This window comes from Tursiops truncatus, chromosome 20, assembly GCF_011762595.2.
Source record: "Tursiops truncatus isolate mTurTru1 chromosome 20, mTurTru1.mat.Y, whole genome shotgun sequence".
Classification (NCBI taxonomy): Eukaryota; Metazoa; Chordata; class Mammalia; order Artiodactyla; family Delphinidae; genus Tursiops; species Tursiops truncatus.
This window is the reverse complement of record NC_047053.1, coordinates 56,995,866-57,065,357: the sequence shown is the minus strand read 5'-3', so window position 1 is coordinate 57,065,357 and position 69,492 is coordinate 56,995,866. Positions and strand designations below refer to the sequence as shown.

At 56.0% G+C, this 69,492-nt stretch overlaps 1 protein-coding gene across 9 annotated transcripts; it reads left to right on the top strand.

The window, feature by feature from the left end:
- The first annotated feature begins 15,529 nt into the window (after positions 1-15,529).
- AXIN2 (axin 2) lies at positions 15,530-45,085 on the top strand. 9 transcript variants are annotated; one of them, XM_073798455.1, is made up of 12 exons: positions 16,175-16,298; positions 17,358-17,451; positions 18,204-19,135; positions 27,489-27,620; positions 34,854-34,956; positions 37,110-37,250; positions 37,337-37,863; positions 38,042-38,239; positions 38,485-38,709; positions 39,115-39,210; positions 40,356-40,523; positions 43,833-45,085. In XM_073798455.1, exons 3-12 carry the CDS (start codon positions 18,321-18,323, stop codon positions 43,957-43,959), a joined length of 2,532 nt encoding a protein of 843 aa, XP_073654556.1. In that variant the 5' UTR covers positions 16,175-16,298; positions 17,358-17,451; positions 18,204-18,320; the 3' UTR covers positions 43,960-45,085. The 9 variants fall into 9 exon arrangements, 8 of the variants coding, with proteins under 8 accessions (XP_033702930.1, XP_033702928.1, XP_033702933.1 ...); XM_073798453.1 differs by having other exon boundaries at positions 18,200-19,135; XM_073798454.1 differs by lacking the exon at positions 16,175-16,298 and adding an exon at positions 16,661-17,051 and having other exon boundaries at positions 18,200-19,135.
- Positions 45,086-69,492: the final 24,407 nt, after the last annotated feature.

Below are 69,492 nucleotides of genomic sequence, written 5' to 3'. Positions count from 1 at the left end.
GTGTAGCTTCCCCTTCAGCTGATCCAGGGCCCGTGGGCCTCCCCCGCACCAAGGCCATCAGCCCTTAAGAAATAAAGCAAGTCCTTCTCCGGTGCTCGAGATCCCTGCAGGGGCTCCGCCAGGGCCCACGGGGGCAGAGCCCCAGCCCCAGCCGCGGAAGCGTCTTCAGCCTTCCCCAGCCGCGGAAGCGTCTTCAGCCTTCCCCGCAGAAGGCTCTGGGGACGAGGGCAGGGCAAGAGTTAAGTTCTGGGCTGAGGCTTCAGTGTTCAATTTCTCTATTTCCTGTTGATGACATTATTGTCTTCCTACAACCATTGACACATGTTGCTTTCATCTGTTTCATTTCAAGACATGAGTACACTCGCTGGAAACTATGCTTAATAGCTAAACTCGAAACATTTGGACTTCCTTTCCTTCTCGACTCTTGCTGGAATGCCGCGTTCTCTGCTGGGTTGGTTTTTGGGTGGTGGTGGCCTGGGTTTTTTCAGCCACCATTTGTAAACCAGCAGAGAGTGGTTGCCTGGCCCATTGCGTCAGGCCCATCTGTTACTCAGGGGACGCTTCCCTCGGGTGGGGGTGGGGAGGCCAGGGTGCATCCACCCCCTCGTCATGGCGGTGGCCCAGCGCCTCCTGGCCTCTGCTTTGGCCCAGCTCCCTCCCCTGCCTGTGCAGCTAGGGGATGGGCAGGTAGGTTCTCCCCGACGTGGCTGCGTCCTTGAGCTCCTTGACTCGTGGCTTAGACCTTCTGAACAGAGCCGCCGGAGCAGAGAGGTGAGCGTGTCAGTCTGGACCCAAGGACTCCAGGGAACAAACAGGCCTCCCCCTGGCGTGGCCTCGGATGGCAGGCGCCGTTGGAAGCAGGCCAGCCTCATCTGGTTGGAATTGGGTTTGACACATGTTTCCAAACCAGGTTGCAGCCACTCAACCTTCCCTGGGCTGGGGTGGCATCGCCTGTTGACACAGTCTGCAAAGGGAGCGAGTCAGCTCGTGGAAGAGCCTGGAAGGGGGCCACCCACCTGGCCTGGGAGACTGCCCTGAGCTCAGCAGGCCCAGCTGCACCAGGCTCACCAGAGCATCTTAGACATTTTCCTACGGGGAGGCCGGGGCGGGGGGCCGCAGCACAGTCTGGTTCTCTAAGACAGAGGTGAACATCTACAGGGCCCCTACTGTATACACGGACTTTCATGTGCACCTTCTTGTTTCACCCTCCCTGTAACAAGGTGGTTTATTCCCACTTCACAGTTGAGACAGTGGAGGCTCAGAAAGGGTAAAGTCTGTGCCCAAGCTCACACAGATTTCAGTGGTGCAACTGGGGCGTGAGCCCAGGCTGCAGTCTTCCTCTGGCTGCATCACACCCGTCCTCTTCCCAGCAGCCTGGGGTGCGGGTGTGGTGCGATAGCATTCAGCCCGCCTGGTTGCCCTAGAAGGGCCCATGGACCCCTCCCTCCTCCTTTTCCCCCACTTCGCCCACCCTGGGCCCTTTCTGCCCTGCAGATCCGCATTTCAACCGGGTAGGAAGCAAGTTCACCAAAGCTAACAGGTAGGTGAGTGCGGTTGTGTGCATTCTATCCAGGGGGAGAGGACGTTTGCGGCCACCCTGGGGCCCTTTCAAGTCTGCAGACCTGGCCAAGAGTCTGAGATGGCAGGAAGTGTGGAGAACACAACTTTCAAGGGAGAAGCCTGTGTGGCGAGTAGAGGTGCTGAAGGGATCACAGGGCCGGGGAACATAGCACTCTTACCTGTTCAGATTCACCAACACAAGCCCCCTCGCTCAGGAAATCCTCCATTTTCTCATCTGGTATTTCCAAGCCGTTCGTTTTCTGGTTTGTGTGTGTGTGAGTGTGGGCGTCTGCGTCAGGCAGTACGGAGACCCGTATGCAGTCTGAGCATGGGGGTAGCATGGGACAGAGGAGGCTGAGCTGTCTCTCAAAGCTGACATTTCTGAGAGGGCCTGTTGGCCTGTCAGGTCGTCCCCGACAAATGGAGATCCTGGGTTGCTTGGGCCTCCAGATGCCCTTGAACTGCAGCTCTTCTGCAACCCTGGAAAAACGGGGCAAGACCAGGCTTATTTAAAACATTGTCCGGGTAGAAAAAGGCATTTCAAAATGGCAGGGTCAGGACTTCCCTGGCGGTCCAGCGGTTAGGGCTCTGCGCTTCCACTGCAGGGGGCGTGGGTTCGATCCGTGGTCGGGGAACTAAGATCCCACAAGCCACACAGCACGGCCAAAAATATTAAAAAAATAAAGTCAGGGAGGGTTAGTGGTGGGCGCCAGGGAATTCCCTCATCCTCCCCAATCATACGTTCAGGGGGTGAGAACACGTAGCCAACTGGACAAGGAATAAAAGTCCTCTCAGTGGGGTGGATCCCATCCTTAAAACGGCAGTGCAGGGGAGATGCCCTCGGATATGTAGGCCCGTGAGCCCTGGCTCCTTTCACTCAGAGGACGGCACGCTGACGCTGGACCAGGGTTTTTACGAAAACGCCCCTCTGCTAAAGGCGGCCGGCCACAGCTGGCAGGCCCCCCCACCGTCCTGGAGGGAGGTTCATGCAGCAGCTGCTTCCAGCCAGGGAGCTGGCACTGCCCCAAAAGGGCACCTAAACGAGTGGGACTGCATCTTCCCAGACCGCGCCGCCCCCCGCGAAGTCCCTGTCTCGTCAGCAGAGCCCACCTCCCAGGGAGCTGGGCGACCTCGAACTGCGACTTAGCCCCGCTGAGCTTTCAGCTTTGCTGGGCTGGCGGCAGCCCTGTGCACCTTGCAGAAGGGCTGGGGGGAACGGAGAGACCGACGCAGAGGCTGATCTTTGCCACGCGCTGTGTTCCCACCCAGCCCCCGCCGCTCACCACTGAACGGCGGGGGCTCTGCTCACCCTCTGCTTCTCAGTCTGTGATCTGGGCAGCCACACGGCCCCGTGATGGGAGGGCCCCTGCTGGGTTTAACGTCTACTGTCGCCATCTTGAAATTCCTAATAACGGTTGGACAGGGCCTGAAGTTGTGTTTTTTACTGCGGCAGGTCCCGCTACAAACTCTTCTGTGAAACAGGCTGATAACGGTGGTGGTCAGGAGGTGCCGCGTCACCTCTGCGCGTCACCTCTGCCGTCTTTTGCTGGTGTCACCTGTCGCTTGCCCTGGGCGGGATGCTTCCTCCCGTTCTTTCCGGTGCCCTCGGAGGGCGTCCCCTCCTTGATCTTCTCTATCTCCGTGGACTCCAAACCAAGGGTTCAAATATCTAGGGCACAGGGACCCAGACGTGGCGTTCACAGCCGTCTCCTCGGAGCCCTTGAAGCCCTTATCAGAAAGGAAACTGCTAACGACTCTGTCTCTGGTTTATGGCCGCTGGCTCTCTTTATGGCCCTTTTACTGCCCCATGGCGCCAAGGAGGGAGCCTCCCCACCTTCCCTCAGGGGACAGGGACAGCTTGGAACCCCTGCGGCCGGGCAGGGTCTGGCTCTGGCGATGCCTGGCGAAGCCCCGTGGCAGCTCTTGCTGGACTGAGGGTGGTCACCCTGCCCACGTCTCCAAGAAAGGAACATCCCAGCACTAGCGTCACTGCTGTCTCCGTGCCCACGACTGCGGCAGGCGCTTTGGGCGTATTCTCTTGATCCTCATAACGTCCTGGGTCTATCAGGCACCAGCATGGAAAAGTGGCAAAGAAACCAAAGAAACTTAGCTCCATTTTATGGATGGGAAAATGAAGGCCTCAAAAAGATATATAAATAGGTAGGTAGGTAGGTAGGTAGGTAGATAGATACATAGATAGATGATAGATAGATGATAGATATAGATGATAGATAGATGATAGATATAGATGATAGATACATAGATGATAGATAGATGATAGATATAGATGATAGATGACAGATAGATGATAGATAAATGATAGATGATAGATAGATGACAGATAGATAGATACATAGATGATAGATAGATGATAGATAGATAGGGCTTATTCAAGGTCACACCTCAATGGTGGTGGGGTCAGGATTTGAAACTTGATTTATCTTCCTGACTCCTGAGTCCAAAATGTGCCGTTCGTTAATTCCCCTGGTCCTTCCTTCATTCCACTGTGCTGCATTCGGGAGAAATGGAGCGCTGGGTCCTGGCAGCTCTGGGAGCTCCGTGTCGGTCAGGCTGTCCTGACGAGCACCCCTGGACAGGTCCGGCACTTTGTATATGTGCCCAACAGCCCAGCACAGGCTGCGTGGTGAAGTGTGGGAAAAAACACTTCTGTGATGGGGCACCGTGGCTTCTTGTCTCTGTGTGTCCCCCTTTGTCTCCATCTCTTCCCAGCCTTGGGTGCCCTTGGGTAAGGCCCACCTCAAAGAGTATATTTATAGGGGAAACGCCTTCTAAACTGGGTGTTGGAATTTTAGGGGGGGCTAAGAAATAGCACCCCTTTCCTCTGCCCCAGGGCACAGCAGAGGGAGAGCAGACACAAGGGTCAGGCGGATGGAGGTGAAGTGTCCAGCAGGGACCAGCGACAGGGCTCCCCGGGGCCAGGTCCCCAGCAGGCACACTCGCCGCTTGACACTGGGCTGGAGAGACAACCTCGAACCTTCCCGTCGGGCCTGTCCTAGGGGGAACGGGGTGACGGGGGCACGCTGCAGGTCAACCCCGAAGAGGAAGGGGCAGAGCTGGAGAGCCCCATCATCTTCTGGGACCAGGGCCCCCCACCTGGAAACTAGAGGAAGAATCAAGGCAAGCATGGCCCCCTGCAGGGCGTATGGCCAAGACGCAGCCCCCCAGCTGACCAGCAGAGGACGGAGCTCGCCTGTGTCCACAAGGGCGGCTGGAAGACGTGGTCAGCGAGAAGACCTCCCCGTGCCTCCGTCCCTAAGTCTTTGAGCTCTGTTCACAGAAGTGGGCAAGGCCATGCATGGAAAACCCAAAGCTGTCCCCCTTGACCCCCCTCCCCGCACGTCCCTCCAGAGTCAGAAAAACAGTGAATCCCCGCGCTGGGCCCACTGCACCCGGTAAGGTCACCCAGCCCCTCTCCCTAGAGAGGGAACTGAAATCTGACAACTGCTGACCGGTGGTCACCGCAGGGCAGCCAGACATCCCTTCAGGGCCTCCCTCCCACCTCCCTTCCCTCCAAGGGGCAGCAGTAAACGCCCCCCATGCAGGGCACTGGGCTGGCTTCAAAGACGGCGGGAGATGCAGGTGGGCTTGCGTACCCACTTTGGTGTCTGTGGACAAGGCTCTGCCCAGAGGCCTCTGGGAAACCAAGGGCCAGGACGCGTAGACCAGGCACCTGTAGCAGAAGGAGAGCACAGAGGGCCGGAGAGGAGCCCCAGAGGCACTCGAGGCCTTGGGTGGGTGAGACCCGCCTGCATCCCACCGGCTGCACCAGCGGCAGGGCGTGCGCCCCGGCAGGAAGACGGGACACGTCGATGGCCACCGAGACACTCACCCGAGGATTCTAGTGAGACAGGCCTTTTTTCCAACGCAGAAAATGAAGGAGGCTGGAATCTCCACCGAAAAGGTTCCATGACACACAGCATCCCGCAGGATTTTAACCTCGATCATTAAAAAACTGTTAAAATGAAGAGATCCAGCAGGCTGAGGTGGGTATCTGCTGCCGGTCATGCGAAGCTCTGTGGAAGGCGTGGCTTGAAGCTGGTCCCCGGGCTCCCCGACCTCACCCCGTGGGGCCCATCTCCCCGCTCTTGGGACGAGCAGCAAGAATCATATAACACGTCAACACACGGCAGAGCCGCGGGCGCTGACGCCGTGAAGGCTGTACAGAGGAGGAGGCGCCGTTTTCAAGCGGCAGGAAAGCACGCGGTCGCCGCAGGAGGAAGCCAGCTGGTTGCAGCCCTGAGCCGCATCCTCGGGGAGATGAGATGTGTCCACCTTGGGAAACCTCTGCGCCGGGAAGCGGAGCACGTACATCTTTCAGAAGCTACACTGACCAGCTAGCATGTGTCCGCGCAAACGCCACCTTAGCTGTGCCAGGATTTTATTCCCATTTTAGAGTTAAGGGAAGAGTCTCAGCCCCAAAGACGTGTAGGCCGTCCTCGTCGGGGAGCCGGGCCCAGCCCAGGCTGCCCTCCCCAGCCGCCCACAGGACTCATTCTCGGCCAGGGCTCCGTGTCCCCGACCGGGGTTCTCACCACTTCACTGTGTCACCTCACTTCATCCTCATGACAGGGACTTGTCTCCTCTCATTCCATGCTTGGGGAAACTGAGGCCTGGGGAAGCGACAGCTCTCCGGTGGCGGGGAGCTGAGGACTTTCAGAGCCTCCGTGTTGACCTGTGACCCACACTCTCCTGGTTCGTAGTGACACTTCAGGATTAAGGAAAACCCCCTCCCCGGGGCCCACGAGGCCCGTCTGCCCACCTTGCTCTTGCTTTCTATGGGTTTCCGGAAAAGGGCTGCCTGGGGCCTGTGCGGGTCCCGCTCCAGCCACCCCTGGGCTGCAGTTCACCGACTCCGGGGAAGATTCTGGGGTGCCGGCTCTTCCAACCCCCACCCCCACCCCGGCTTCGCCTCCCAGGGCGATCAGAGCCCCATCTTGTGCTCCTGGTTTCTCCTGCCCGGCGCCTGCACAAAAAATACCGACCCAGCTGTCGGGTTATGAAGTCTCCCTCTTCCCTGACGCCCCCAGACAGGCCGCTCAGGGCCAGCACCACGGCCTCCCTTCCACTCCAGGGCCTCGTCGCCCAGGGGTGGACGCCTGCCTTCCTCTTCCCGTCCTGGATCCTGAGAGCAGGCCGGGCTTCTGGGGCAGGCCAAGGGCACGCAGGACCTCCATTGTCTTGTAGAGTTTAAGGTTGACACCTTTTCACAGGGAAATACAGAGTCCGGACGCCCTGGGGCGGGCTGGAGCAGTGGGGGGGGGGGGGGAGGCGTGGCCCAGGTCGGGCCGCAAAGGTCGGAGCTCAGGGTGGGGGGCTGGGGAGGGCCGGGTCGGTCGCAGAAAAGCCAAGCTTGGGTGAAGCAGCTGCCCGACCTACACGAAGCCGCTGGCTGCCTAGGAAAAGCCCAAGTGGACACAGCCCTCGCGGCCACCCCCCGCCCTGCCCGCCCTGGTGGCAGAGCTCGCCCTCGCCAGTTTCATGGTCTTGGCCTCTGGAAGCCTTCCTGAAGCTGGGGGCCCCCCCGGGGGCCGAGCATCCACCAGGAAGACCCTGACACCCCCTCCCGTCCCCCCCGCCCCGTTCCCCCCCACCCCCAGCTTCTCCACTCAGCAGGCAGCCGTCTCACACCTGCCCGAACACCTGGCCCACTGTTCTCAGGTCTTCTCTGAGCTTGGACTAGAGATGGGGGGAGGGGACGGAGCCCCTCACTCACTCCCGATTGGTGACCATATTTTCTGGCCCCCAGATCAAGCCACCAGGTCTTGACCGTTTTCTTTTTTGTTGTTTTAGATTCTTAATTTATATTTTGGTCTCACAAGTGATCATTTTAAAACTGACTCTTCTGTAAGGTCTTGACCATTTTCTGATTTGTGAAGTAATGGATTCACGTGAAAAGTTCTGATCTTCTTGCAAAAACAAACTCAGTTCTGGCCCAACTCTTCAGACAGGAAGATAGGGAGTGAGATTCCACCAACTTCAGCAGAAGCCTGAGGCCCGGACACCAGGCTTGTAGCTGATAATATCTAGTCCCCTCCCCCTGGACTGAGTATTTCTTCTCTGCAGAATTTGAATTTTTTTTTTCAAGAAGATCGAATATTCCACTTAATTTTTCCCTAACATTTTCGCAGTGCTGGGCTGGTTCCTCGAGATTATGAAGACGGAATGCCAGTTTCAGTCCTGACGGTATCTTGTTCTGTGCTCGAGTTACTGGGGAAAGTGGTTATATCAAGAGAACGTTAGTAAGAGGAGTGAAGTTCAGTTCACACATTTTAATTTATGTTTGGGATACTAACGTTTTTGCTAAGAAGCCATAGCTAACGTGCAGATGATTTCTCCTGGTCCGTTCAGGGGACCTACTCTTCACGGTACATCATTAAGGAGATCATCAAAGAACAAAAAAAGACTTCTGCAAGGTAGTTCTGGGCCACGCCATTCAGGAGTGGCCCCTCACCCCCATCTAAGTTCATCGACAGGAATTCTGAGAATTACTCTGTAAAGAACGTCATCGTTCAGAGAATCAGCCCCAAGTCCCTGCTACTTTGCGCAGCGTTTTTAATCCCAAAGATATTCTCATTAGCATCTCTCTTCGAGGTTCCCATCACTCCAGAGGGAAGATTCATTTCCCTCTTCTAAATTCGAATGTGGTAACTAACCAGTAACGTTCATATTTACCTTCTAGACCAATAAGCTCTGTGTCTCCATTTAGGGGAGAACATTCTTGGGAAAATGTGACAACAAAGTAAATGTTTCTGAGCGTGATCAAATGTCACTATCCCATAACCCACTAAAATCTCAAAACGATTTTGGTGTTCATTTCATAAACTTCTTGGAGAAATTTGATATATTTCTTATAGAAACTTCCAGTGACCTTTGAAGAACTTCTAACATGTTATAATTATGGCCAATTCATGCTGGTCACCGCCCCCCATCCATGTGCTGTTATGTAATGAGGTGCAAAAACGATTCCTGTCACCTGTGTATATTGCAACTTGGTTCTTAGCATCAGCAGTGTTGACTGACAGGGCAACAGTCTTAGCAGCGGGTCTGTTTTTGCCATTCCCCTTCGCGAAGGATGCAGCTCAGTCTGGGGGTCCAGAATCCGGGCATGGCTTGGCTGGCTGCCTCTGGCTCGAGGTGTCCCATGGAGTTCCGGGCCAGCTACCAATTGGGCCTCCAGGCATCTCCAGGCTTGGCTGGGTAGGAATCCTCTTAAGATCACTAGGTTGGTGGGTAGCAGGCCTCGTCTCTCTCCACATGGGCCTCTTCACTCCGCAGGGCTGCCTTATAATCCTAAAAATGTACCCGAGACAGAAGTCCTCGTCTTTTCATGACCTGATCTCAGAAGGGACATCCTGTCACGTCTGCCATATTCTACTTGTTGGAAGTGAGTCAGTAAGTCCCACTTGAAGGACTCGGCGGGAAGGAATTACACAGGGCATGAAGGCCAAGACGCGGGGTCAGCGGGGGCCACCTTAGAGCCTGCCGACCACCGCTGTCCTTGACGCAGCCACTAAAGGCTTGACTCTGACAGGGGCGCTTCCGAGACCCGGCTCCAGCGCCCAGGCCGGCATCCGCGCTGCTCGGCCTGTGCATGTGTTTCACCCATTGTTCACTATTTCACAGGTCACCTCTGCCCACAGCGCAGTTCAACCGTTTATTAAGTCCCGACCTTGTGCCAGGGGCTGGGGTGCAAGTATAGAACATGCCCCTTCGTCCTGGGGCTCACGGTGGAGCGGTGGAGCCAGAGCAGAGCAACCTGAATGTTCTGCTGAGAGGCGCAGCCCGAGTGCCGTGGAGGCAGGAAGAGATGCTCCCCGTCTGGGCGGGAGGGGTCGGGCGAGGAGTGAGGAAGCCAGAGAGGGTGGCCGGGTGGCCGGGGGACCCTTGAGCGTAAAGGCGCCGAGGAAGGAAAGCAGTGGCTGCGTGTGGGCTGCTCTTGGTGGGCGCGGGGGCGGCAGGAGACTGAGCGGAGGGCAGCCCGGCCGACCCCCCAGGCGCCATGCTCAGAGCTCTGGGCCTCATCCTGAAGGTCGTGTGCAGCCAGGAGAGGATCTGAAGCCAGGAAGGCCGCAGTCGACTTGGGAGTACAGAGCGCTCTCCGTGGTAGCATCACGGAAGGCGGCCCTGGGACCGGGGGCTGTAAACTGCAGGTGGGGAGGACGGTTAGAACATTCTGCTCTTCCTGACAACAAGAGATGAGAAGGGTCAGAGCCCAGTGGTGGTTGCAGGTATGGGGAGAGGGTGGTGCTTTCAGGCGATTTTTAGGAGGCAGAATGATCAGGGCTGGGCGCTGGACGGGGGTGCTTGAGGGACAAGGAGTCTGGACGCAGCCCGGGCTGCTCGCCGAGGCGGCGGGGATGCTGGGCACTGCCTGACGGAGGACGCCTGGCTTCCACGAGGCACAAAGGAAGTTCCTTTTGTTTCAAGAGCCTTAGATTGGAGAACCTGTGGCCGGCAGTCCACAGTGGGCAGGATGAAGGAGGCTCATGAAAGAGGTGGGGCTAGAGGGCTGGGAGGTCCGGGTCTCGGGAGAGCGGGCCTCGGAGCCGTGGATGGGGACAGAAGACTGGCCCAGAAAACGCCGTAGGTGGCAGGACCCAGAGAGGCAGGAGAGGGAGTCGGTCCTTGGTAGAAAGTCCTGCCGAGAAGCGCGAGGGACTTGAGAAGTAGGGGAGCTGCAGGCAGGCCAAGCACATACGCAGATCCAGGTGGGCCACGTGACTCACGTGGGACGCCGTCTACCTGGCTGCCGAGGGTTTTTGTGGGTGGAGGAGACCGTGAGGGGGAGGAAGTGTAGACGCGAGTGTAGACGCCTCTTGAAAGACGTCCGTCAGCCACCTTTCACTCCCAGTGCTTTCATGCCGGGGGGCAGGGGATGAGGACCTCGCTAGAGCATCAGCGCAGACCTGACGGAGGGAAGATTCCACAGGGAGCAAAGTCCAGACCCTCCCAGGTGTTCTGGGGCAGCCTGGGGCCCTGGCAAGCATGCCGGGCCACCGTGGCCCATCCTTTGAGCCGGGGAGGCACCCGTAGCTGGCAGAGATGCTGAGAAGCAGTCAGGAAGCACTGATGTGAAAGAATAAAGGAGCCGACGTCAAGCCTGTGGCACAGCTTCACCTTCCAGACGTGGCTGAAAAGGAGCAGGACGAAACCTCAGGAGCAGAAAACAAAAACGTCTGCGGAGGGAGCTTGGGAGCACAGACCTATTTATCTGCAGAGTTTCCCATGTTGCCAGCTGGAGTGCTGACTTCAGGGATTTTTTTTTTCCTATCTGTCTTTTACTTCCTTTTCTGAAAATAACCTGTGTGTGTGTGTGTGCATGTGCTTGACACTTTGGAGAAGATAAGTTCGGAAATCGGAACCTCTTTCTGGATTTGTTTGAATATTGATGGTCTCTTCTTGTTCCGCGCGCAGACCAACCCCTGAAAGTCAAACTCCACAATGATTCCTGGTGGGACACCAACGATGCCAGCAGTTTGTAGCTCCATTTATAATAAGTATTAAAAGCACTTGAAGGTAAATCAGATTAGGAAGTTTGAAATGATCGCTTTGGTTAACTGTGTTTTAAATTGAACAGACCCAAGACGATCATTTTTATTAAAAATATGCTTCCCTTGGGCTTCCCTGGTGGCGCAGTAGCTGAGAGCCCGCCTGCCGATGCAGGGGACGCAGGTTCGTGCCCCGGTCCGGGAAGATCCCACACGCCGCGGAGCGGCTGGGCCCGTGAGCCGTGGCCGCTGAGCCTGCGCGTCCGGAGCCTGTGCTCCGCAACGGGAGAGGCCACAACAGTGAGAGGCCCGCGTACCACACACACACAAAAAAGCTTACCCCCAATGCTGCTAGGGATGGGATTTCCTAAGGAAACCTCACTTTTTTGATTGTGGCTTCAAAGTCTCCACCTTGACATCCCCACTCCTCCCCCACCCCTCTCCAAATGGGAGGAAGTAGGGAGAGGGTGGCAGGAAGCTGAACCCGTCTTTTCCTCCTCCCAGACTCTGTAAAAGCCAATTCTCCCTTAGGTGCACCAACCCCACTGAGATGCACGTGGAAACGTCTGTCACCATTAAAGACTTGGTGGAACCCCCCTCCCCCCGGAGCCGGCTGAAGGGAGCCCACTTCCGGGGGTCGAGGCTGTTCATTGGTAGGTGCTGAATGACATGTGCTTCTGCGGAATTTCCAGCTCAAGCCCTGTGATGATGTTTTTAGGAAAGCATCCCAAATTATTATTCTTCTTTAAAGTAGCAACCTTCCTTTATTTAACTCACTTGAGAATATTTGATTACGTTCATAATTGTAGTAATTAAGATGGCTGATGATTTTTTCACCTTTTTTGTGATCATTTAACTTGGCAATTATTTTTTAAAATTTTATTGGCGTATAGTTGATTTACAATGTTGTGTTAGCTAAATTCTATTTATCAGCCCTGCCATGGCAGCCAAAGACTCAAGGTGCTCAGGACCCCCTTAGACAGCCCTGCCTTGGGTCTCCTCACCATAGGATGGGGGAAAAGAGGGTGCAGCAGGAGTGCGGGCCCTCGGAGGTTCTAGCTCAGCTGCGAAACGGGCCAAGAAATCTTGGGGAAATCTCACCTCCTCTTCGCTTAATTTTCCTCATCTCTTAAATGATGGGTTGGGTTCGATGACATTTGAAGGGCTCCCCTGGCTAGAAGATGCTGATATATTGGGGGAGTACTGGATAGGATGCCTTTGAGAGCCGGCAGACAGCACAGCCCCCTGTGCCACCCAGCTCTGCCCCTCTCCCCTGGGAAGTCAGCAGGGGGTGGGGGGTGTCACCTCAGCAGGACCCCCCTGCTCAGCTTCCAGGCCTCCAGCCCAGAGTGTGGCTCCTAACTGGAGGGCATCTTTGCTGCGGAGATGGGAGTTTCTTCCCAGAACAGCCAACAGGCTACTGAGGAAATGGGGTGACTGCACAGAAATCACTGCGGGTTCTGAGCTCCTGCGATGTGTTAAGCATGGCGCTGGGTGTTTACCTCACAGCAGCCTTTTGAGGGGTGTTCCCTGCACTTCACAGGTAAACACACGGGGCAGGGCCTCAGAGCGTTTAGGTGACTTGCAGTCTCTAGAAAGGCTACCTGAGTGTGTCTCCACCCCCCCCCCACCTCCCCAAACAAAGCTACATTGTCTAAGGTGCCACTTTTCCAAAGAAATAAAAGACAAAGTCATGGAGTCTTAAAGAGTGATGTCCTGGGTCCGAGCTCCTCTGAAGTCGCAGCTGGTGTGACTTCCCCTCCAGAGGGGTTTTTGTCGGGCTGACTGAAGATTGGAGATCTGGCTGGATGCCTGTCAGGGAGCGCTGAGTTTTCTAGGATTTCAGCCGGTACATAACTGCAGAAGAGAATCACTCTCTGCTTTATTAACCTTGTCTGCACCTGGGCCAAGTGGGTTGCTGGTCCTGGGTAGGGTTTGTCTTTAAAGGAGGGGGGAGCGAGCATGTGCAGAAATCCATCACCTTGCTTTGCAGTTTCCAGGCAACCGCGCAGGATTACAACAAGTCACGTGACCTTGCGGCTGCCAGGAAGAAGGGGAGAATGGAAAACTGTGCTATCTTGAGAAAGGGGCCGGGTGTGAGCAATGGCCTTTGGATTCTCCTCCAGAAACGTTATCAACAAGTAGTCGGAGACCTGGAGGCCTGAGAGGACTGCCGGCTTCTGGGTCCCCAGTCCAGCCCCACTGCTGGGTGGCAAATGTACCACCAGGGGACAGGCGAGGGGTAAACTGGGGGGAGGGGAGTCACTGGCCCAAGGTGACCGAGCACCTGTTCTGGAAACCAGGCTCTCCGAAGGGTTATTACTGAGAGGACCAAACTGAACTCAGCCTTGTTCCTGTGGGGCTATCTCCATCCGCCCTTTTTGTCACTACAGCCCTGGGCTCATGAGGGAGCAGAAGGCGAGCCCTTGGGTTAAAGCGGAGCCTGTGATGGTTAGGGCTGGGGGGGGAGGGCAGTGGAGGGGAGGAAAACCACCCATGAAGAGCAGCTTTCCACTTCCTTCTCGAAAGCCTCCTCTTTCTGATCATTGTTTATTTTGATTTTGGATGTTTGGAATTTGCAACCTCCCCTCCCTCACATTGCGTGCGCACGTGTGTGCGTGTATGTGTGTGCGTGTGTGCGTGTGCACTCACTCACATGCTGTTGTTGTTTATACTGCAGACGCTTTTATGGCAATTCATCCCCTTCTGTATACACTTTTGGCCCTAGGATCACACCCTCTGTGGCTGAAAGACTCCTGGGAACCACAGGGACAGCTTTGCTCCCGGCTCCCCTGGGTCACCCAAGGGGGTGGGTGTGCAGCACTCTGAAAGGCTGGGCTGTTGGAGGGAGCTGACCTCAAGTGGACCGGCTTCCAGTTTCCCTGCACCCAGCAGCTGTCCCAAGGCAGGGCTGAGTCATCTGGCCACACCCGCTCACTGGCCTGCCTGGTTTGCCCCAAGGTGGCCATGTGTTTCATAGCCTGGACCACTGGCTTTATGCCAGCCTGGCCACCTGGGGAGGTGAGCCAAGGAGCAGAGCATGGACACAGAGAGGCAGGTCTTGGGGAGGGAGATGCCACCCCCCCACGGTGCCCAGGAGCTGACAAGTCCGGCAGCGTGGCTTTCCAGAGCTCTGGTCCCTTGTCACAGCCAGGAGAGCATCTTCCCTGCTGCTTGTCGTGTTCCAGCAGGTCACGGGGTGGTGCATCCTCTTCCCCTTTTCCTAGGGAAACCTAAACAGACAGAGAAACACGCTTCTTGCATGTTTTAAAGCCCTAAAGGCCTAATGAAGGTTCGAGGCACCTCTGCATTGAAAAGGGTTTGTCGCCCATTCAGTTCACTAAGGAAGTAAATAAAGAAAAAGTGAGTAGAGTTGAAAGCCGCAGCTCTGAGGATGCCAAGCTCTTCCTCTCGCCTCCGGGACAAATTTGGGCTGCACCTTTATGGTTTTTAAGAGGAGGAAAAATCAATTATTAGCTCATCATATGAGAGATCATTCTATAGCAACGGACAAGTAAATAATGTTCTGGGTTTGTGGTATGTTTTCTTAGTACTTTAAGTGAGAAGGTTGTACCTCCTAAACGTTATTGGATGGATGTTGGGAAGGATTCAAAGGTGGCAGTGGGGTGAAGAGTTTTCAATACATTAAAACTGAGAGTCGATGGGGAAAAAAGACATCCCATGTCTGTTTAATATGTAACGTATGGGAGGATGGGGGGGATGCTTCCAAGAGAGCGTTGCCTATGCAGTTGATACAGACAGACGGTCGATGTGTGTGCTGGGAGAGTCCTGATGGCCAGCTTGGGGATTTGGGGTTAAATCTTCAGGACACTGAGGCTTGCTTCCCAGCGAGGTGTCAGGGCCCCTCTCCAGCACTCAGGCCTCTGCTGGCAGAGTCACACTCCCATCTTCACACATCCACAAACTACGCACCTTGACCCTAACTCACACTAACTCACACTCGGAGGCAGGAGCGCACAAGCACGTTCCTGCCTTCTGCGTCCAGGTCCGCGTCCCTCCTGTGACACTTGGCCATCCCATCCGGGGACTAGCCACTCCAAGCCCAAAGTCCCAGGGAAACTTGAACAGAGGTAGAAAAGTGTTCGATGATAGAAAACAAAACAAAACAAAAAAACAAACAAAAAAACCTGCCTGCTTGCAGTTCTTGCGATGGCCGGGATGCCACAATAAACTTGCTTTCCCGAGCTGGGGAGGACGGAGCAGGCCGGGGGAGGAAGCCAGAGCACTTGAAAGGCGGAATCAGAACTCGGGCCGGGAGCGCCCGGGTGGCCTCGGGGGCCTGGCGGGGGGCGGGGGCGGGCTGGGCCGGGCCGGGGCGGGCGCGGCGCGCTGTCCCTTTAAGGCGGGAGGCGCGGGCCGGCCGAGCGCGGCAGTGATTGGCGCGGCGGGATCACTGGCGGCCCGGGCCCGGCCCGGGGGAGTCGGCTGGAGCCGGCTGCGCTTTGATAAGGTCCTGGCAACTCGGTAACCACCCGAGCGCCGGGAAATAAAAATAACCCCTCGCAGTCATGGATCGCCGGGCCGCCGGGCGTCCAAGGCGCCCGTCTCCCCCGGCGAAAGCTGTGCTGTAAAAGGTGGGGGCGGAGGCGCGGCCCCGGCCGAGCCGCTTCCGAGCCGGGTCCCCCCCGGGCCGGGGGCGAGGTCGCGCCCAGCCGCGTCGCGGGCGCAGGGCGCGGGAGAGGGTCCGGCCCGGCCGAGAGGCGGCCGGGAGGGCGGCCGCGAGCCGGACGGCCCCGGAGAGGGGCGGCCGGGGCGCCGGGGACGGCCCGGAGCGCGGCGGGCGCGTACCTCCCTTTCAGGACCGTGCGCCGGCTCGCGCCTTTGAAGTGCACAGTGAAATCCACGGCGCAGTTTTTGTTGGAAGCGCCCGGAGGACGTTGGGTGCCCGGAGTGGTTGCTGGAAGCGGGGCCCGTGTCGAAAGCCGGGCCGGGCGGGGGCCGGAGGGGCCGAGGGCGGCCGCGGCGGGGGCGAGGCCCACTCGGATCTTCCGCAGAAAGAGGGGCGGCGGGGCGCGCCTCTGCCCCCTCCCTCGCCGCCGGGTTCCCCGCACTCCCTCCCCGGCCGCGCGACTCCCCCATGTTCCCCGACGCCGGGACCGGCCCGGGGGGGCCCGGGGCCGCGGCGGCGAGCCGATCCGGGGGCCGGGGCCGAGGCCCTGCCCAGGGCGCCCGCGAGGTCTGGGCGCTGAGCGCGCGCGCGGACCCCTGGTGAGTGCGAGGCCGAGGCGGCGGGCGGCCCGCGCGCTTTGATGTGCCGGGCGGCTCTTTGAAGTGGGCAGGCCGGCTATTTCGGGGCGCGCTCCGGGCGGGCGCGGAGAGGGGCGGCGGGCGCGGCGCCCGGCGCTCCGGGGGGCTCGGCCGGGGTGGCGGGGGCCCGGCGGAGAGACTTGTGCGAGTGGCGGCCGCGGCGGGGGCGGAGCGGGGGCAGATCCCCCTCCCCCGGGGGCGCCGCGCCGGGGCGGTGCTGGATGGGAGTCTGGGTGCGAGTGTGCGCCGGAGTGCCTTTGGGAGGTGGGATGAAAGGGTGGCGGCGCCCCCCGCCCCCTCCCCTCCCCCCGCCCCCTCCCGCCTCTCTCTCCTCCCCTCCTCTCCTCCCCTCCCGTCCTCCCCTCCCAGCCCCGGTCCGCGCAGAGGGGCCCCGAGCGCCGGCCGAGGCTCAGTCTGCGCGCCCGAGCGGCCCGAGCCCGGGGCGCCCGCGTCCCCCGCGTCTCTCCTGCCGCCCGGCCCCGCGCCCCCGGCCGCCCCGGCCCCTCGTGCAGAGAGGCCGAGCCTCCGCGCGTCGCCATTGCTGGACCGGCTGCCGCTTTCCGCGCTTCTCCTGCGGGCGCCTCCGACCCGGGCTCGGGGGCTGCGAGCGCCCACCGGGGCTCTGGACGTGTCGGGGTGGATTGGGGCCGGGCGTCGGGCCGGGGGGGCTCGGCGGAGATGAGAGCCGGGCCTCGGGCCGCCTTGGTCTTCCAGGTAACGGGGCCGCCCCACCTCCTCTCCGCCCGGGGAACGCGGCGCTACCGGCGGCCTGAGGCCCCGCACGGGGGCCACGCGCGCCCACCCGGAGCCCAGGGTTCCCGCCCCCGGTTCGGGGTCGCGCCCCCCGCCCCGCCCCTGCCCTCTCCCGAGTTTGATCCTCCCCTTGCAGGGGAAAGCGGCTGGTTTACTGGTTAGATAAGACTTTTTGCTTTTGGGAAAAAGAGGCTTGAGGTCAGCCGAGTCTGGGATTCCTGGCACAGGCAGTGTTAGCGTGAGATGGTCTCTGATCCGGTTTTGTAGGGTTTGCGGCTCCAGGAGGCGGGGGGCGCGGGGGCGACGGGTCGTGAGGCTTCTCTGCTCCCTGGCAAAGTTGGAAGATCAAAGCCTTGTCTGAGTGAGTGGATTTCTGGTTTGGGGGAGCCCGGAAGACCGAGGTGTAGACTGAGCCGGATTCTTGGCGGGAGGTGGGGGCGCAGCGAACGCTTCCATCTGGGTTGCGGGGCGGGGGCTGCAGCCGGGAGTCCGGGCGCCCGTTCCGCCCTGTGCTGGGCGGGCTTTCCTCCTCGGTCGAGGCTCTTCTGAATTTTTAAGGAGTGGGAGGGGGGGCGCAGGGGGAAGGGGTGGGTGGGGGGAATGGGAACCAGATGCCGGGGACGGGCGCGTTTGGAGCTCGAGTTATCTGTGCGGAGAGCCGAGTGGGGAAATTTACCGAAATTGGTTTCACCTGCACACAGCCCAGCGGCGCGGGGTTGCGCGTCTTTGGAGTGGATGCTGTCGGGGCGAGGGGAGGGCAGGGGAGGGGAGGGCCGCCCTGCGTGCGCCCGGGCCGGTGGGTTTTTGGAAGCTGGTGTCTTCCACCTCCCGAGCCCTCCGCCCCCGCTCCCCCTCCCCGCGCCCCTTCCCCGCCCCTTCCTCCTCCCTCCTCCCCCCCAAGCGTGCAGGGAGCTCAGATTTCGCCTTTGAAAAAGCAGCGTCTGATACTTTAGATGAGCACCTCGCAGATAGCTGGGTTGCTTGATTTGAATTTGAGGAGTTGAAAAGCCTGTTTACTTTCTTGCTTTGATGTTGGGTAGATCTGGTTTTGATTATATCAATACCCTTTTCTCTCCCTCTACCTCCCCCCCCCTTCCTTTTCTTCCCAGAAAGGAGGCTCAGATGAGTCCCTGCTGACTTGAGAGAGAAAGAGAGACCACGCTGATTGCTGAGAGGAACTGGAAGGAGAAAAAAAAAATTCCTCAACTCAGCGAGAAGAACTCACTCGCCATGAGCAGCGCTGTGTTGGTGCCTCGCCTCCCAGACCCCAGCAGCAGCTTCCGCGAGGATGCCCCGCGGCCCCCAGTGCCGGGCGAAGAAGGGGAGACCCCACCGTGCCAGCCCGGGGTGGGAAAGGGCCCGGTCGCCAAACCCCTGCCTGTCTCCTCCAATGCCAGGCGGAATGAGGACGGGTTGGGGGAGCCGGAGGGGCGGGCGTCTCCGGATTCCCCTCTGACCAGGTGGACCAAGTCCCTGCACTCCTTGCTGGGTGACCAAGACGGTGCTTATCTCTTCCGGACTTTCCTGGAGAGGGAGAAATGCGTGGATACCTTAGACTTCTGGTTTGCCTGCAACGGATTCAGGCAGATGAACCTGAAGGATGCCAAAACTTTACGAGTAGCCAAAGCGATCTACAAGAGGTACATCGAGAACAACAGCATCGTCTCCAAGCAGCTGAAACCTGCCACCAAGACCTACATCAGAGACGGTATCAAGAAGCAGCAGATCGACTCTGTCATGTTTGACCAGGCGCAGACGGAGATCCAGGCGGTGATGGAGGACAACGCCTACCAGATGTTTCTGACTTCTGACATATACCTCGAGTACGTGAGGAGTGGGGGTGAAAACCCGGCCTGCGTGGGCGGCGGGGGGCTGGGAAGCCTGAAGCTCGTGTGCGGCTACCTCCCCACGCTGAACGAGGAGGAAGAGTGGACTTGCGCCGACTTCAAGTGCAAACTGTCCCCCGGCGTGGTCGGCTTGTCCAGCAAGACCCTGAGGGCTACAGTCGGTGTGAGGTGCACAGAAACTGTCGAGAATGGATACAGGTGAGCCTTTGGTGGAGGGTGAGGGGCTGGGGGGAGCTTGGAGGGTGAGCTGGCCTTTGCAGATGTTTTGAGTTAAGTGGGGTGGATGGACGGATGCATGTGCTGCTGAGGCTGACAAAGGCCTGTCCTGAGCTCGGACCGCTGGCCACGAACCCTTCGACCTTGCGTTTTGCTGTTGAAAGGGGCGGGAAAGCGACGCACACACAGCTGAATACCTGTAGTCTTCCGGTGCCGGCTTCACACAGGGGCAGGCAGTGTGCGTTCATGCGGGTCACTTCCTATCCTGGGCCAGTCTTGGGGTGGGGTGGTGGAGAGAGGACGGCAGCTTTTGATGCCGATGACTCACCAGCTACCAGGCACCGGTTTGGGAAGGGGCTGTTCACAGCTAAGACATAGGGAGTAGGATGGACGTGGCCAAGGAGGCACCTGGCTTGTGGCGGAGCCCCAGGAAATAACGTGCGTGCCCACGACCGTGGGGATAAGTGGGATCCGTTGAGCTTTCCGTTCAGATGAGAGCCAGCAATTGGCGTAACAGCTGGGCTTGCGGTTCTCTTTGTGGAATGAGGTATTAACCCTGCAAGAAACCCTCCTAAGGAGGGGAGGCCCTGTGACTTTCCCGAATGCAGGACCCTTAGCTTTGGAGCCGCTGATACATTATTCTGGGTTTTCAGTGCCTGCGGCCCGAGGAGCAGACCCCAGTTGATTATTGCGTTGCTTGGTGCTGATGGAGGAGAGGTCTTGGCCGGAGAAGACTGGAGAAGGGAAGAGCACCTTCTCTTTCGAGGCTTCAAAGACCAATGGTTCTTTATAGAATGGCCAAGTCTCAAGATTCTTGACCTTTGGAGGCAACTTCAGACCTCCTGTTAGAATGAGTTTTTCTGTCTCTTTCTCGCTCTCCCCTTCCAAATGTCCAAAAAGAGAGTGAGCCTCTCAGTCCCAGGTTGCTGCGGACAGCATGAGGGGAGGGGCTGGCCGGGAGCCGCTTATCTCGCTGTCCATTGTGTCCGGCTCCGTGGGTTCGGAAAGGCAGACGCAATCTGGCGGCTGTCTCTCTGGAGGTTACCCTCCCTCTGTAGGGTCCGAGGTAGGAGGAGGGGCAGAGGACCGGGGTCTGAGCCTGGAAGCCTGTGATCTCGGGGTGGCCCTGCAGGGAGGGAAGGATTGTGTTGGGTCCACCAGGGGGCGCGCCTGCAGCCTCGGGAGCCGGCCGTCTGCGCGCAGACATCTGGTCTACACCTTAAGTGGGAACGGATTGGCTTTTGCGAGGGAGCCAAGGATCACGTGAACGGAGTTGTTTCAGCATCTCTAAGCTCATGGCTTCAGGCTGTTTTGGAGGAAGATACTGGCTCTGGCTTCTGTGGCTGGCAGTCACGGGCCACCTGCCACCCCTGCCCTGTTCTGTTAGGTGGACGTTTGGGTAAACCCGCTGGCCTCCATGCCCTCCAGGTTGGCAGCGGTCGCCAAGGCTACTTAAGGCCTGTGGTCAGGCAGCTTCTCCGAGAGCCTTCAGACAGTGCGGCTTCTGTGTCCTCCAGTGTCAGGGCCCAGCGCACCACCTTTGTAAACAGCGAGACAGGCTCCCCAGGTGGGACCCTGCTGTGACCCCTCCCCTTCGCGGGTGGGCAGGAGGACCCAGCCTTGGCGAGCCCCTCCCCCTTCCACAGCCCCGCGGCTGGGCTGTCACTAGGGTTCAGCTTTAGGGGGCGGGCCCTTGGGAGCGTCGGAGACCCCGGATGCAGGGCCTGGGGTGCTTTGCGTGTCAGCGCTTGCCTTTTGGATGGGAACCGTGGGTGTTCACATACAGATGACACCTTTCCTTGGCCTCTGGGGTTTCCATGCGAGATTCGTGTGTGTGTTTTCTCCCACTGTTGGGAAGAGATGACATATCTTACCTGGACTGCACATGTCTTACCTGGGCATCATCAGAGAGAAATTAAGACGCACCCCGGTATTTTGTTTAACATGCGAGGTGTTCAAGGGTGCCTGAGGTGTGCTATTAGGAGCTGCCCCGAGTTATTCAGAGGCCCGAGTTGCAGCCCGGACCGCCTCTTACCGCCTGGGCTGAAGTCTTTCTGAAGCCCGTGTGTCCTCTGTAAAGGGAGCGGACAACCCTCCCTTCAGTTTATGTCACAGGTCGCTGTAACATTAGGACCAAGATAACAGACAGGAAAGCCCGTTGCGAAGGGAAGCGTCTGAACAGTACTCATCACCGGCTGTGTGAGAAGCGCCAGCCAGGTTCGGGTCCCGCTTTCAGAGAGTGAGCCTTGGGCTCTAGCGTGTGTTCACTGTGAAGTTTCAGCATGTCCCCTCCCCGCGCCGCGGCTTTCTCTGCTGGCGGAACTTGAGCCGCGTTCGCAGCTCTTCTGGGATGTGGGATCGGCCCCAAGTCAAGTCCGCCTCCCCGCCACTTGTCAGGCCAGGTGCAGTGAATGAACCAGGAGCCCCGAGTCCTGCCCTGCCGAGGGTCGGTCCCTTTCACCAGCTGTTGAGCAGCAGTCTGGGCAGCTGGATGCCAAGGGCATGGCTGGTCTTTAAGCCCTTTGATTTCCTTGAGCGCTCAGAGCAGCCTCGTTTTAATGACTTGTTTGTGTCCTTACTGACGTGGTGTCAGGTTTCATGTAGAGTTGGAGCCTAGGAGCAGGCATGGTCCTCAGAGGGAGGGGCTCGGGTTGGAGAGGGGTCCAGCAGGAGGCCTGGGCTTCTGATGGTCCCTGTAAGTAACCCAGAGCCAGGGCGAGACACACAGACACACACACACACACACACGGGGACACACACAGACTACACACACACAGACACACACCCACACACACGGGGACACACACAGACTACACACAGACACAGAGACACACACACACACGGCCGCACACACACACACACAGGCTACACACAGACACACAGAGAGACTATGCACACAGACTACACACAGACACACACACACACAGACACACACACACACAGACTACACACAGACACACACAGGCTACACACCCAGACACACACAGGCTACACACGGACGCACACACAGACACACACACACACAGACTACACCCAGACACACACAGACTACACCCAGACACACACCCAGACACACACAGGCTACACACGGACGCACACACAGACACACACACACACAGACACACACAGACTATACCCAGACACACATACACACAGACTATACCCAGACACACACACAGACAACACACACACGGGGACACACACACACAGACTACACCCAGACACACACAGGCTACACACGGACAGACACACAGACACAAGACACACAGACACACAGACACACAGACTATACCCAGACACACACCCAGACACACGCAGACTACACACAGACACACACACACACAGACACACAGACAACACACACACGGGGGCACACACAGACTACACACAGACACACACACACACACACAGAGACTACACCCAGACACACACCCAGACACACACAGGCTACACCCAGACAACACACACACAGGCTACACACACACACAGACTACATGCAGACTATACACACAGACTATACCCAGACACACACACAGCACACACACGGGGACACACACAGACTACACACACACACAGACAGGCTACACACAGACACACACAGACAACACACACACGTACATACAAACTACACACACACAGAGACTACAGACACAGACTACACACAGACACACACAACACCTGGAGCATGGAGGCGTGTGCGGAGGGGCTGTGGAGTTTGGAGCCGGGGTCGGGATGCTCTCCTTGTCCTGCCCTGGGCGGTCTCACCTGTCTCTCACTGGACCCTCTGCTCTGGCCTCCTGCTCTGGTGAAGTCAGGGGGCCCCAGCAGGTGGCTCCCCGCACTTCCTGTCCCCCCAGAGCGCTCGCTGATGGGGCCGGTTTATGCGAAGCCACTGGAATCGAGCTTGGCCTCCATCCTCAAAGCAAATGAGGCGAGAGGAGAGCTGTGCTGGAAGCAGCGGGCCACAGCGAGCGGTGCAGGCTCTGAGGAGGGCGCTTTGCTGGGACACGCTTGTCGCTTGTCGAAGCTGGCCTGCTCTCAGAAGGGCGTTGCCTGATGCCGTCTGCGTGCCTGGCCTCTCTCGCTCCAGGCAGAGGGCTTTTTTTTTTTTTTTTTTTTTGCGGTACGCGGGCCTCTCACTGTTGCGGCCTCTCCCGTTGCAGAGCACAGGCTCGGGACGCACAGGCTCAGCGGCCATGGCTCACGGGCCCAGCCGCTCCGCGGCATGTGGGATCTTCCTGGACCGGGGCACGAACCCGCATCCCCTGCATCGGCAGGCGGACTCCCAACCACTGCGCCACCAGGGAAGCCCCTGTCAGAGGGCTTTTGAAAAGAAGAGCACACAGCCTTAGAAGCCAATACTTTTTAAGTTGCATTGTTGTGAGAGGGGACCCAGAAAGGGGTCCCAAAGGTCACGTCTATTGTGCTCTCTGTATGGGCTTTGCCCTGGTGTCTGGGGAGCAGGCGGGGGCCTGCAGCATCTCACTGAGATAAGAGATAAGAATGGTGGTGGGGGGCAGAGGAGGAGCCCACATTTCCCTTCCCTTAAGGTCCCAGGAGCCTCTGCTACCTGACAGCTGAAAGCCCTTTGCATATTGAAATTGCAAACCAGGTCTGTGGATGGATGCCCAGTGCAAAATCTGTACTAGGCCTTTACTCTCCAGAGCAATTTAAAACCCTTGCAGCAACTGGGAGCACAACAGTCCTGAAGAAACACTCAAAGCATCTGGGGACAATTACTGCAGTGTGGTTGAGTTTCTTCCCTTCTTCTTCTTTTTTTTTTTTTTAAAGCGATCACAAGAAAGCAGCTCTAATTCAGTTTCTTGAAATTACGTGATGATTTTGACAAAGTTCTGAGCTCTTAAAAAATTGAGTCTGTCTCTCCCCACAGGCCTGCCACCTTCCTCTGCCTTGTCCTGTTATGATGGTAGGAAAATCCCAATACTTATTGCAGGCAGCTGAGCTAAGAGCAGTATATTCCATTTTTAATTACCGGTCACACAGTAGCCCTCTATTTTGGAAGGGAGGGAGACGAGTTTATTTTGGGACCCGTGTGTCTGACTGGGAGCACAGAACTCTGTCCACGCTCGGGATCTGAGCGAGGTGCCCTTTTCTGTGGGGGAGGGAGGGGTTTCTGTTGAGTCATTTTCTCCCTGCAGAGGCTGAGTTACAACCCTCATGCTTGGGGCACCGTTAATGTGTTAGTACCACGAAGGTAGCACCCTGAAGGGATGGAAAGAGTGTGTGAAGGCGGTTTAAGGCCATTTTGGCTCTTTTGATCTCCCTGCTACGCCTCTTAGGCGAAAACACCCCTCAGCAGCCCGCTTGGTCCTGGGTCCTTAAAGAAGGAGAGTGGAAAAAGCTTTGAGCTTCTGCCACGAGCCCCACGCTGCCTGCGGCTGGGGAGGCCCAGATGGGGAAGACAGACCTGTCCCTGCCCTCGTGGAGCTTGCAGTCGCGTACACGGGACAGGCCTTCACCATGGAAACGCACTGACGCTGTGTAATTGTCATGATCAATGTCACCCAAGAAGTCTTGTTTTTGTTGGCGGTGGTGTTTTGGAGCGTTCCTATGCCAACCCCGTAAACAGTGCCCTCGTTGGGCCTTTCGGAGAACACGCGGACCCCGTGCAGGTGGCCGTGTTTGAACTGCGCGCTGCTTTCTTTAGTGGAGCCCTGTGTCCACGGAGGTTGTGACACCTGGGGCCACCCAGCTGGCCGGGAGCCAGGCCAGCACCAGCCCGCGGCCTCTTGATTTCTGTGTTACTTGATTCCTGAAGTCCATCAGCTTCTCCATCCTGCTTTGAGGCAGCGGCCCATCGAGGCAGCTGGGGGCTTTGGGCCATTTTAAAGCCTTGGGCGACCCCGTGACCTGCACTCACCCGCCCCTTGGGGCTGCCCTGGCCGTGGAGAAGGGATTTTTTCTTTCTGGCTTGTACGCCATTTCCTCTTGTCCCACCTTCAGTGGCAATACCACCAGAGCCACCCTCCTCCTTATCGGCTAGGAGACTGTTCTCACTAAATCATCCCTCATCTCATCTCTTCTCCAGAAAGACCAACTGCCTCTCCTTGGTTCTCACCACCCTCCTCTCTCTCTTGCCCTGGTGTCTGGAGATCCCACACTGAGGACGTGGGGACCAGTTCTACGTCATGGAAGATCTCACCAGCCTCATTGCATCATCGTAGAAAATCCTGGGGGCGGAGTGGGGGGGGGAGCAGAGTATCCAGGTGACAAGGTCAAGGTCGCTGGCCCGTGGTATTCAATGACCAGAGTGTCCAGGTGACAGGTCAGGGTCGCTGGGCCGTGGCGGTCAATGGGTTCAAGCGCCACGTTCCTCGTTCGCACTTTCTGGTCACTTCTGCACCACGTCACATTCCTGGGATCTGGCTTGACGTTCCGGCCTAGCTCAGACCAACAGACTCGGGGTCCCTGCTGCCGTCGCCTCCTCCAGGTGACCGGAGGTGGGTTCCACGCGGCCGGGCCTCCAGCGGGTGGTCTCCGACAAGACTTTCGGCCCCTGCTTGGGGCCCGTTACCTCCCTGGGGGGTCGTGAAGATGATCGGGCAGCAGACAGTCCTTGAGCCCCTGCCGTGGGCCGGGGGAGGGTGCAGCAGGGAGTAAACCAGGCCCTGCCCACAGCGAGCCCTACGTCCTGGTGGCCCTCGGGCTTCGTTAGCATCTCGGGGCGGTGGGGTTGGGCTGGACAATTATTGTCACTCTTGTTTGTTTTGTCACCGCAGCTAGAGGATAGGCCCCCTGAGGACAGCAGCTGAGCTGTTCTCCCACCTTTTCCAGCCCCGCTGCCCTCCCTCCCGCCAAACTGTGCAGCGGCTGCCTGCCTGCCCCACGGCCCCTTCAGTGCAGCCTGGCGGCCCCCCCAGACCCCTCGTGCCGCTGGGGAAGCCTCCGGCTCCCCCTCACCCAGCCACCTTGACGCCCTCCTGCCCCAGGCTGGGGAGGACTGTCCACCGCTTCTCCCATCCCTGGTCCTCACATCTGCTCCCCCCCGTCCCGGGGAGCCACCCGGCCTCCCGGCCCGCCCCCTCCGACACTGCAGGGCCAGGACTTCCTCTTCCAGGTCACTCATCCTGCCTCTTATGCGAGAGCTCTTTGAAACGTCGAGGCTGGTCTCTGAACAGGGGCAGAGAGAGTGGCTGAATGGGAGCTGCACGAATCCATCCCACGCCCGCTGCTTCCAGCTCTGACATCCAGGGCTGCTGTGCTTGTGGGGCACATCTGTCAAACGGGCACACGCGCTCCTCGCCCAGGGGCAGTGAGGGCCGGAGGAGGTGGCGTGTGTCGGGCACCTTCGTGCCTTCCTTCTGGTACCCCTGCCCAACCCCCGTCACGGGGACCCGCCTGCCAAGGCATGGGTGCCAGGGGACCAGAGACCGGGGCTGTGCACCTCACGAAAGGGCTGGGGCTCGGTGAGCACGGGCAGGAGGTGCTGTCACCTTTCAGGGGCCCCTTTCACCCGCCAACCCCAAGGCCATCTTTACAGACTGGCGGCTGCGGCCTGATGGAGTAAGTTCCCTTACTTGGACTCGGTGGCCCCGGCAGAGCGGGCCTGGGTCTCTGCAGACGAGGGCCCTTCCTGCAGCCCACCGACCACGGCGGGTTCTGCCTCTCCCTTCCCTCCCGCACTGAGGCCCTCGCGGTGACACAGCAGGTGACACAAGAGGAATGCAGCCCAGCTGGGCCGGCACACTGGCGTTTCTGGGAGGAGGTCGGGGCTGGGGGGGGCAGAACAGGGGCAGAGGCACCGGAGCAGGGCCTGGACCTTCCTTGGAAACCGCTGTGCTGCTCCTCTGCGTCCGGAGGCCCTCAGCGGCCCTGGGGGTGCAGCCTGGCTGTGGGCCGAGGCCCAGCTCGGGGCAGGACGGAAGCCCCAGACCGCGTCCTGAACTTGCCTATCTGTCCGTCTGTCCACTCGCCAGGCCCAGCCGCTAGTTGTTTGCCTCTCATCTCCGCTAACAGAGCCCGGGAGGGGAGTGTGGAAGTTTCGCTGTCCTCTTGTCTCCTTCCCCGTACAGGCCTGGGGGTGGGCGCAGGGAGAGAGGACACTCCATCCCGTCGGTCATTCCCTAGCCTCCCCTCTAAGAGCAGGGTCCTCCCTCCAGGTGTCTCTCGAGAACTCTGTAAGAGCCCCTGGGGTCCCCTGTCCCCTGGCAGAGCTGTGGCTCAGCAGGCCCCTTTGTGGCCCCTGCTTTCCGCCCAGAGGAGCACCCAGCCCTGGCAGCAGGCTGGCCTGGAGCACGTTGTGGGATTGTCCTGGGGTCCCCCGGTTCCCTGGGTTTTGGGTGAGAGTCGGTGATGCAGTGCTGTGGTCCTTCAGGAGGAGCGATCCGGTGAATCCGTACCACGTGGGTTCCGGCTGCGTCTTCGCGCCAGCCACCAGCGCCAACGACAGTGAGATATCCAGTGACGCGCTGACCGACGATTCCATGTCCATGACGGACAGTAGCGTGTAAGTATATTCTGGTTTCCCCACCATGTACGCGGCTGGCGGCGTGACCCGCCAGGCCACGGGGCAGGGTCCTCACCCGGCTTTGCCAATCCCACCTGTGTCCACGTGGACGTTTGTTGGATGGGAGGGGAGTAGGCCCCGGGGTGGGCCTGGTCTGGCTCAGGAGGCTCCCGTGGTCGCCTGGGTGGAGTGAAGCTTAGAGCCTTGGAAGGGGCTTGAATGGTACCTTCACAGAAGAAAGCCAAACTAAGGTAGGAGGTTAAGGTGAATATGCAGAGATTCCCTGAGTTTAAAAGACCCTCTTCTGGTTATCATTTCACCTGCCTTCCCGGTGGGCAGAAGAGGGTCTTGAATCCAGGTGTCCCTCTGCAGAGCCAGCAGGTGGGGAGGTGGGGTGGCCTGGGAAGGTTATGTGTCTGGGGGCTCAGTGAAGGTGGGGTCAGAAAGCCAGGGCTCCCTCCAGGACACTGCGTGCCAGGCTCGCTCGCGGATGTGCTCAAGCGGCCGTCGCTCAGCTCATCAGGCGTCGGCGGGCGTCTTCCCTCTGCAGCCGGGGCTCTGCCCCTAGCTGGGGGTTTTCTCCCAAGCAGTTTCTGACCTCAGCTCTTTTGCAGATGGACGGCTGGCATTTCTGGATGCAGTCCAAGCCATCGGGGTGGTCTGATGTGGTCAGCAGGCCATGGGGCAGGGTCATGCTTTGAGCTGGAGGTCATTTGAGGTCACGCAGTGGTGACCTCTGGATGGAGAACAGGGATCCTCTGTGAGCCTCAGGTGGGTGGGAGTGGAGGGGGGAGGTGGACCAGGCGTCCCCGTCTCCTGCTTCAGGAGGCTCGGAGGAGGTGGGGCCTGGGCTTGGGCGAGACTCCCCAGGGCACGTCTCCCAGCACCCAGTTGAGAACCACCGTTCTAAAAGTGGTCTTTGGAGGCTTTTCTACAAACATTTTGGAGGAGGATCCTCTGCTAGGGGAACCGTGTTGCAAGGCAGGCCCGTGGAGCCATTGTAAGCTCTGGCGCGCTTGTGTCGAGGTTGTTCCTTCTGGCTTGCTTCCCAAAACGGGACCGGCTCTTCTTCCCGTTTGTTTGAAATGATCTGGTTTCCACTGGCCAGTGATCTGTTGCTTGGCCTGCGGTGTGGAACCAGTTGAAAGGAAAGTGGACGGGTTGGTTTGGGACTCAACTGTTGATTTTCCTGGTGGCGTTTATTGTGTTACCTCAGATTCCCCTGTTAGTAAAAGGAGGGAGATGTTTAAGGTGAAAAGTTCCAGTTTAATAGGAGAATAGCCCTCTGGCAGGAGTGAAAATGGAGGGAGGGAACAACACACCTTTCATCCAAAGTGAAGGAATGAGGGCTTCCACAGAGGTCAGTTTTCCATATTGACTGAACTCTAAGTTATTGTACTTGAAAAATATTATCCTTTGGCGGACGTATTCCTTAAAGCAACGTGCTTTCGCTCTGGGTTTATTCAGTAGTATCAGGCAAGGCATAATTTGTTTCTTGATTCAAATAATTAATCCCAAGGTCTGTTTTCATTCTCCGTTGTAATATCATCTCACAGAATTCAAGATTGTGTAAGGCTTTCTGCCCCTGGAGATATTGGTGCCTCAGCCCCTTTTTACGACGGTTTTCCTTTCTTCTCTCTGCCCTTCTGCCTGCTGTCGTTTTTTCGCTCGTGCGCTCGTCTCCAGCAGCACCATTCCTCTAGCTTTGAACTAGCGTCTGGATGACGAGGTAGTCGGCGTCATGTGTAAAATAAGAGTGAGCTGGACTTGAACGAGGGCATCGAGCGACCCTCCTTCGCCAGACGTAGTTTCCTTTCGACTAGGAGGCTTCCGTTGAGTTTTCTGCAAGGTTATTTTTGGCCGGCCTCCGACTCCCCGTCACGGACGTGTGATTCTGGGTTCAGGAGGAGATAACTCGGGTGTAGTCCCCATACCCGGGTGAGCCCCGCAGGACCCACTTGGAAAGGTTGGCCGATGCTTGTGACTTTTACAGAGGAGGGAGGAACGCCCAGCACTCCCGTAACTACTCCCGTCACAGACAGAACTCAGATCCGGGCCAGACAGGCCCCTGCCCTTGGCCTGCTCCCTCCGGCCCCACGTGAACGTGAGGCCCTGTAGTTGATAATGAGACCTTTGAGCTACCTTGAGTCTCTTTTGTTTTTATTTATTAGTGACCACACAGCTTTCTTTTTTAAGGGGGAGGGGGAGGGAGGAGTAAGTAATGCTTTCTCCCCTCTTTTTTTAACCCCCTTGTATGCCCAGACGAAAAACCCCCAGTTCTATCGAGCGATGACTTTAGAGCCCTTGCCCGCCCTTCCCGCCTTTAGCTAGAGCGATCGTGGGCTTAAGGCCCTCACGACCCGGGGAAGCCACGTTCCGGGATCAGAGAAGCCAGCTGTCCTGGGCGGCACGGGTCAGCGTGTGGGCCAGGAGGGTCCGTGTTGGTAATCGAGACAGAGGGCAAATCCCTCGTTCGGCAACTTTCTCTCCGGAGCACAGCAGGTGCCCCCGGGTCCCAGGTGGCAGAACCTCAGGGCGTGGCCAGCCCTTCCCTCGGCGCAGCTGCCTCGGGCTGGGGATGAGAAAACCAGGACCCCAAGGGGCGGGGGAGGGTCCCTGGGGACCTGGGGCTCGTGTGCTGGAGCCCGTCTTCTGACGTCAGCGCTGGGGGCCTCTGGTCCTCCTCCCAGCCTCTAGGGCAGCTTACTGGATGCAGCCGGCGCAGCCACACCCCACGTGGGCATGTTGGTGCCACCGGGCCCACGATTCCCGTCAGCGTGGGAAAGGGGTCTCGGCACGAGAGCCATTCCGACGGTGCGCAGGCGGGCCCGCAGGCTTGGCAGGCACCGAAAGCCGGGCCGGGCGAGGTGCTTTCGGGCCGGTTGGCCCGTCGGGCAGGTCCCCCGGGGTCCTGGGCCGGGATTAGAGCCCTCTTCGGCTGGGCCAGTTTGGGGCCCGGCACAGAGCAGAGCCCGAGCGAGCGATGGAGTGCGAGGGGGACGCGGAGCTGAACCGAGCCGGGGGAGCTTAGCGGGACGAGAGGGCAGCAGGCCCCTTTGAAACCTCCTGGCGCTAGTGAATAGGAGCGCCCCGTAAGGCATGAAAGGAGCCCTGGCCGTTTCTCGTGGGCACAGAGGCCGGGGGGCGGGGCTGGCTGCCCTGCTGGGGGCTGGGGAAGGGGCACAGCTGGGCGGGGAGCGGGAGGCGCGGGGGTCACGGGACGCCTTCAGTAGACTCCAGAAGGTGGAGTTCATCGGACACAAGCAGTCGTCTCACTTGCCAGGGAAGCAGTTAAGTCCCAGGGCCTTTGCACGAGGCCCGGGAGAAGCTGGGCCGGGGGGGCCTTGTCCTTGGCGAGTCCAGGGCCCGCTGCCGACTTCTGGTTCCCCGCCATGCAGAAAGCCCTGTCTCAGATGTCTGGGGAGTTGAGTCTTCGTACAGGGCCTCTGCGCAGGCCCTCTCGCGAGCCCGTTGCTCTGAAACCTACATTGTCAGAAGAAATGGCTTTTTTAGTTTTAGTTTTGTTTTGTTTTGTTGTTTGGAAAGTTAGACTCCCAGCCAAGTCCTCAACCCCAGCCCTTGGGCAGAAGGACTGCGGGGGGCTGTAGGAGGATTGCAGTGGCAGGAGCGGGGGGCACGCTAGAAATATCAGAAGGAGCAGGTTCCTGGCGCCCAGGTGTGGCCTCTGTTAGGAAGTGAAAGCTAGGAGGACAGCATGGAGGTGGCAGACACCTCTCTCTGCGCAGAGCTGCTCCTGAAATCAGCATCCGCGCGATCGGAGGGTGCTTTTGCTCAGGGTGTCACAAAATCAGCCCGAGACCTTCTTGTCGCCTTTCACACAGAGAGTGGCTCAGGTTATTTTATAATTTTTATTTCCTTATATCTTACTTATGGGTTTACTTTGGACCCCGGGGAAAGCACCTGAGTGAACTTCAAATAGTGCCTTATCTTACAAACCGGCCTTTTGATGTTGGCGGTGATCATAGGCCGCCTTCGGGGTGGTGGCCAGACGAAAATGCGAGTGGACGCGTGTGTACGTGAGCCCGCTATTTCAAGGCCACCGGAAAGCGACATTCAGGTTAGGCCGGGCACGGCCGAGTCAAAAGGCTAAACTCATTGGCTTGGCTTAAATGGCAACTGAGTGGAGTCCACAGTTCGGAACCAGCGCTCCCCAGAAACAGCTGGGCCCGGCAGCGGGCGCGCTAACTAAAATGTTTATCGTTAAAGGAGGCTGTCCGGGGACCGAGACGCAGACACGGGTCAGCTCATGGTCCTGAGAAGCCAGGAAACTGATCACAGGCTTTCAGAGTCTGGGTACAGAGAAGAGAGGCCCCTTTCTGGAATGACGGGCTGTGTTGGAAGAAGATTCTTGGCTGGGGGGTCGGGGTGGGGGTGGGGTTAAAGGCACACTTCCTTGAAGGTGCCTGTTGAGCCTCTGAGCCTTTGCGAGTCGGTCTCCCTTTTCTGTGCTGGTCTCACGTTTCCTTGCCTACAGCTGGACCCTTGACCTGCCCTGGCTGTGGTGGGCACGTTCTTGGTTGGAGGAGTGGTTTAAAAATGCATTTGTTCCTCTTGCCTTCAAGTGACCAGGGACCTGCTCCCTCTGCCTCCCCCAGTTCACTTTTCTTTCTCCTGCTTTATACAGAGAAGGAGAGAGAGGTGTGAAAGGCTTACCACTCGTTTCATCTTGGGAGGCAAGGGGGAGGAGCAAAGGCTTCTGGGGGACACTCAAGGTCAGAGTCTTGGAGGGGACAGGCGGGGGCCTCCTGGGACTCGTGCAGCCCCGTGTGTGTCACGGTGGGATCCACGGGGTGCTTGACTCCCACCCCCAGGATTGCCTGGAAGAGGCCTGGAGCAGAGCCATCCTCTTATTACGGCCCTAGAAGAGTTGCTGGTTGGGATGTGGACCTTGTCTTGCAGCCCTGGGGCAGCAGAAGTTGTTGCTCAGACCATCGTGAGACCCAGTCTGTTGGTCCCCTGCCGTTACCCACACCCCACAAGGGATTTTAGGCGGGAGATGGGGGGCCAGCATGCCCCACAGCCAGCGAGCACTGAGTGGTCAGCGGGACTTTCAGGATGTTCCCCAGACCCCCCCATTCACCCCTTCAGAATGCCAGGTGACCCCGTGGGGCGTAGGAAATGGTGTCCCCGCGTTCAGACCATTGGGGAGCTTGGCTTCTCCAGCTGGGCCTGGACTGTGCGTGTTTGAGTTAAGGACGCCTGTGCTGGAGTCCGCCAGCGGCTTGGGTCAGAAGCCTGGATCTGACCTGCCGGCTGAGTCCAGGAGAGCTCTGGAGCATCTCTGCTCGTCCATGAACGGTGGGGATTTAGGGCTTTTGTGAGGGTGCAGCTGGATTATACATCACTCGGTCCATGGGGGGCCGGCAGCCTCGGGTTGGAGTTGGCGGGCATGGCCCTCAGCGGCTGGTCAAGCCAGGCCTGCTTGCGACCGGCCCACGTCTCGTGGGTGATCCTGGGCTGAGGAGTTGTAATGAAGCCCCACGTGGTTCGGGAAGTTTTTGGACTTAGAACCTTTTCTCCTACTTGACCTTCACGGGCCCAGTTCCATCCCAGGCCTTAGTGAGCAGGAGGCTGCCTAGGAGACCTGACCTCACTGGTCAGCGGGCTGACCGTTTCCACAGCGCTTGCTGTCTGACCCCCCTCAGCCTTTCCCTGGGACAGGACTCACACGCGTGCGTCAGTCCTTGCTTTATGTCGACCTGTCTTCCCCGCCTGTACCCTCGGTACGATCGGACTTTATAAAGTGCTTCTTTTCCAAGGTTTGGCTCGTAGGTCAGTTCATCTGTATCTGTACTGCATCCCTGGGGCGGCAGCCCTTTTCTCCTGCCCAGGTCAGCAGCCTTCCGGAATCCTCGGCCATGCAGAAGAGCCGGAGGTCGACCAGTTGGTCCAGGCCGCTCCTGGCATTTTTAGGCACAACTGATGGTCACCCGCTGCTGGTGAGCCAGCCACCCGTCGATGAACAAAACACCAGGGAGAGGGAAATAGCCAAGCAGCTGATTTCAACACTTACAGCCTCGAAGGGTGATTCAGTGCGGAAATGTGTGAACCTGAGGCTTTTGTCAATAAGTGGCTTCTGGAAGGAACAGCAATGGGAAAATGATCCCCCCGTGACCGTCCGGCTGCTTTCAAGAACAAAAGTTAAAACAAAAATCACAGCAACTCCGGGTCCTGTTTTTAGTGCAGACTAGCTGGAGTGGAGGTGGTGGTGGTTGAGTTGTTTTTAAACTTCTTCCATTTGCTTTTTAAAAATATAGTGAAGAAGGACGTTAAGGGGCCCTTCTGGCCTCTGGTCTTTGCTCAGAATCACCTCCACGGAGAGGATTTCAGTGGCCACCGCCTCCTGTTCAAAATGCAGCTCCACGCCCCAGCCGTCTTCACTCCCCATTTCCCGCAGTGTGTTTCGTCACAGTGCTTGTACCACCTTCGAACTTACCATAGATGCTGCTCTTTAATTTTTGCCTATTACCTGTTCCGCTCCGTTAGAACACGAGCTTCCTCAGGGCAGTCGTCTGCACTTTTATCCCCGTCCTTCGCTGCTCTCTTGCCCAGAGCCCAGAACAAGGTCTGGCACGTAGTAGGTACTCAGATACTTGGATGAATTGCACAGAGCACTGCGGAGTAGGGGCTTTCCCTTTATGCCCACGTTGGTCACGGATCTGAGAATCCATTGGTTGGGGGCAGTAGGGTTTGGAGCTGAGGGAAGGAAGGAGCCCAGGGATGCCTGCCAGTGGCTGATAAAAAGGAGACGTTCGGGAACGCCTGGGAGGTTGACTGCTGGAGGGTAACGCACACCCTCCACCAGCGCCTGGCTTAGTCTTCTGTGGGTCTGGTCCCTGGTTGCCGTGGTAACAGACTGTCGGAGGGACCAAAGGGGTCTTAGTCTCCGGCTTGGGGCACCTGTAAAATAGGGAGACCTTCACTCTGAGGTGGGCGCAGCTCTGAGACACAAGCTCTTCCCAGGTTGCTACTCCTGCATCCGAGCGGGAGCCGCTTCCAGAGAGGCTTGAGGGGCAGGACATGTGGCGGTTGGGCCTTGGACTGACTTTCCCTGCAAGGACGGCCACAGCACCCGGGGACTGGGGGCGCTCCCAGCTCCAGGAGGTGCACGGCCCCGTCTGTCGGCGGGGTCTCAGGCGGGCGCGCGTGAGTCGGCCCGTGCGCTAAGGCCTCCTCGTGAGCCGGTGGGTTCTGCCCTTTCCTTTCCCTTAGAGATGGAATCCCTCCTTACCTCGGGGGGAATAAGAAACAGCTCCAGAGAGAAATGCATCGCAGCGTGAAGGCCAACGGCCAGGTGTGCCTACCTCACTTCCCGGTGAGTACGGTCAGCCGGCAGCTCTTTTCTGGGGGGAAGAGTGGGGGGTTGGGGGCCGGTGCGCCTGGGACCTGGGGGGAGGGAGGGCAGGGGAGGGCCACGCAAGGGGCGATCTGCGGTTCACTGCGGTGTAACCCAGAGCAGGGGCGCCCACGGTGCCCTAGTCGGCCTTTTCCGTTTCCTCGATTCAAAAAAGAAAACTCCATGAGAAGAAGCGAAGCAGCGAAGGGTGGGAGAGTGGGAGGAACTGGTGCTTCGCGTTGGGCTATCCTGTTAAGTCCATCCCACCACGGAGGCGAGAACAGTGCCTGGCACGTCGTGGGTCCTCACTGAACACTTGCTGGTCGACTGCATGAAGGAAAGAGAGAGAGGATGAGGCTGGAGGGATCTGCCTTCTGAGTGAGGGTCGCGTCCTGGGACGTTCTCCTTGCGTTGCCCGCGTGGCCGTGTCGTTTCAGTCACTGTTCATCTCTGTGCTCGACCATTTCTCCTCCGAAGCCCTGGAGGTCGGCTGTCCCTCTTCTTGTCTGTTTCCAACCCCAGCACGTGGCATAGTGCCTGCTTGTTGAATCTGCTCCCAATAAGTGCCTGAGCATCCCGTGAGCAGCTCCTTCCTGCGATTGAGATGAGAGGCCAGCGTGGCGTGGAGGGATTTTCCGGGTCCTCCCCTACGATTTCCAAGTCCCGGGGGCAGCCAGCCCGTGGCCCCCGCACATAGAGAGCTGCCCCATCTGCGTCTCAGGAGCTGTGCTTCTTGTGGTACCCGGAGGTCCAGCTGCTCCTTAGGGAGGGGGAGAGAGTGCCCAGCTTAGAGCAGCATCTCTGCTTAGAGTCCTTCCTGCCAGCTTCAGAGAATCCGATTTGTCCATCGGTGATGTCACACGTCGGAAGCGGACACATCGCGTTGCTAATCCCACGTTGCGTTAGTGTGCGGACTGTTGCCACTTCTCTCTGAAGCCCCTCAGACAGTCCAGGGAAGACTTAAATTTGTAAAATTAGCCTACTAAGTTTGCTTTCCTGGGGACCTCCAGCATCCCCCCTCAATAACATCCCCCCCACCCGTACAGCAGTATCGATGATGTATTCATATATGTGTGTGTGTACATATATATATATTTTTGACTTGGTGGGGGCACTGGGGAGAGGTATGTGTGTTTAAGGAAAGCTGTGCGGCCCCCCCAGGATTGTGAACTCGGTGATTCTGTCCTGGGGTGTGCGATTGTTTTCTCATCTGCGGCTCGGGTGGGGAGATGCCAGCCTCTGCATGTTGGCTCTCTGCTGCCCCATCCCGCCCCCTCCCAAAGAAAAGGGCCAAAGCAGGAGGCAAACGAGGGGTAGGGGGCAGAACCATGAGGGGCGGGCACCAGACGACGGCAGGGGGACAGAAAGCCGGCCGCGGGGGTCCTCTCTGTTGGCGGCGGTGGCCGCGTGCTTGTGCCTGTTTGTATCCCATCCCGGTTTGGAGATGCGCCCTTTTCCCTCGGTAGATGCGCTTCCGGCAGCCGAGCGCAGCAGTGTTCTGCCGTTAGCCGGCAGCAACTTGCTTCATTTTCTGTACAAAGAGACGGGAGGAGGGGCGGGGAACAGAGGGGGTCCGGGGCAGCGGTAGACGGCGCCGCCTCAAAGGTGCGCAGTGTGCGGCCAGGAGAGACGTTACCGCTGCGTCTGATCTGGGCCCCGTGACTCCTCTTTTTCCCCCCTCTCCCTTTTTTCCCTTTTTCCTCCCGCCGCCCACCGCCCTTCCAATCTTATTTTTTACATTTCCAGCTCCCTTTCTGTTTAGGCTCTACTTTTTATTCCTTGAGGTGGGCTCTCTCCCCTCCCCATCTCAGAGAGCTGCCTTTTTTTTTTTTTTTTTTTTTATGTTTGACAACAGTCTTTGAAGATTTTCTAGTTCAGAGTAGCGTCCGATGGGCTGGTTGTACTCCAGAGGGAGGGCAAGCGGGGCCCCTCGCAGTGCGACCAACTGCTCCTGCCTGCGGCACGCGCTGCCGGGACCATGGCTCTCCATGAGGCCGAGGCCGCGGCGCATAAAGCGGCCGAGCAGCCCGGGCCCCGCGCCGCCCGCTCTCCGCGCAGCCATGGACGTGCCGTCCCCAGGCCCGGGCAGCCCCCTGACTGCGTTCGCCCCGTGTCCTCCCCGCGCCCCGCAGAGAACCCACCGCCTGCCCAAGGAGATGACCCCCGTGGAGCCCGCTGCCTTCGCGGCCGAGCTCATCTCCCGGCTGGAGAAGCTGAAGCTGGAGCTGGAGACGCGGCACAGCCTGGAGGAGCGCCTGCAGCAGATCCGAGAGGTGGGCGCCGCCCCGCCCCCTGCCCGAGGTTTGGGGGGGCCCTCCTGCTGACCCCGGCGCCCCCCGACCGCTACCTTGCCTTCCAGGACGAGGAGAAGGAGGGCTCCGAGCTGGCACTGAGCGCCCGGGAGGCGGGGCCCGCCCAGCACCCCCTCTCCCTCCTGCCATCGGGCAGCTACGAGGAGGACCCGCAGACCATCCTGGACGACCACCTGTCCAGGGTCCTCAAGACCCCCGGCTGCCAGTCCCCGGGCGTGGGCCGCTACAGCCCCCGCGCGCGCTCCCCGGACCAGCATCGCCGCCACCACCTCCTGCAGCACCGCGCGCCCCCGCCCCCCGGGGGCCCGCTGCTCCCCCCCGCCGCCGCCCCAGCCGGCTGCCCCCTCCTCGGGGCCCGGGGCTTCGTGAGCAGGCAGACGACGAAGCACGTCCACCACCACTACATCCACCACCACGCCGGCCCCCGGACCCGGGAGGAGGTGGAGGCCGAGGCTGCCCAGCGCGCACGCTGCCCCTGCCCCGTCCCCACCCCCGGGGGCGCCGACTACCCCTGCTGCGCCAAGTGCAAGAGCCACCCCGGGGCGCCAGAGCCTGCGGCGGCCGCGCAGGCTGGGTAGGTGTCCCTTGGTCGGAGGGTCGGGGGGCAGAGGCGCTGGGCCGCAGGGAGGGCGGTGGGGCAGGCGGGGGCGTGGGGCTGGGCAGCAGGTGCCCCTCGCCCGCTGGCTTGGAGGGGCCGCGGAGGCAGAGGCGGCCGGGGTCCCCGGGATGGATGCGCTTCTCATTCCCCGCAGCGGCCGCGGCCGAGGCGCCGTCCCACCCCGACGGAGCGGGAGAGGCTCGGAGCCAGGCCCGGCTGGGCCAGCCCGGGAAGGAGGGGCCCCCGGCGGAGCGGGGCCGCTGCAGCCGCCCGGGGAGGAGGGAGACCGGGCACAGGACGTATGGCAGTGGGTGCTGGAGAGCGAGCGGCCGGGCAAGCCCAAGCCGCACAGGTGAACACGCCAGCTCGCCGCCCGGGCGGGGTGGGGGTGGGGGGCCCTCTGCGCCGAGCGCGGCCACGCCGGCGGCTCCCGCCCTTCTAGTCGTGAGCGTCCGACTGGGCGGCCCGCAGGAGTGCCGCGCTGGGGCCATGCGCGTTTTCTTTTCTCCCCTTGTCTGTGATTTCTCTTGAAGTCGTGCTTTCCGGCCCCCTAATCCCGTGTCTCCCCTCGGCTCTCTCTCGCCCTTGTCCGTTCAGTGCCCAAAGCACCAAGCGGGCCTATCCCTTGGAGTGCGCCCGAGCGTCCCCAGCCGGCCGTCACCACCTGTGGGTGGGCAGCAGCGGGCACCCCCGCGCCGCCCCCCGCGCCCACCCGTTCACCCAGGACCCTGCGGTGCCTCCCCTGACCCCACCCAACACCCTGGCGCAGCTGGAGGAGGCCTGCCGCCGGCTGGCGGAGGTGTCCAAGCCCCCGAAGCAGCGGTGAGTGGCTGGGGCGGCCGGTGGCGGGTCCCCTCGCCGGCCTCTAGGAACGGCTCCCCTGAGCTAGCCGAAGGGCTCCCCGGGACCTGGCGAGGCGTGGGAGCAGGCAGCCCTCACAGCTCCTGTTCCCTTAGGAAGGTCCCGACGGTGAGGTGAGCTTACGAGGAGCCGTGACCGAGGGGGCTTCTAGAGCCTTCAGCCCTCTGCCTGGGCTGCGGCGTCCAGTGCTGGGCTCCTGGGGGGCCTAGCACAGCTCTGCCAGGTCTCCAGGGGCTGCCGTCAACACAAGGCCGTGGTTGGGTCTCCGCGGGGATGGAAGTCGGAGGCCGGGGAGAGCGCTTCTCTGACTGCTTCCCACTGGCCCCGGGGACGGCAGGCTTCCGTCTAAGTCCTTGGTGTCCTCAGGTGCTGCGTGGCCAGTCAGCAGAGGGACAGGCACCACTCGGCCACTGGTCAGCCAGGAGCCACGCCCTTCTCCAGCCCAAGCCTGGCTTCGGAAGAGTGAGTGTCTTTACCTGGTGTTGCTGAGATCCGCCCAGAGGCTTTAGTTTTCAGGGAATTCTCTATCAGGGGCTGTGGTTTTTGAAAACTTTTTTTTAGTCTATAAAATCACCTTCGTTTTCACATTAGCGACAAGGAACGGTAAACCCAGATGTTGCCGTAAATTAGGATCTCGAAAAAGCCCACCTGCACCAAGAAACACATCATGACTTGTACACAAGTGTTCCCTTCTGAAGTGGTGGATGTCAGGGTTCCTGGACTCAAGCTCAGACGGGAAGCCTTTAGCTGACGGGTAGAGGGACCCCAAACCCAGATGGAAAACGTGTCCCCATTGGCCCAGAAAGTTAGCGAGTTGGAAAACCATCTTTGTGTCACACTGAGCGGGAGGGTGCCTCTCCACCGTTGCAGGGACGGAGAGGGGACCATCTTTGCTGTTTTGTGGGGGGAGCAGCACATCTTCCCCACTGGTCCCATGATTCCTGTCCTAAACCTACACTCTTGTAAACTGGGCGGGGAAGCCAGGCTTCGTTTCACTCCAGGGTGGTGCGTTGAAAAAGCGTTAGGTTGCAGAGATGTAAAGTGGCCTAACTCATTAAAGTGTTTTTGGTTAGCTTGTTCGTTGTGAGCGATGAACAGTGTTCGAACTGAGAAGACCTCCACCCTGTCAACAGCTGGTGGACCTTAAGGTGACCAGCTGTCCGGGCCTGCATCTTTTTTTTTTTTTTTAAGCCACTCCACAAAAACGCAGAAGTTGAGATGACTGAGGGCTGACCCCACCCCCCGCCAGTGGGCTCTGGCTTTCCGGGCTCATGCCACTCCCGGCTGTGTCCCTGTGGCTCTGGGTGGGTTTCTTCTTTCTCATCTTCCTTGGCAAGCACCCCATTGGTGCCCCCCTGATGGACACTGCTCTGTCCTCCCATTGGGTGGAGGGAGACGGTCCCTTCCTGGTTGCCCCACACAGAGGACCCGAGGGAGGACCGTGTGTCCACCGGAGGTGGCTGCCTCTGTGAATCGGGACCCGCACCCTCGTGGTGTACAGCTGCAGCCCGACTTTATCTCTGAAGACAGCGCCCCCGGCTGTGTACGTGCACACGTGCTTGCTGCCTTCAGATGCGGGACTTGTTGCTTTTCCATCTTATTTTCAGTCACAAAGAGCCAAAGAAGCTGGCGGGGGTGCACGCGCTCCAGGCCAGCGAGCTGGTGGTCACCTACTTCTTCTGCGGGGAGGAAATCCCGTACCGGAGGATGCTGAAGGCACAGAGCCTGACCCTGGGCCACTTTAAAGAGCAGCTCAGCAAAAAGGGAAATTACAGGTAAGCGTCCCATGGCTTCTTTCTGCTCCGGACTTGGTTTGCTCAGAACCAAGAGCCAGGGTCGCCTCCTGGCCGGGCCAGACCTGGAGGGGCCGCTGGAGGGGCTGCGCGACGCTTCGCTCTGTCTCACTGACGCCGTCCCCTCCCCCCTCCCCGAGATGACAGGGCAGCAGTGGCGGCGGGGAGGGCTCTGGGCACCTGGTGGGCTCCTTTTACCAGGTGGACGAGCCTGAGGGTTAGGGTTAGGAGCAGAAGGAGAGCTGGGCTGGGGCCGTCTCGTGGAGGCTCTGCCTGAAAGGGGCGAGGGGTGCGGGGGAAAGCTAGGGAGGGAACAGGCAGACGGAGAGACTGCCTGATGAGAAGGCTGAAAGGCTGCCCTCCTGGCACGTCTGGGGGAGGCCGTCCTCACCGAAGGCTCAGGGACAGGCAGAGACCACTGCCTGCGCTGTGGCAGCGTCCTCTTCCCTCAGCCTCCGTGTCCCAAGCCATGTGGGACAGGGTTGCCTGTAACAGAGGGAGGGCAGGACCTGTGGGTGGGCACGGGGGGGCGGGGTCAGGGCTGGCCGCTCCTCCTGCTGGGGCCTCGGGATGGGAACCCGTCCTCCCTCCCGGCGTCCTCTCCCCTCTACACGGTCCAGATGCCCACCCTGGCCTGCCGGACCCTGGAGGGGATCCAAGAGCCGGGGGCTGGCCCTGGGCGTCTCTTGGTCACTTTCCCCTCGACGTGGGGCAGGTGATGACCAGAGTCCTACCTGCCCCTTCTCGGCAGCCTTCGTCCCAAGGGAACCCGTGGGTTCCATCCCGCTGTGTCCCGAGTGCCGTGTGCAGGGCTGGGACAGGAGAGGCAGGAGGTCAGAGAGGAGACAGCCCGGGCCCGGAAGGTGCTCCCCTGCTGCTGCCCCGAGCAGGGATGGCACGGAGAGCTCTGACACACTTCACCGCCTGCTGGGTGCGTGCCGGCTCTGGACCCCCAGGGCCCGTGACCCCAGCCCTCCCAGAGCAGCCACTTCCGCCGGGGCCGGTGCGGGGGGAGGGGCGGCGCTGGTTTGGGCAGTGGCCCGGAGTGACTCTGTTTGCAGGGAAGGGACGTGGCTCAGGGCCGGGACCCTGCAGGTGACCGACAGCGGGGCCCGGAGCCGGGCTGAGATCTTTCCCTTTTACGCCCGGGCAGAGACAGTTCTGGAAATGAACCAGGGGACTGGGGAACGGGCCTGGCTCCTTCTTCCTCTTCTTCTTTTTTTAATCTTGAACAGACACAAGGTGAAACTAATTACACAAGTGTGCCCCCCAGGGATTCATTTTGATCTCAGCTTTGGCTCGGCTGGACTTTGGAAGCGCAGGTGACCTTCAGGGGAGCAGGGCCGAGGGGCGCTGAGCAGAGGCGGCAGGGACGGCTCCACACGCAGCCACTCGAGCCCCGTCTGGCTCGGAGTGTTTTCTGAGGCGCACTCAGCAAGCCTGGCTTTGAAGCCCCGGCCTCCCCTTTAACGCACACAGACTCGCACACATGGGCGACCGGCACATTCTCTGCTGACTGGGTCGGGCTGCGGCCCTTCCCAGCCGCCTTAGGCGGCTCCACCGGCTCCCGGGCCGGCGCTGGACCCTTTGCCCGCTGGTCGGGAGGGCACCGGGCGCCGCGCCTCGTCCCCCCGGCGGGGTGGCACCGCGACACTCTCCTCACACCCCTCTCCGCCGCCTGCCATCCGGAGCCCAGCGAGGGTGGGGGCGGGGAGCGGGGACCTGGGCTGCGCTGAGCAGTCTCGACGTGGCAGAGCTCAGAGCAGCCCCTGCAGACGTGCCAGATGGCAGGAGGAAGCAGAGTTTGCCACGAAGCAGGTCGCAGTGCCTTTGAAGTCTGGGGGCGCAGGGGAGGGCCGGGGAGGAGGTCGCAGTCGGGGACAAGGTCACTCGCTGCGTGTCTCTGCTCAGAGGGGCCGGGAGAGCCCCCATGCTGGGCCCGAGGCCTGCCCGGGGTGGCGAAGGCATTGAAGCCTCTCATTTAGAAAGAACTGCCCCCGCTGCCCAGGGTCTCCTGTGCACGGCGCCCCCCCCCCAGCTCTCATTGGGCCCCCCGGGACTCTGCCCTCCTCGTGCCAGGGCGTCTTCTCCGCTGACGCCCTCGAGCTGGGCGGTCACCCTGATGCCTTAGCCCGGCCGGGAACGCCAGAAACCCAGACCCTTGACTAAATGCAGCTGTTTCACTGGGTTTAGCCTTATCTCCTATGAAAGTACTTGGCTGGCCTTCATTAAAGAGGAAAGAAATTTAGCTCTAACCAAGGGGAATTGAAAAAAACTCTTTAAGGAGAAAAGACAAAAACAGAAAACCACTGTAACCCTGAGACACAATTACTTTTTTTTTTTTGAGAAGCTATTACCCTCCCCCCGGGGGACCGTGACCCTCCCTCCACGAGTGGCCTTTATTGGCTGAAGATGACAGCTTGCAGGGGCGAGTTTAAAGTGTCTGAGGGGTCTCCCTGGCCTGGGACCGGGAGGGATAGGCCTTGGCTTCGTGTCCTGGGAAGGGTCTCGGGTGGGCCTGGCCGAGCGGGACAGCAGTTTTCACACATGACTCTCCTGGGACAGGCCGGTCGTTTGCGTCCTTACAGCTAAACAGGCTTCAAGCAAGAAGCCGGGGTGGGATGGAAGGAGCTTTTTTAATCAGCGGGCAGAATAGGGGCCTTTAGCGTTTGCCCTGGAGGAGGGGAGGGAAGGGGCCGGGCAGAGGGGAGAGCAGCGGGGGTCTCGGTGGCTGCAACCCCGGGAAGCAGTGGGCTGCCCGCCTCCTGCGGTGACCACAGGGGAAGCAGCCTGTCCTGGCCCCGCCAGCCCGAGCTGTGCCCGACACCAGCCGGGAGGGCTGGCCCTTGGGCGCTGGAGGGCAGGGGGCCTGAGATGTGCCGGCCTTCCGCAGGCTCCTGCCGGGTCGGGGGCCTGCGTCGGGGGCTCTTTGAGGGACCCACCCCTCCAGGCACGCCTTGCGCTCCCCGCCCCTCCCCCCCAAAAATAAAGTGGGGAGAAAGCAGCAGCCGTCCTCTGCAAAGGGTCCCTCTCAGCGTGTGTGTCGGGTGACGGTGCTGGGCCTCAGCGTTGTGGGCGGCTGGGGGTGCCTAGCCGCCGCCGCCTCCGGGGCCCCTGCCTGGCTTTGCCCTCCCACCAGCCGCACGAAGCAGACACCCGGGCGGAGACTTCCCTGCCGCCCGCGGTAGCGGCATTCTCAGACCCCTTCGCCCCCAGCGCTGACAGACTCTCCTCTCAAACCCAGTAGAAAATGCAGCTTTACCAAGCCGCGTGTTGGGTTTTCCTTTTAAGGTATTACTTCAAAAAAGCGAGCAACGAGTTCGCGTGTGGAGCCGTGTTTGAGGAGGTCTGGGACGACGAGGTGGTGCTGCCCACGTACGAGGGCCGGATCCTGGGGAAGGTGGAGAGGATCGACTGAGCCTCGGCGTCTGGCTCGGGCCACCGGCCTCGGACAGGACGGCTCCTGGCTCTCGTAGACGCTGATGGTCTTGGAGAGACCGCCGTGCATAACCTATGACTTCCTAGGGCTCCGGATCCATCCGCTAGGAGAAACTGTGTGTAGCTCACCTGGACAGGAATCCTTCCTGCTATTTATTGGACAGTCGACTCCCCCGCCCCCAGTTTGTGGATATGCTGCTTTAAACACGGAAGGGGGAGAGAGGACGTTCTCGTGGTTCTGTTTCACGGAAAGAGGATTTAAGGTGTGCCGTGCGTTTCTCCAAGTGAACATAGACTTTTTAAAAGTGGTGTCCTGCCGTTGCCGCACGCAGAAAATGGTGCGTCTTTTTCCCCAGCGCTGCTCTATTTTGTCATAAAGGTCTTGAGGTTTGATTTGGGGGCCCTCCTGTCGGACAGGATGGTTCATTGTGGAGGAGGGGGAGCCTCCCCGGGGCCCCAGGTTCACCCTGTGACTTCCTGGAGCTCCCCATCAGGGCCCAGCACCCGACGGCTGAGGCCTTCCGGAGCCACGTGGTTCGACTCGTGCTTTTCTTGAGATGACAACTCCTTGGGAGTCTTTTAAAAGTAGTTTTTGGACCCCAGCCATTCTGGAAACTACCCCCTCCCCTTGCGCCCCGCCCGGCAAAGAAGCGAACAGTTGTGGGAAGACCTAGCAGCACCTTTCCTCCAGACACCTTCATCGTGACGTTCGGGTTTTTACATTAACTTAATCTGTGCATTCTGTTTGCCATCGTTCCTTGTACCATACGTCTGTATATATTGTACGGAAAAGAGTATTAATCCACTATCTCTAGTGCTTGACCTTGAATCAGTACAGTACCTGTACCTGCACGGTGTCCACGCCGTGTGTCGCCCTATATTGAGGGCTCCAGCTTTCCCTTGTTTTTTGAAAGGGGTTTATGTACAAATATATTTTATGCCTTTTTATTACAAGTCTTGTACTCAATGACTTTTGCCATGGCATCTTGTCCTACTTATACTGTAAATTATGCATTATAAAGAGTTCATTTAAGGAGAATAACTTGGTACAATAATTATTGTAATTAAGAGATGTAGCCTTTATTAAAATTTTATATTTTTCAAAATATCGGCCTCGTCTTTGAATCCCCCGGGGTGGACGCGGGTTAGAGGCACCCTTTTGTACGTGAACATTCTTTGCTTGATTTTTCCCACTTTGCTCGAGCCCATTTCTATCTGACCTGGAGCTCTTCTTACCCTCCTGGTGTTTCGAGAAACGATTTCTTCAAAATCACCTGGTCGCTGACCGGCTGAGGATGTTCTCGTCGTGGAACAGGTGTGGACAGCATCTCCTCTGATGTCCTCCCCCCGTCTGCCACCTGGATTCAGCCTCTTCCTCCCAGGCAGATGCCTGCCATCTGGCCAGGTAGGTACAGGTGAGGAGCTGGGATGGGGTCCTCCCAGGAGTACTTGTGTTTTAATAGGTGTCTCGGGGGTGAAAAGCCACTGAAAATGGTGTGCAGGTCGTGAATGCCCAGTGGGGTCAGTGAACCTTGATCTCGGTGCTACTCAGCCGCCCTCCCAATGGCTGGGTGGACCAGACGGGTCAGTGCGAAGCGTGCGCTGTTCACCGACAGTTTGTTTCGTGTGGCCATTGTTCATCCAACAAACACATGTCCTGTCCCCGTGCTCAGAGCACTCAGGGCTGGGCTGCATTTCAGATCCCGGAGGGCAAGTCCATGTAAAGGAGTCCTATGATGAACCCTTTTTGAAATAAATGTCCAAAGAGGAAAAGGTGGGGGAGCGAGGGATAAATTAGGAGTTTGGGGTTAGCAGATACACACGGCTATATATAAGATAGATAAAAAACAAGGACCTACTGTACAGCACAGGGAACTCTGCTCACTATCTTGTAATAACCTATAATGGAAAAAAATCTGAAAAAGTATATATGACAATCACTTTGCTGTACATCTGAAACGCAACATTGTAAATCAAGTATACTTCAAAATAAAAAAAATTTTTAATCTTTAAAAACGTCTACAAATAATAAATGCTGGAGATGGTGTGGAGAAAAGGGAACCCTCCTACACTGTTCGTGGGAGTGTAAATTGGTGCAGCCACTATGGAGAACAGTATGGAGGTTCCTCAGAAAACTAAGAATAGAGTTGCCGTCTGATCCAGCAATCCCACTCCTGGGCATATACCTGGACAAAACTGTAATTCAGAAAGATAGCTGCACCCCAGTGTTCATAGCAGCGTGACTCACGATAGCCAAAACATGGAAACAACCTAAATGTCCGCCGTACAGATGTGCAGATGAACGGATGAAGAAGATGTGGTACAGATCTATACAATGGAATACTACTCAGCCATACAAAAGAATGAAACCATGCCACGTGCAGCAACATGGATGGACCTGGAGATTGTCATACTAAGTGAAGTAACTCAGAAGGGCAAATACCATATATCACTTATACGTGGAATCTAAAATACGACACAATGAACTCATCTACGAAACAGAAACAGACTCACAGAGGACAGACTTGCGGTTGCCAAGGGGGAGGGGGTGGGGGAGGGACGGGGTGGGAGGTTTGAGGTGAGCAGATGCAAACGTATATACAGGACGGAGAAACAAGAAGCTCCTACTGTAGAGCACAGGGAAGTATATTCGGCATCCTCTGATAAAACACAATGGGAAAGAATATATTATAAGATCGTATATATGTGTATAACTGAATCACTTTGCTGTACGGCAGAAATTAACACAACATTGAAAATCGACTACAATAAAATGTAAGAAAAAGTGTCTGTGATGGCAGCTGGACTTGACTTCTCAGGAGCGGGGTCTGCGGCGGATCTGGTTGACTTTTTGCTCCTCTGTAAGCTGGTTCAGGGCCGAAGAGGCAGAGGAAGGCAGGGGATGGGGGCCGCGCGGGGATGGGGGCGGGGCCGGCTTGCAGTGCGCAGCCTCCGCGTGGCGGTGTGATGGGGCAGCTGCCAGGGGAGCTGGCGAGGGTCCGAGAGAGTCCGGGCTGCAGGATTCGGTGACCTTGGTCCTCAGGATGCAGGTGGCTGCACCCTTTCACTCCGGCTGGAATGGGGGCTCATACCGGGGTATCCCAGACCCACTCCCAGAATCGTAAGGCTCTTTCCAATCCGGAAGGATGAAGAGGCTCAAGCCATTGTGCCTGGGGGTGTGTGGGGGGTTAGGGCTTTTCGTCTTCAGGCCTTTGGGTTCATCTCATGAGAGTAATGCGGTCTAACACGGGCTTGGGGTTCGGACAAACCTGAACCCAAGTCCCGGTGCCACCACCTCCTGGGGGACCGTGGGCACCTTCCCAGCAGCATCTGTGGGACAGAAACCAGATGAGGTGACCACTCGTGCTTGTACCTCTTCACAGGGGCCCCGTACCTCTGCTTCTTGTTTTCACCGTCTGGGGCTCCTCACCTGGCGGGGATGGGCTTCTGGGATCCCCGAACGCTTGACATTGTTTGCAGAATCGCCTGTGCCTTCCTCTGACGAGAGGGTCTATGGCTTTCCTAGAATATTCGAAAGAAAAAGCTAAAACGCAGGCCTGCCTCCTCCGGGCCCTCCGGTCTCAGCAGGGAGCTGTGAGACACAGCTGCCCCGCCCAGATCCGCCCCCAGACCCCGCCCACGCCCCGGGGGGGCCTGGCTGCGACCCCCCCCCCAGATCCGCCCCCAACCCCCGTCCACGCCCCGGGGGGGCCTGGCTGCGACCCCCCCCAGATCCGCCCCCAACCCCCGTCCACGCCCCGGGGGGGCCTGGCTGCGACCCCCCCCAGATCCGCCCCCAACCCCCGTCCACGCCCCGGGGGGCCTGGCTGCGATGGAGCCTCACCGCTCCGGTCCTCTTCCACCTTCCCTCTCGAAACCCCAGCTGTAAATCGGGCTCACCAACCTCATCTTCATTTCCTAGGCGCTCCGGCCTCATTTTCCTGGTTAATTGCTGACCAGCTCGTCAGAGGGGCAGCACGGACCACGGGGCTGAGTCCACACTGGGCTGCGCTTGTTGGAGTTTTCACAGCTCCATCCTTGCTCCCTGGGTGAGTTAGCTCCTCGCGTGGAAATTCCAGCCCTGCCCCTCTTCCTCCTGTAACATCTGGACGCGGGCGTCCGGCTTCTCCTGCCCTGGCACAGAACCTAGAAGTGGGGGGCAAGGCACTGGCAGGCGGCTGGAGTCGGAAACTGAGACTTTTCAGCCGGAGCCTCGCTTTGACCCCAGCACATCTTTAAACTTTTCTTTATCAAGTCTGACCTTACACGGTACCTGGGAAATCTGTGCGGACCCTCACCTAGGGGGACGGTTCACGTGGAGAGGTGGGGTTTGGGGAAAAGGATCCCGTCTTCTTCTCCCCCAGCCTCAGGGACCGTAATCGTATTGTCAAAAGGAAGGAAATTGGAAATCACCCCAAAGAAAGTAGTCCAGTGTATCTGAATAATCAAGTAAGACTGGGTTTTTTGCGGTTGTTGGTTTGTTTGTTTTCTTTCTTTTGTGGAAAAAAAAAAAGTTCCTCTTTTTTTACCTTTTTTTTTGCGGTACGTAGGCCTCTCACTGTTGTGGCCTCTCCCGTTGCAGAGCACAGGCTCCGGACGCGCAGGCTCAGCGGCAATGGCTCACGGGCCCAGCCGCTCCACGGCACGTGGGATCTTCCCGGACCGGGGCACGAACCCGCGTCCCCTGCATCGGCAGGTGGACTCTCGACCACTGCGCCAACAGGGAAGCCCGGAAGGTCCTTTTTAGGGCTTTGGCCACATCCTGTCTGTGAATCCCTGACTGTGACTCCCCAGTGACTGGCTCACGGGCGACACTCAAGCCGGGTTTGTGGCTTCAATTTCCCTCTCAAGCCTGAATAGTCGAGGCTTGCCCTAATCTGAGCCCAGCCGGTCTCTCTGCCGTGATTTCCACTTGCGAGCTGGGTAGTCGTGAGCAGTGAATTTCCCTCTACTTGGCTTTGCCTCTTTGTAAAACGAGTCATGAACGTCCTTCAGCGTGCTGATGACAGTTGCTGAGGTGTGCACGGTTTTCAGAAGAGAGTCTGGCCCACGATAAGGGTCTCGTACACGTCGGCCGCTATTGTCCCCTGCCGACTGGGTTCAGGCCTGACTCTGCTCAGCCCTCTTCCTTCTTCCTCTTGCCTGTAATGAAGCCCTGTCCCCCTGCCGTTGCTCCCCCCTTCCCCAGCCTTCCGTCTCAGAACCCCAGAACTCGCTCAGCCTGTGCTCACGTCGGCTATTTTTTTCTTTTTCCTCCCCTGAGCTATAAGCCACTTGGAGAGCAAGGCCTGTGGCTCAGCCCTCAATGTGCAAGAACTTTACGGATAGAAGGTCACCCGGAGTGATAGAGAAAGTGCGAGGGCAAGTTCCTCCAGACATCCCATGACCACACCACCCTCCTGAACCCCGTATCCAACTTCGCTCCGTTTTCCCAAACTCGGCTTTGGCGCCAATTATGTCACCGGGAGCCCCGGACGTGTCAGACGTGGTGCACGGAGAGCATCAGAGGACAGTCCGGTGGTCGGGAAGTTGAGGGTTGGCTTTGTCTCCTACCCTCTCCAAGTGATCTTACCAACAAGAGGAAGCCGGGGGTGGGCTCCCTAGGGCGTTGTGTTTGGGTTTGCCAGATTTAGCAAATAAAAGTAGAGGACGCCAGTTAAATCTCAGATAAACAATGAATATTTTTTTGGTGTAAGTATATCTCACACCACAGTCGGGATATGCTTATACTAAAAACGTATCTGAAATTCAAAGGTGGCGGGGTGTCGGGCGTTTAACCTGGCAAGTCCAGTTGTGATGGGTGCTGTGAATTTCTCACCTGGTCCTCCTCCCATTTTGCTGCTGACACGCTCTCTTGTACGGCAGAGGCTGGAAAGCTGAGCACCGCATTCTCCCGACCCCTCTGTGTCTGGATGTGAAGTGGGCTCCACCACTTCCTTTCTCTCAGTAGGAGGCAGAGGTGTCTTCCCTCTGGCTCGTCGGCTGACTTCCAAGTGGTGGAGACACAGGGCTTGTTGCAGCCTCGTGGGCGCCCGTTCTCGGCTCCCTGGTCCCCGAGGGGCTTGGAGCTGGGAGAGATGCCCGACTCCCCTTGGTGGCATCCGGCCACCAGCTCGCGGGTGTGTGGTGCGTGTAGGACGTGTAGGATCGTAGCAGTGGACCCAGGAGCGCTGCCTGGGCAGGTGAGCTCTGCAGAGCTTTGGAAGTCGTGACCACAGGCTCAGCCTGGCCCGTTGCTGAGTTCACCAAATTTCTGAGCGTCTCCTACCCTGTATCAGGGTTTACTTTATGTTAGAACGCTACATTAGTCTGGGGTGCGGTAACAGAATACCACAAACTGGGTAGTCGAGAACAGCAGAATGTATCCTCTCACAGTCCTGGAGGCTGGATCCCCAGTCAAGGTGGCAGCGGCACCAGACTCCCCTGGAAACCTGGAGGGAAGTGGGCTTCGTTGCCTCTCCCAGCTTCCGGTGGCCCCAGGTGCTCCTGACTGGTGGTTGCACGAGCCCAGTCTTCACATGGCGATCTCCCTGTGTCTTTTCACACAGCCCTTCCTCTGTACCTGTCTGTGACTAAGCCCAAATGTCCCCTTTTTATCAGGACACCAGTCATTTTAGGTTAGGGCCCACCTTCGCCACCGCATCTTAATCTGGCTGCATTTGCAAAGACCCTATTTCCCAATGAGGTACCATTCTGAGGTACCGAGTATTAGGACTTCCCCGGAGGGGGGACACACTTGAACCCATAACAAATACCTAGAGTGGTGGCTGTCTCCCGACCGATAGAATGGGGACACCAACCATTTTGTCCTAGCAGAAAAAGAAAAGCACACATCTTTCAAAGAGAAAAACTTGAAGCATCGTCTCAAGGAGAAACTTCCTCTGACCGCGTGAAAGACCTCCACACTCCCCCCGTCCGCCCGTCAACTTGGTAACTGCATCTTCCCAGCCTGCCTGCTGTCACAGACCCCAGCAGACTCTGCCGGCTTTTCGTCCACACGCCCTATCCCGACTACTACACACACCTGTGATTTTCATCTCCACTCAGCCTGGGTCACGCTGGAAATTCCAGGTTGTCCGAATCTTTGACCATCTGAAAATGAAGCCAGGATCTGGGCGTTTTCCCTCTGTTCTCCTGGAAGACACGACAGGACGAAAAGCAGGATGCCACCATCTTTCCAAAAAACCCTCTTGGCTACCAGGATATAAAACCCTTGGGAGAAACTGCGGAATTTCTGTCTCCACAGATTGCCAGGTTGAGAAGACGACGTCCGTGGTCATCTTTAGGCCCGAAGGCTGCGCCCGAGACTAGATGGGCTTTCCACGTCTCCTCCTCCCTGGGATTCTGAGTTTGGCACGGGCCCGGGTGACTGTATGTTTCCCAAGGGAAGCGGTCGGCTCCCTGGTTGCTGGGGACCAGCTGGGAGGGATGGGGGTAGGTAGAGCTGGTGGCGGGCGAGTCTTACTGACTTTTGGGGAAGGTTTCTGATCTGGCAGGGACCTGCATCGGGAAAACGAGCCTCAGCTCCCGTCCTCAACCAGGCACTGGGTGCTCGGGCATCTGTTTCCACGGAGGTGAAGTCTTCTGCGATCATCAGTTGTGTAGATGGTTTGTGAATCATTGCAGAGCCCTTGGCTGGGCTGGAGACAGCAAGGCGCAATTAGTCCTCTGATGGACACGGTTCATCAACATAAAAGGTTTGGGCGGAAGGGCCGCCAGATGACACCCACTGCTTGGCAGACATGAGACGGCTGCAGGCCTTAGCTGTCCATTCCTCCCGCCCGAAAACGCCCAGCGGGTGAGAGAACGGGGAGGGGCATGAGCTGGGGGAGGGGCGCAGCTGCTGTGCATCTGAGCCCTGTCCCCTCAGCGCCAGGCCACCTGGAGAAGCAGAGACGCCTCCCAGCCTTGCTTTAGGGGGTAAGGCTGCTCGGGCCACCTGCTTCCCTGTCAGCCGGAGGCCAATTATCCAGACTGAGGGATAGCCGGTCCCAGGGCAAGGGACAGAGAGATGGGGAGAAAATGAATTAAATGGGAGAGTGGATTATGATAGTAAAAGTCTGGCTTATAGAGCATTTGATATGAGTTACTTAGAGATTTTTCCTTTAAATTTTTTCTTTTTTTTTTGCTAACCACAGAAATAAATAGTCATGGTAGAAATTTTGAAAAATACATAGAATGACAAGAAAAGACCCTCCGAATCCATCTATAATCCCACTACCCATAGACACCAATTGATAGTATTTTGGTGCATTTCCTTCCAATATATGGCATGATCTCTTGCTCAGTCTTCTGAGCATCTCCCAGTTTTTGAGGATAAATCCCTACATGTGTGAAGGCTTGTATTGCTGCAAGCAAACTTTGTGGCCATTCTGCAGACCGCCCTCGTCACTGTGAAGACCAGCCACCTGGACCTCCTCTTCCAACGAGAGCCCATCGCACAGGCTCTCCTGCTCGGAGGCAGGCGGCAGGCTAAGCCCAGCAGAGGCTCCTGACTCCCCAGGAGTTGTGGAATTCACTTTTGGACGGGGAAGGGATGGCTTGGGGTTCCTGCCTGCCTCGCCCTGCCCCTCACCTGTTGGGAGGTCCTCCTTCTGGATCACACCTGCTTGATTCGTCCGCTGCTTGCCGGGTTCCACTGCTCTGCGTCTCCCACTTTGTACCACATCTGATGACGTCTCGTTTCTGACACCGGCTGATTTCCACCCTTTGGGCCCCACTTCCTTGCGAGAATCTCCATAAATGACACCGGTGAGATGTTTTTCTTGCATTTGTCCCCACTGTTATTTTAGCTGGCTCTGCGTCCATGTTTTTGTCTCCTGATAATAGTCCCTTGGTTTTCCTTTGGGGAACACCCCTCAGCTATACAAACGGCACAGGATCTGGGCAATTGATACATTCCATCCCTCTGGCTGTCATGACGGGTTCGAGGACGGACACGTGACTAACGTGGATGCAGTGAGAGTCAGACAGGGGCTCTTGCCAGGAATTCAGAGAACGCTCTCCTTCTGCTGGGCTTCTGCAATGGGCGCAGAATCCTCGAGCTCCTGGAGACCACAGTGTGCAGAGTGACCCAACCCCACCCCCAGGGTTGAAACCAACAGAGAAGAACTCAGAGCCACAGAGGAAGGGATGGGGGGCAGAGAGAAAGACTGACCAACTTCCATGACATCACTTGTATCCTCAGATTCAACGGCCCCCAAACTTGGCCTTGGGAGCCAGTAAATCCTGTCATCCCTTTTCTGTCTTAACTCAATTTGACTTGGGTTTTGTTTTACTCAACCAGAAGACTTCTGACTAATAGTACAGCTCCTGTGCCTGGAGTGGGCGGATGTGTTCTCAAGACCAAGAACACACACCACATGGTCCGAAGTGGGGAGAGAGAGGTTGGAGGGGGGACGCTTGCCACTTTGAGAAACAGGATGGAGTGATGAAGAGATATCTCAAGTTCAAGTTCTAGAGGATGCCACTTTTACATGCTTGCAACCAGAGGCTTCGGGTATATAATGGCCTTTTTTTAAAGTGACTCTTGGACCTAAGCCCACTCTGGCTCTTTTCTGCTGGACCTCCTCATCGCCAGCATCACCGGCACCTAGTGAGAACCACTGTGTGCCTGTACTGGGATGGGGGAACACAGACAGTGAAGACATGGTCCCTGCCCTAGAGGAGGGCCTGGTTCTGATGTGATTCGGGGTGAGGTGTCGCCTGAACGAAGCTTGTCTGGAGGCGCAGAGGAGGGCATCTTGGCTTGGCCTCCCCAGAGGAAGGTCACTTCGGGGCTGGGACTTACTGGGGCTTAGGAATTGATCAGGAAAAGAGTGGGAGGGTGGTCATGGGAGAGGGGACCACTTTGGCCAAGGCCAGAAGGTGGGACAGAAGTGAGAATGGAGGGTCTAGAGGTGGAGCAGGTGATGAAGGGGACCTTGGGGTCTTCCAGGTTGGGGCTCTACCCCCATCAAAGGTGGGGGGTTGATGGTTCTGGGAGAAGCTAACCCTGGTGGAGGCTGGAAGACAGGTGATGGAGACAGAAGATGGAGACACAGAACCGGTGGCAGCAGCCTTCTTCTGCCCCCGTGCCCTGCTTCCCCTCCCCCTTCTCCCCCCTCCCCCCTCCCCTCCCCCTCCCCTCTCCCTCCCCTCCCCCATCCCCCTCCCCTTCCTCTTTCTGTCTCCCCCTCCCAGTACTCACAGGGGGGTTGGAGCAGCCCCGGTCCCTGCCCTCCTGCACCTACCATCTCTCACAGGCCCATTTTGGCCTCTAGATGCCCCTCCCACAACCCCAGCCATCCCCCACCCCCAAAGGGAGCCTCCCGGCGGGGATCCCCGCGCCCCCAGCCCTGGAAGGGCAGTCCTGAGACCAGAGCCCGGAGCCCAGGGAAGCCGCTCGTGCAGAAGGGAAGTGAGAACCGAGCTGAGTGCTTGTGATTATTTTTCTCCCCAGGGACCAGGAGAAAAGACTGCTGGGCTCCGCGTCTTTACAGAGCCTCGCTTCCTTGGCAAGCCGGCGCTCCTGTCCAACCCGGAGTGTTTAATTACCAAGGAAAAGAATGATTTTTTTTTTCCCTGAGAATCCATTTAATTATTTGATTGCACAGTAACCAAAGAGTGTGAGAGGCCTGTAGCCAGAAGGGACTTCAAAGCAATACCTTGGTGCTGCTGAGTGGAGCAGTAATGGGTTCTGAAAGCAGGCGATTGCTAAAGAGAGAGAAAGTATTCAAAGCGCCCGAGATCCTGCCAGCAATTTCGAAAAATGCATAAACACTGGAATGCTTGCCGGAGAGGGGAGGCCAGTTCAAAGGGACCGCGAGAGTTTCATGTAAAGTTTAGAGTTTAAGACGTGACTGTTGGTGATGGAGCCCCAGCGTTTGAACTCTTGTTTATTAAAAACAGTTTCCCAGCCATTCCGCGGCTTCCCAAAGACAACAGAGAAGGGCAGGCTTTTTCAGTGCAGAAGATTTCAAGGCTTCATTGATTTCTACCTAGGGTCTCCCCACTCCTCAAACTGCCTCCCCTGCCCCCCTGCAATCCTTTATGCTTGCTTTCTTCTTCTTTTTCTTTTTATCAAGTTTTTTAGATCCCGCTATCAGAGGCAGAGAGCGGCAGACAGGTTGGGGGGTCTTCTCCCACAGTTTCACCCAGGAGAGCAGGTTGCCCTGCCATCCTGTTCTGCTGGGAGGGTGGGGACGGAGCTGAAGACTCCCCACCCCCCATCCCAGGTCCCACGGGAGCCCGAGTAGCCCAGGGTCCTTTAGGAGGCCAGGGGGGCAGCCTAGACTCTGTGCCCAGCTCCGGTGGCCCAGCGGGGCTGCTGGTGGTGGGCGTCTCCGCCTCCCTCCGCTCCTCCTTGTGTCCCAGCATGACGGAGGGGACCTGGCCCTGGCATCTGCCCTCAGAAGGGCAGGAAGATCTTCAGCTTTCCAGGTCTGATTTCCAAGCCCAGGGACATGGGCCAGTATCTTGCCGGGACCCCAAACTGCTCCTTGATGAAAAACAAATAGAGGTCCTGTTTTCAAGGTGATTTAAGTACATGCTAAGAGGGCCCTCAAGCCACAGGACTGCATGGACGCCGCCCCCAAGGCCGCCGTTGGCTGCCACTGACCGCGCGGACTTGGGATCTCATCTGGTCATCGCGCTGCTCCCCGCACCAGGAAGAAACGAACTTCTCCGCGTGGGCCAGGCTGGCACCCAGAAAGCCAGAGGCAGAGCCACAGCTCCCCAGAAGCTGCTCCCTGGGGATGCTCTCTCCTTCCTGGCCTTGCTCGCGTGGAAAAGCAGACAGTGAGTCAGGCCCCAGAAGCCCCGCAGGGCGCCTCAGCTCTGCCTGGGGCTCACCGTGTGGCCCCTCGAGCAATCCCGTCTCCTCGGCCTCACTGCAGGATCATGAACCGTCGGGAAACACAGGGAGCAGAGGCTGTGGTGGGACCCTCCCTAAATGAGGGCTTCTCTGCCCTCGCGTTGAGGTCACGGCCGAGATCCCACCCGACTCTGTGCCGCATCCAGCTTCAGTGCAGTACAAAGAACAGGTCTGTAAAATAAACACGGGGTTCTGCTTAACCAGAAGCCCCCATGCTACCAAGTACAGTTTTCACTTAAACCTCTGCATGGAATGTGGTCCAAGCTCCTCCCTACCTCCCACTCCCACCCTCTGTCTTACAGGAAGATGCATCTTCAGCGCGGTTGCAACTGTCTTTATGACCTAAGAGGCAAAAGATTCCAAACCGCAATGTCCATGTTCACACCCCGTGGGCATCCTCTTTTGGGTATGAATTTCATTTCTTTCTGAGTCAGAGGCAGTGGCGTGCCGGCAGACGTGTACCAACCAGCTCTCCGGGGAGTCAACCCTGATTTGTAGCATCGGCCAGTTTCCGTGGTGTAAATGCTCCCACCACGGTTGCTTCGAGACTGAAACCTGAGGTAAGCTTTCACAAGCCTCTGTGAGCTGGTCCCAGGACACCACGGAAAAGGGTTCCAAGATGAACGTTTCTGAGATGATGATCGTAGAACTGCTTTCTCCTCACCTGCCTCCATTCCCAAAGCCTGCCCCTCACCAGAAGGTTAAAGCGTCTTTTGGCTTTATGAAAACATCCATGGATGGAGAGATCAAAGCATAAAGAATGTGGGGTTGCAGCAAAGGTTATTAACACATATATTTTCCTGATGTCAGGCACCATGCAAACGGCATTTGTGGAAATGGATGTGTCCCTATCCGCATCTATGTGTGTGTGTAATAATCGAATATTATAATACGATGGATTGACCGCAGACGTCTTTGTTCTTGCTTCTCCTCCTGGTTTCACCCTCCTCAAATTCTAGTTAGGAAACATAGGTTCCGTTTTGTAGGATGGGAGGCGTATCTTCAGAACTAAGAGGTCGCTCAGGGTACTTTCCACTTAGAACCAGGCATTTTTAGTGACCTGGTGCATGAGAACAACAGAAAAGGATTTCAAGGTAGTGTTAAGGGTCATTTTTTTTTTTTTTTTTTTTTGCGGTACACAGGCCTATGGCTCACGGCATGTGGGATCTTCCCGGACCGGGGCGCGAACCCATGTCCCCTGCCTCGGCCGGCGGACCCTCAACCACTGCGCCACCAGGGAAGCCCAAGGGTCATTTTTTAAAATCAGTTTTATTGAGGTATAATTTGCATAAAATGAAATGCTTCCGTTTACTGCAATCAAGATAGAAAACATTCTCTTTACTCTTTGCAGTCAGTCTTCACTCTCCCACTGCCCAGCCAGGAGCAATCAGCAATCCACTTTCTGTCACTATAGGTTGGTTTTGCCCGGGTTTCTTTGGGCATTTGGGGTCAGATAATTCTTTGCATTTTAAGATGTTTAGCACACCCTAGCCTCTACTCGCCAGATGCCAGTAGCATACACCAACTTGAGACAGACCAAAAATGTTTCCAGATCTTTCTAAATGTCCCCTGGGAGCACAATATCATCCACAGTTGACAATTCCAGAATTTCAGATAAATGAGTCACCCAGGAAGTACTCTTTTGTGTCCGCTTGTTTTGCTCATGGTAGTTTTGAGGATTTATCCCTGTTACGTGTCTAGTTCGTTCTTTTTATTGCTGAGTCTTAGTCATTGTATGGACGTACCACAACTTGTGTGTCCATTCACTTGTTGATGGACATTTGAGTTGTTGTCGGTGTGAGGACATTATGCATAAGTCTCCTTCCAATATCCGTTGATAAGTTGTGTGAACACATGTTTTCACTTACGTAAGGAGTGAAATCATTGAGTTGTATATGTTTTTTCAAATTGCCCTTTTTAAAAATTTTTATTTTATATTGGATTATAGTTGATTTAAAATGTTGCGTTAGTTTATATAAGTATGTTTTTAACCATATAAGAGAAGGCCAAACTGTTTTCCACAGTGGTCTTGTCATTTTATATTTCTACTAACAATGGATGAAAATGTGTGAGAGTTCCCTGTCCTCTCTACCATTTGGAGTGATGAGGCTTTTTAATTCTCAGTCTTCTAGCGCCTGTATAGTATGTCCCGTCGTATTTCTCTGACAGCTAATGACATCGATCAGCTTTTAGTCTGCTTATTGGTTATCAATGCATCTTCTTTGGGGAAATATCTGATAGCACCTTTTATCTATTTTTAAAATTAGGTCATTTGTTTTCTTATTATTGAGTTAAAAGAGCTCTTCATATATTCTGGATACAAGTCCTTTGTCAGATGTTTGTATTTCAAATATTTTCTACCAGTCTGTGGCTTTCGTTTTCAATTCTTTAATGAAAAATAAGAAATATCTTTGAAGACCAGGTATTTACTTTGATGAAGTCAAACATCCATTTATTCTTTTTTTTTTTTTTTTTTTTTTTTCGGTACGTGGGCCTCTCACTGTTGTGGCCTCTCCCGTTAAGGAGCACAGGCTCCGGACGCACAGGCTCAGCGGCCATGGCTCACGGGCCCAGCCACTCCGCAGTATGTGGGATCTTCCCGGACCGGGGCACGAACCCGCGTCCCCTACATCAGCAGGCGGACTCTCAACCACTGCGCCACCAGGGAAGCCCCATTTATCCTTTTTTGATAGTGCTTTTTGTGTTTTTTCTAAAAAAAAATCTTTGCCTACGCCAAAGTCAAAAAGACTTTTTCCTCCAAACATTTTTATGGTTTAGCTTTTCTGAAGTTTAGCTCTCTGATTGACGTTGGCTTAATTTTTGTCTATGGTGTAAGTTTAGATTTACGTTTCACTTCTTTTTTCCTCATGTGGATCCCCAGCTTTTCCAAAGCTCTCCTTTCCCTGTTGACGTTTTTCCAGCATACTCACTGAAAAATCAACTTACCATAGATTTGTGGGTGTATTTTTGGATTCTCTAGTCTGTTCTAGTGATAAATGTGTCTTTCTTTAATGCCAGTCCCACACTGTCTTGGTTACTGTAGCTTTATACTGTCTTGGAATCAGATGGTTTGTCTTCCCAATTGATTCTTCTTTCAAATATTCTTGACTAGTTTAGGTCCTTTACATTTCTATACACATTTCATAATCAGCTTGTCAATTTCTGACCGGAGACTCTGGGATTTTGATTGGGACTGAGTTGAATCCATAGATCAGTTTGGGTAAAACTAACATCTTAACAACTCTGAGTCTTCCAACCCATGAACACAGCATAATTTACCATTTGTTAAGGTCTTTAATTTTTCTCAGTAATGTTTTGTTGTTTTCAAAACACTCATATTTCATATTTTGGATATATTCTGTTAAATATACTCCTAGGTATTTCTTGGTTTTTTTTTTAAATGCTATTATAAATGGCATTTTAAAATGTTACTTTCCAATTGTTCTTTGATAGTCTATAGATAATAACTGAGTTTTTTTTTTTTTTAAGATTTTTTGGTGTGGACCATTTTTAAAGTCTTTATTGAATTTGTTAGAATACTGCTTCTGTTTTATGTTTTAGTGTTTTGGCTGCAAGGCATGTGGGATCTTAGCTCCCCAACCGAGGATCAAACCCTCACGCCTTGCATTGGAAGGTGAAGTCTTAACCACTGGACCACAGGGAAGTCTCAATAATTGAGTATTAATTTGGACCTCATATCCTGTGCTCTTGCAGAACTCGCTCATTTCTCTTAGCTTCCTGAATATCTTCTAGGTGCACAATTGTCTCATGCAGTGAGTAGGGTCTGCGCTGAGTTCTGGTATGGGAGCCTTGGCGCCCACCAGCAGGCTCTCCTGACCTTGACTCTGGTTCCAGCCTTCCATTTCCCAGGCAGGAGGGGCCACAGTCCTGCAGCCAGTAGCCCCCCTCCTCTGGGTGGGCTGGAGATCAGACCCCTCCGAGCAGTCTGGTGGTGACACAGAGTGATAATGAGGGCCAGACGAGCCCCACTCCTCTCCCTGCCCTATTTAATTCAAAAGAAAAACAATACTCAAGGGCAAATTCAATATAATAGCTACAAAATAAATATAAAGAAATCAATCATTTCTGGTCTTTCTCTAGTTCAAAGCTTTTGGGAAACATTTAAAAATTAGTTTTTGGTGCCCGGCTTTGTCAGTGACCAAGTACATGCTTAGATTGCCGCTGGGAACCCCAGCACGGCAGGTGGCATCCCTTCAGTGCCCCTCTAACCCCTCCCCCTCTCGCCACTGCCATCATCACAGTCAATGTCATTGAGGCAGGATGGCTATATCTGTATTCCCCAAGTCCCTCCCGTGGGGAATCTTCCTTGCCCGACTCCATGTGACTCTGGTGAGCTGCCGATCCAGGGCTCTTCCTCCCCTGAAAAAGACGTGGGTAAGGGGTCCCAGCGGAACACTCACTCACTCAGTTTATCTGGCCCCGTGCTTGGCTCAGGGATACACAGAGCTTCCCAAACTCCTTTAGCTTGTTTTTTTTGTTTTTTTAAAAAGGCATATTTGCCTTCGAATGCATACAAAGTGTGTAGCCTGCCTTTTTAATTTACTTTTCAATTTTTTAAAAAAGATGTATTATTTATTTCTTGTTGTGTCGGGTCTTCGTTGCAGCACACGAGATCTTTGTTGTGGTGCGTGGGCTTCTCTGTAGCTGTGGCGCACGGGCTTAGTTGCTCTGCGGCGTGTGGGATCTTAGTTCCCTGACCAGGGAAACGTGTCCCCTGCATTGGAAGGCGGATTCTTTACCACTGGACCCCCAGGGAAGTCAGTGTAGCCTTTTTAAAACTTTAATACTATATTGTGAGCATTTTTATGTATCCTTAAATATTCTTTGAAAATAGGGTTTTGTTAACTGTATTGTATTTTATCCAATATATTTATGCTAAACTATATTAAATCAATTTCCTATTTTCAGACATTTAGGTTGTTCTTAATTTTAAGATCTTCATGGACCTACTGTATAGCACAGGGAACTCTACTCAATACTCTGTAATGGCCTATATGGGAAAAGAATCTAAAAAAGGTGGACATATAAGTATAACTGATTCACTTTGCTGTACACCTGAAACCAGCACAACATTGTAAATCAACTATACTCCAATACAAATTTTTAAAAAATAAATAAAATCATCATGAAGAACTCTGTGGTTAACATCTTCATATGCGAATCTTCATATTTATTTTCTTAAGCAACATTCCTAAAAGTGAGAGTGACTAAGTGAAGGGATGTGAAGAGTTTAATTCATATTAGCAAACTGCCCCCAGAAATGTATTTATATTTTTGGTAGTTTTGAATCAGAATTCCTGTTTCCCATACTCTTAGCAACACTGAGTATTTATTTAAGTGAGAAAAATAGAATTTCACTGTTATTTTAGTTTGTATTTTTTTATTACTAGACAGGATATACTTTGTATTCTTGTATGTCTTCATTTGTAAATTACATGTTCATTGAACTTTTCTTTAACTGGAATTTTCCATTTTTTCCTTATTCACTTTTAAGAGCTCTTTATATATGAAGGGCATTTACTTTTTCATATATGTTCTAATATTTTGTTTGTTAACCTATATAATTTATAATTGTACACATTTTTCTTTTTACCTATAGAAATTGTTCTGTTTCACATAGAGAAATTTTACATTTAAAAAAAGTATTCAAATCTTTCACTCCTTCCATTATATGTTCTTTTTTTTTAATATGTATATTTATTTATTTATTTATGTTCTTTTTGGCTGTGTCGGGTCTTCATTGCTGTGCACAGGCTTTCTCTAGCAGCGGCAATTGGGGGCTACTCTTCGTTGTGGTGTGTGGGCTTCTCATTGTGGTGGCTTCTCTTGTTGCAGAGCACGGGCTCTAGGCACACAGGCTTCAGTAGTTGTGGCTTACGGGCTCAGTGGTTGTGGCTCGTGGGCTCTAGGTACGCGGGCTCAGTAGTTGTGGCTCATGGGCTCTAGAGTGCAGGCTTAGTAGTTGTGGCGCACGGGCTTAGCTGCTCTGCGGCGTGTGGGATCTTCCTGGACCAGGGCTCGAACCCGTGCCCCTGCATTGGCAGACGGATTCTTAACCACTGTGCCACCAGGGAAGTCCTATATGTTCTTAATATGTGTATGCTTAGAAATGCTTCCCTACCTGACCTCATAACTATTCACAAATATTTTTCCTGTTTATCTTACCAAATTTTAAAAAATTATAAATTTCTCCATTTCTTCTCTTTCCTTTGTCTGCCTCTTTAAGATAATCCGTTTTCTTAGTTGGCGTTTTCCTCCAGGGCTACACGTCCGTAAAATGGAACAATCAGGCTAGCAGCTCCCTTGCAAATTAGACCCAAATCTTCAAAGGACAGAGGAAAAGAAAGATTGCCTCCTTATTAGCGCAGCCGCGGGAGAAGCCGGGGCTGTAGCTGCTTCCGTCGCAAGCGCGTCCCACCTCCTGTCGTGCTGCTTCTATGGGAAGGTGAGGCAGGGACCATCTCACTAACTCTCTCCACTCCAGGGATGGCGGCCCCAGAAGGCTGGGGATGGCCACTTCCATGGGCCTCAGACCAGTGACTTGTCGTCTCTGAACACCTTCCTCCCTGTAGCCCCTCCAGCCACTGCTGACCCACAGAGCAGCAGCCCCCCAGGTAAACTCAGCACCGTAAACCCTCAAGAGGGGGGCAGAAATGGCGGAAAAGAGCAAACGTGCTTTAAGCACTAGGTGATATCTCTATCTATCTATCTATCATCTATCTATCTGTATCTATCTACCTATACCTACTTATCCATCTATCTTTCTATCTACCTATACCTATTTACCCATCCATCTATTATCTCTCTATCTACCTATATCTATCTATCATCTATATTTCTATCTACCTATATCTATCTATCCATCCATTATCTATCTTTCTACCAATCATTTATTTATCATCTATCTACCTATACCTATCTATCCATCCATTATCTATCAAGCAAGCATTTATTTATCATCTATCTACCATCTATCTTTCTAGCTACCTATATTATCTATCCATCCATCTGTTATCTATCAATCACTTATCATCTACCTACCATCTATCTATTATCTATCTAGCTAACTAGCTAACTAGCTATCTTTCTATCTACCTACATCCATCTATCCATCCATCTATTATCTATCTATCATTTATTTATCATCTGTCTACCATCTATTGATTATCTATGATCTACCTACCATCTCTCTCTCTATCCATCCATCTATCAATTATCTATCTGCCTATTTATCATCTGTCTATCCATCTATTATCTATTTACCTATCTATCTACCATCTATTTATCTATCAACTATCTATCTATCTATCTGTCTGTCCATCCATCTATCAAGATCGTCATTTTCACCCTACCACCACAGCTACATTGTGTGGTCAGCAATACCCAAGGCCGTGAGACGTTGGGCAAAAGGAGTGGACTCGGTCTGGGAAGTCATCCGATGGGACCAGTCCAGCGGAAGGACTGGGCGGGAGCAGAAGGTGAAGACCCCGAAAGAGCAAGGGAGGCGGGAGGAGATGTGGGTGCCGGCAGGATGACCCTGGAGAGACACAAATGTTCACAAAGCTAAACGCAGAGGACCCAGGCAAGAGTGAACTGTGGAAACCGCAGGGGTGAGAAGGTGTGACTGGCAGGTCCCACGCTAGGGCTCAGAGAGGTCCACCTGCCACACAGCATCTCCTGGAGAGAGTGAAAATGTGGGCGCAATGTCCCCTCCACCCCTCGCCTCATTCACGTGACCCAAGTCCTTTTCAGCGCTCACTGCCTAGCCTCCCACCCCCAACACGAGGTGGGTCAGGACCACTTCAGACGAGCTTGCAGTCGCGTCCCCGAGGAACAAAGCTCGGGGAGCAGGGGCCTTGGGAGATAGTCCGTTGACAGAGATTCCCACTAACCAGTCGAATTCAAGTGGATTTAAGGGATGGGGTTCGGGGTGTGGCCCGCTGCCTGAGGCTGTTGTATCCTGCAGCCCCGTGTTTTGCTGAGGCTTCCCTTGAAGGTTGGGACAGGTGGGCAGCAGGTAGTGGCAGAGATGCTGCCGCCTCTGCAGCCCTCCAGCCCTGTTCTGGGCTTGCTCTGTCCTAGAAGGGCCACCGGATTCTCACTCTAGATCTTACTAGCCCAGGGGCCGGAGTGCTGAGCAGCTTCTCACTAAGCCTCTAAGCGTTCTTCGTTCTATAGCTGAGGACCGAAAACGCAGGGCAGCGTCTCTCGGCCAGTGGCTTGGAGGTTGCTGGAAAGAGTCCCTCAGCAAGAGAAAAAGAGGTTTGGACGCAGGTCACAAGGAGAAGCCGTTCTTCCCTGCTTTCTGTTCTTCACCTGGAAAGAGGCTCTGGCCACTTCCATTAAAAATAATAATTAATAATAATAATAAGCCAAAGAAACAGAGCTGCAAACTTGCTTTTGGAGCAGCCATGGGTGTCAGCCCTGCTGATACCTGCGCACCACCCCCGGGGATTCAGACTTAATTGAGCTGGGAGGCGGGACTCCCCCAGGGGATTCTAATGTGCCCCCAAGGTTGAAGGGCTTTACCTTTAATGGTGAGGATGGAGGGTGGGTGCTTTTCTCCACCCTGGTGGAGTGAGGTGGGGTAGCATCCTCACTTGGAGATCAAAAGCCTACTTTGAGGCTCATGATAAGTGGGTCCTGTGACCTGCTCTCACGCAGAGCAATTTCATCTTCTGTAACCAGCACCTTCTCGTGCAGGGCTGGAGGGTGGAGGAGGTAAATCTAACTAAAGCATCTCCCCGCCTCTGAGCTCTTGATGGTTTTTTCTCTCCACCTAATCACACACCCTGATTAGAACTTTCCAGGTGTGGTCGCTCCTGCCAAGCTCTCCCTGACAGCCACGAGCCCCTTCCTCCCCTCAGGGTTTTCTCTGCCCTTCAGGGCAGGGAGGACCTTTAGTTTCCTGGAACCCTCCCAGGGCCCTTCATGTGAGAGAGGCTCACGAAATCCTCTTCGCTGAGTTGATTCTGTGATGTATTTCTCCTTGAGCTGATTCTCCTGGAGAACTTCCCTGCTTTAGTTTCCTTCTCTATAAACTGAGAATAATAATATTCACTTTGAAGTGTTGACGTGATGATGAAATACAATGAACGGAACACTTTCTCCATGCTAGGCCATTTTCTAAGTGCTTTATTTCTGTTAACGCCCTGGGTCCTCACAAAACCCTGTGAGATGGGTCCTATTATTATCGTCACGTGCCGGTGGGGAAGGTCTCCCTTCCATCCCCCTTCTGTCCCCTGAAGGACACTGACACTAAAGGCTGGGTCTGTCGGCGGGGTGGGCATGGGGGAGGGGCTTTAGAGTCAAGGTCAGGCATCACTGCTCTAGAAATGGGCCCCCTCTCTCCTCCCTCCCACTGCCCCCCGCCCCCAAATCTCCCTATCTCTACCTCATTCCTGCCTTTCTGGATTAAGTCAAGGGGTTGTGCTTTTCTCTTCTAAGAAGGTTTGTCAAAGCATCTCTAAGGGTTTTCTTAAACGTTTTACCTGCAGGATGACTCATGCCCCCACCTGGAGACAGAGGTGGGCGCTGTCCGTGACACAGCGATGAACCCATAAATCCTGCTCTCCTTCCTTAGGAGCTGGGCCTGCCGTTGGAGGAGGTCCGAATCCTACCCCTCCGGCCCTCCCTCTGCAACCTGCCACTCTCTCTCATTCACAAATGTTAATGGAGAAACTTTGATCTGTGGGATGCTGGCCAGGCAGGAGGAACAGGTCCCAGAGGGCTCACGCCTGGGCCCCATAGGATGACCACACCTCGTGTGATCAGGGGAGAACAGAGGCGCTTGCACACGGCCCATGGCACAGATGAGAACTTCAGGAAAGGCTTCGTCAAGGTGGTCGCAACTGTACACATCAGCAGACAGAAGGACGGGCATCCAGGCTCAGCAACGAGCGTGGGCAAAGGCCCGGACGTGTGGAAGGACTGGAGACATTCAGGAACCGCCAGGGTTTGCAGGAGCACGGGGCCCCTGGAATGGAGCGGTGAGCCTGGGGACCGGGCCAGGCCTCCTCGAAAGGCCTGGGCGCCTCCTACGTGTGGAACCTAAAACATGGCACAAGTGAACCTGTCTATGAAGCAGAAACAGACTCACAGACACAGAGAACAGACTGTGGTTGCCAAGGGGGAGGGGTGGGGGAGGGATGGAGTGGGAGTTTGGGGTCAGCAGATGTAAGCTATTATATACAGGATGGAGAAACAGCAAGTCCTACTGTAGAGCACAGGGGACTAGATTCAATCTCCTGGGATGAACCATAACGGAAAAGAATGTATACATAAGTTTTAAAAACAAGCTACAGATTGGCTTGTTAAAAGGAAGTACACATAACTGAAACTTTTTTTAGAATCAAACTTAGGTGCAATTTTAAAATAAATATAGCTGTTGAATTTTTTAAAAATAAAAATTATATTTAACAAAAAAAAAAAAAAGAAAAGAAAAGAAAAGAAAGAAAGGACTTGGTCCCTCCATCCAGTGGGCTGGGTTTTCAAAAATGAGACTCAAGGGGTTGCCCTGGTGGCACAGTGGTTGAGAGTCCGCCTGCCAGTGCAGGGGACACGGGTTCGAGCCCTGGTCCAGGAAGATCCCACATGCCGCGGAGCAACTAAGCCCGTGCACCACAACTACTGAAGCCCACGTGCCTAGAGCCCGTGCTCTGCAACAAGAGAAGCCACCGCGGTGAGAAGCCTGCACACCGCAACGAAGAGTAGCCCCCGCTCGCCTCAACTAGAGAAAGCCCGTGTGCTGCAAGGAAGACCCAATGCAGCCAAAAAAAAAGAAACTCAAAAGCCATCCATGAGCAGTAAAATGAATGTCGAAGGCTGCCACCAGCATTAAAAAAAGAGCGTAGAGAACACGTGTGCGTTGCACATCACAGTGCTAAGTATAGGAGGTTTTGTTTGAGTTTTACCCGTGTGGGTGCTCGCAGGTGTAGGCCGGGCTTCCCTGGTCAATGCATTTCCCCCTAGGGGTGGGCACAGTCGGTGGGATGCTGTTGGGGGTCCCAGCCCGTGGGGGAGGGTCTGGGGAATGTTCTCGCAGCTTCTCGGGCCACCTCGCGGCTGTTCTGCCTGGTGCAGGAGAGCGGGAAGGGCCCCCCTGCCCACACCTGTGGGCTGCTGGCATTTCCTGAGGCAGTTGGCCTTTGAAGGCTTAGCTGGGGCCTGCCGGGCAGCGGCTCCTGCTGAGTGCAAAGCAGTTTGGGGGAGGGGTGTGTGGACTGGCTGCTTAATTAAGACGGGGAGAGGTTGACAGGAGGGAACTTCCAGTGGTTTTCGAGCTCTGTCTCTGTCTCTCCCCACTTTCTAACCTGAGCGGGGAAGAAACCTCTCTCCTACTCTTTCTTCTTCCACCTCTGTGTCTTTCACCGGCCTGGTAGGAGCCACTGGGTGTCTGTCCGTCCTCCCCGAGGCCCCTCCCCCTCCCCCTGGAAAGGCCTGGATGGTAGAGGCAGTTTATGCATAGGGTGTTGTTTGTCGGGGGGATTCACTCTTCACCCTGTTATATGACCACAGTCTTGACCCTCTCAAGTGTTTTGAAAATATATCTGGTTTCCCTACAAAACAACATGAAAATATCTCATGGCAAGTTTGGAAAGTGGAAGTCACATAGGTGTCAGAGCAAGTAGGCCCAAGTTCGAGTCCTGGCCCAGGGGTCTGTGACCTGCGGCCTCGGGAACGTTAACTTCTCTGAGCTTCTCATGCCTCACCTGTGAAATAGGTTGTTGTGAGGACACTGGAGTTGAAGCAGGTTAAGGGCAGAGCGCAGCGCTCGCAGGGACAATTCAGTGGTGCTCAGACGGGGTTGCGAGTGTAGACGTCATGGTTTGTGTCTCTCAGTACTCACAGAAGTACGTCAGCCAACTAACGCCTTTATTTGGCACGTGGGGAAACTGAGTCTGGAGACAGGAGACGATTTGCCAGCGTCACGTAGACCAAATAGGTTACACCTGCATTATGGCCTCTTCGGTGAGTTTATACCTAGGATCTCTAGAGGGTGGCTTTTAACGTCAGCGGGGAGTATCTGCCCCGCCCTTAATCTTCAGGGACACACCCGTAAACACACCAGCTGCGTGGGACCAGTAGAGCATCGGGTACTGATGGTCTATTTTGGAGCAGAGCCTCTGCCCGTTCACAGAGCCCTTTCATTTCCACACCTCTTATCTCATTCCAGTAAGCCATCAGCAGGCAGGGCAGCCAGCATTAGCACCATACCTATTTCCAGAAAGGGAAACGGGGGTTCAGAGGATGAAGCATCCAGTGCCAGTTCACACAGCTCACGTGACTACAACAGTCACAGATGCAAGTATATTCAGAGGGCCGTTATTCAGCTGACCACACTAGCCAGTCCTGGACACCCTGCCTCAGGGCCTCTCTGTAGATGCTGGTACGTGTCCTTTCGTGTCTAAGACAGTTCTGGCCAGGGATTCTCAGGGGGGTGCTGGTGAGTATTTAACAACTGGCCTCCTGCATTAAAAACAAAACAAACCTGATTTGTAGTGTTTGCCAATTTCTGTGGTGTAAATACTCCCACCGTGGCTGATTTTAAGCCACAGCATGACTCAAGGAACATGAAATGGAGGAGAAGTGCAACCAGACTGCCCCAGCACACCACTGGACCTTTCTTTTTCAAGGATACATCCTGTTGGTGTTGTTCTGTTTGGCTTTAATTTTGCAACCTGACATTTGCTTTGGAGCCAGGGCAAACAGGTGAGATGCAGGCTGAGGTTCAGCGGCCCCCCCTTCCCGGCCACCTCCTCTGCTGTCGAAGATCTGACCGATTTCCAACAACTTAACTGAAGCGCAAGAGACCCCTCCCAGTGATATTTGGGGTCTCTGTTTGTTTAACTTTCTACTTTGAAATAATTACAGATCCAGAAGAACTTGCAAAAAAAAAGAAAAGAAACAAAGAAAGAAGAAAGAAAGAAAGAAAAAGAAAGAAGAAAGAAAGAAAGAAAAAGAAAGAAAGAAAGAAAGGAATCCACAGGAGGTCCTGTGTACCCTTCACCCCGTTTCCCCCAATGACCACATCTTGGATAACTATAGCGCAATATCAAAATGAGAAAAGTGACGTTGGTCCAATTCTTAAAGCTTATTCAGATTTTGCCAGTTTCACATGCATTCATTTCGTGCATGTGTAGTTCTGTGCACTTGTATCACATGCGTAGGCTGGTATAGCCACCAGCTCCACCAAGACACAGGACGGCTCCTGTTGGAGCACAAGGCTTTCTGGTGTTCCCCCGACCCCTTTATGGCCAGGCTAACCCTCTTCCCCATACCTAACTCCTGTCAACCAGTGATCTGTTCCCCATCTCTGTAACTTTGTTCTATCAAGAGTGTCATGTAAACGGAATCATAGTATGTAACCTATTAAAACTGGGGGTTTTCTATTCAGCATAATTCCCTAGAGATGCATCCAAGATGTCTGCACATCAGTCATTCATTCCTTTTTATCACCGAGTTGTATTCCAGGCAATGGAGGTACCACAGCTCACCCACTGAAGGACATTTGGGTGGTTTCCAGTTTTGCATTGTTACAAACACATCTGCTAGGGACTTCCGGGTGCAGGTTTTTGGGTGAACGTGAGTCTCACGTCCCTGGGTTGAACACCCAAGGGTACCGCTGCTGGGTTGGAC

Excerpts from the sequence above, each read along its gene's own strand:
- AXIN2 (XM_033847039.2), top strand. The coding sequence starts at position 18,321 with ATGAGCAGCGCTGTGTTGGTGCCTCGCCTCCCAGACCCCAGCAGCAGC. Across the intron at positions 27,621-34,853 it reads TCCATGACGGACAGTAGCGT|AGATGGAATCCCTCCTTACC; the intron begins GTAAGTATATTC and ends CCTTTCCCTTAG. Across the intron at positions 37,251-37,336 it reads GCCTGCAGCAGATCCGAGAG|GACGAGGAGAAGGAGGGCTC; the intron begins GTGGGCGCCGCC and ends CTTGCCTTCCAG.